Here is a 72,089-nt window from a genome sequence, read left to right on the forward strand (position 1 = left end):
TGGCTATGTTCCCAATTTCGTTGTATACCTGCAGTGCAATGACACCTAAGGCATTCTATTCTATTCTATTTCACAAGAAGAAAATGTCCGGTTGCTCGCTTCGCTTTTGTCACAGCAAAGGTGTTCTAGTCGATTCCAGAAAAAAATTGGCCGGTTGCTCTCTTTGTTTTTGTCACAATTCTGGCAAATGAGTTTGCCCGCCTGCCTGAGCGCTCCCCGTTTGTACATCCAGACGGATGAGATCAAGCTGAAAGACAGAGCGGTTAGTGTTTTGGATGAAGCCCTGGGGCCGGCCACGTCCACCGCCTTCAGCTGCAGACTCAGGCTGCCGAGCAGCAGATCGCTGCCCTGAGGGATTCCCAAAGGGCGGGCCTAAACTACCCTGGAAGTGGGGTCAACGCCGCTACTAGCAATCCTCTTCATTGCGTAAGCCACCTCATCACACACTTGCAGTACGCATGACTTAGTTCGTTGCTGGAGGAAGGTAGCACAAAAACAGTTTTGAACTTTGAACGAGTGCTTGTGTGTGTGTGTTGCGGGGCGTTTTCAGTCTCAGGAGGATCGGGACACGCGACGGTTTCATCTGAAAATCGCTGAGCTCAGCGCAGCCATCAGGAAACTGGAGGATCGAAACGCCCTGCTTTCTGAAGAGCGCAATGAACTGGTAATTTATTGACGGCACGCTTGAAGGTTTGCGCTACGTTTGATGCGCGCCATCCAGCGAGGCACCCATTGCGCTTGCTTATTAGTTGAGCGGCGCGGCGAGTCGGTTGCCTGGTAGATGTCTTTTATTGGGAGCCAAAGCCACGATTCCGTTCAAACCGATGCAAAAGGAATGGATACGTTCTGGCCCGCGTGTTGTGCGTCTTTCACATCCCGCACTTCATGCTTGCAGCTAAAGCGACTGAGAGAAACAGAAAGCCAGTTTCTGCCACTCCTGTACAAAAACAAACGCCTGAGCAGGAAGAATGAAGAACTCTCGCTGGTGCTGTGTCGCCTTGAAAACAAAGTGCGCTTTGTCACCCAGGAGAACGAGGAGATGGCAAGCTTGGTAAGTCGACGCGGACAACGGCGGCGTGCCAACAGAGTCCACTGCATTTGTGTTCCACAGAGAAGGCCTAGTTCGCTCAATGACCTGGACCGCGGTTGCGGCCAGCAGGACGGTGAAATGGAGTTCCTTCAAGTTGTGGAGCAGCGGCACATCATCGACGACTTGTCCAAGGTCTTCAGGCAGGCGACTCGGTGCACGTACGGCAGCGCCGCGCTCGCTCGCTGTCGCCAGGAAACCTTTTCCGTCCAAAGCTTGGCCGGCGGCCGCCATCCAAAAAATTGGCCCCTTAAATTCCGACCTTTCAAGCAGGAGCATTGTGCGCACGCGTTTGAACACGCTTTAGACTTGTTTTGCCGTTTTCAGCAGCTCAAAGCTCCCGTTTTGTCAGCGCCTTTGCCACTCGCTGTGCGCTGAAAACGACGGACTTGCCCGGCTGCTCAGCCCGTCAACCATGAGCCGCGAGCGCGACGTCATTGTCCGTAGGCAGCTAGTGGCAAAATGCACCCTGTTAGAGTTGCGCTCGCTCCAACTTATTTTGCAAGAACCACACGGGAGACAAGTAAGTTCTTTTGGACACCTGCAGGTGGAGAGTCCATCCGTTGTACGAATGAAGTCTGACTCTCGGCTCCTGCACGAGCATTTTAATTAAGAGAAACAGGGTGGGTGTAAGAGTGGATTGAATAGAGGAAGCCCTTGACCTCTAGTCAAAACATAGCAAGGGGTGTTTTACGACTTTGTGTAGGAAGGGATAAGCGATAGGGATAAATAAGGGATAAATAATATTATTTATTACAGGTCGCAGTCAAAGTCAAAGCAACACAATGATACGATAAAGATAATCTGGAAAACCCTGACACACCCTGTAGTTGTCACTTTTGGAAAAGACGAGCGTCCCTCCAATCATCGCCGGTGACGTGTTTTTCAGGCTCTGGAGACAGGAGCTCATGTCAGAAATGTCATTGTGAGTCGCGTTTGTTTCTGCGCCGGAGCCGTTCGTTCCCTTTGCATCCAAAGAATCTCAAAGGCGGATTATTTGTGTCGACAGGAGAGAGATTTGCTGCTACGATACCGACGTCGAGAATCTCTGAGGAGGAACAAAGCGTGAGGTCCTGCAAGGTGAGTCTGTTTGTTTGCGGCTGCTTGGTGTTGCGCAAGATGAAATGGCCTTTTTCTCGCTATCGTTCCTCTCGTCGATTCATCGTGAGGTGTCGCTTCAGTTTGTTCAGAGAGATGTTTGCTTCCGCGCCCGCAGGTCATCGAAACATTTTACGGCTACGACGAAGACGTGTTGGTGGACTCGGACGGATCGTCCTTGTCTTTTCACACCGACAGAACCCCCGACACGGAACCCGAAGAGGTAGCCCGCCATTTCTGCCAGCGTATTGGCACCAAACATTCCTCTTCAGCCTGGAATCGGACTCGTCTTTGCGTCGCGGGTGCTTTGTCGCCGGTCTGACTGATTCTGGTACTAGTGCTGTGTTGCATTGGTGTGTGCATGAAGAGGCGGAGCTTCGCTACCGCCAGCTGACGCAAGAATATCAAGCGCTGCAACGAGCCTACGCTCTGCTAGCCCAGACCAGCGAAAGGGGACTACGACGCCGAGAAGGAGATCAAGGTGGCGCCCCTTCCCGCAACCCCCGGCCGGGTCGCAGCCTCCCCGTTCTCACCCAGCCTCGGGTGTTCTCTGGTCTGAAAGGAGGAGGAGGAGCCTCCCTCCTCCTCCTTTCAGACCAGAGAAAAGCTGATGGTAGAAATGGGTCACTATCAAAGCAGAGTAGCAGATCTGGAGTCAGCGCTGAAGCAACAAGGACAGGTAAGCTCATCAATGAGCACACCTTTTTCTCAGACAAAATAGCTACATTCTTCAGTCACTCATCCGTCTGGCATTACTGGACCAACCCCCCCCCCCCCCCCCCCCCCGAACGTGGCTGGGAAAATGCGGAGAAAAGCAAATGTCATTTTCCAGTCAACCAAAGAATTTGTGGATGAAAATGACACAACATTCCAAAGCTGTCCACGCGTTTGTCTCTTCTAGAATGTCAAGTGGGTGGAGGAGAAGCAGCTGCTGCGTCAGAGCAATCAGCAGTTGGCCGAAAAGGTGACGGAAAGAAAGGCGCTGGGCGGAGTCGCTTGGCGTCACACCTGTCGGGAAGCCCCGCAGATGAGGTCTGACTGTCTTTTCAGGTCAGGCGGATGGAGGCGGAAGAAGCGCGTCTGAAAGAGCACATCCAGGATATCCGAGACCAAAACGAACTGCTTGAGTTCCGCATCCTGGAGCTGGAGGTGGGAAGACTCGCACAAGCGTGTTGAGGCCAGAGATGTGACGGACGGACGGACGGACGGACGGACGGATGCATGCCTCTGCCTTTCAGGAGAGGGAGTGGCGCTCCCCCGTCTTGAAGTTTCTGCAAGTCCGTTTCCCAGACGGCCTCAGCCCTTTGCAGATCTACTGCGAGGCCGAGGGCGTGAGCGTACGTAAGGCGTCCCTCGCAACCCTAACCTTAACCCGAGGTCCCAGAACACCTTACATTGCTCCTTGCGCCTTTCCCCCGGACATCGTCATCAGTGATCTGATGAAGAAGCTGGACATCCTGGGCTATAACGCCGTAAGTGTATGTCGAACTCCTTATGTTCGCACTCCACGAGACTCGGCGGCTCAAATGTGACTTTTGGAAGGCTTTGCGCTGAAAGAAGCTTGTTGACGCTGTGCCTTTGGGCTCTTGCAGAATCTCACCAGCGAGGAGCAGGTGGTCGTGATTCACGCCAGGACCCTTCTCACCCTAGCCGAGAAGGTAACGCGCACGTCCACGCACGCTCTCGCATTCTGCTTATGTGACAGCAGCCTTTCCTCAGTGGTTAGAATACATCAAAGTGACCAAGTCAACACTTCAACAGAAGATGTTGGACATTGAAAGTGAGAAGGTAGACAGACACGCGACATCAGCCAAGGGGAACTCCGGCAATGTGCCCCAACAATTCTGACCTTGAGCTGTGCTAGGATATGTTCTGCAAGCAGAAGGGCTACCTGGATGAAGAGTTGGACTTCAGGAAGTGTTCCATGGACCAGGCTCATAAGGTAAGCCGCCCTCAAATCTCCCGCCGGACCACTGATGGACGAGGATTGCGGCCCAGAGGATCCTGGAGCTGGAGGCCATGTTGTACGAGGCGCTACCGCAGCGGGACTGCCCCGCCACGGACGGCGAAAAAGCCAGCCACGCTGGCGTGAATGACGTGCTGACGGCGGATCAGAGAGAAGAGCTTAGGAGCGCCGTGGACCAATGGAAGCGAGCCCTGATGTGCGAGTTGAGGGAGCGCGACGCTTGCATCCTCCAAGAGAGAATGGATCTGCTGCACAGCGCGCAACAGGTAAGGGCCCAAAGCCAGCCCGGCACTTACTTGCACGCTTACTGGCTTTTGAATGCCACTTTCCATTTGTCCGTCCTAGAGGAACAAAGAGCTGAAAGAATTCATCGAAGCTCAGAAGAGACAAATCAAACAATTGGAGGAGAAGTTTCTGTTTCTCTTTCTATTCTTCTCCTTGGCCTTCATTCTGTGGCCCTAACACCAGCTGGTGAGTGAGCTCCAGCGGCACCGCACTCGACACCTCCGATACACTGCCAGCCGGTCTCAGACGTTGGCAGACGCTCCGATGCCAACGTATACCCCCCGCCACGGTGACAGAGGCACCGCGTCACACCGGCGCTCATCCAATCAGAAGGCAGGAAAAGCAAATTCACATGCAGGGCACTTTTGAACCAGAAGAGAGCGCCACAAAAAACGGTTGTTGCCCCAAACGCGCACTAAAAAGGGTCAGAATAACAAGAGTCCCACTGGCCAGCCGGGGCCACCCGTCCAGCTGTTTCTTCAGGGGGGAAAAAAATTGGAGTCACCGGTGAGTACATTTTGCATTTAGCTCTGCTTTTCTGCTTCTGTCTTCAAGTGTGTGGCATCCTGCGATCAAAGAGTCAGCCAACCCCAAAGCGGTTGACCTCAACGTCCCACCACCATGCCTACCAGAGCAGGTGACGTGATGCTTTGGACATCCTTCCGTCTCAGATGCCCAAAAGTACTCTTTGCCACATCTGCGGCAATACGGTGTCTTTTCAAAGGTGCAAATAAATCCAGCGTGGGCGGAACACGCACGTCTTCGGTTTTTCCCGCTTTGTTTGTGTGACAGCTGTTGTGAAAATTTTATACAAATAAAGTTGTATAGTACAGGTTTGGCCAAGCCGCAACTCCCGAACCGCATGCGGCTCTTTTATGTTCATATCAACATTTGTGTGTGTGTGTGTGGGGGGGGGGGTTGTGCGTGTTGGCTTCACTTGAGTTCAATTTGGTATTTTGGTCAAAAGCGCATGTGGTGAAATTCCACAAAGTAGGATGGGCAAACACATTTCTTTAAACTATGAGTGTCAATTGGGCTCTCGAAATGGCAGGGAAAAGATGCACAGCAAAACGAAAATACGTAGATGAACACAGGACGTTTTAATCAGAGTGGGAAAGTTTCTATTTTTTGTTGAACGTGATGGCAAACCATTCTGCCTGATATGTCAGACCTCAGCGCATTTCAAAGATTCAAATCTTCAGCGCCATGCACTTCAGCTCACTCCATGCTAACATTGATCAGGCGTCGAACCCGCATCATCATGCTTAAGAGGTGGCCATGCTAACCAGTGCGCCATTATGTCAACGCATAATAACTAAGTCTACTGGTCAAAACAGCGGTTACTATATGACGTCGCTACGTCGTGGTCACGTGACGCAGACAAGACGTCAATGGACGTGGGCAGAGTTAACTTGTTTAAAAGGGAGTAGGCAGAAGAAATATTTAATTTATTTAAATCTATTTTGAGTGCACACCATTATGCCAATGCATAACAACTGTAAATCTACTAAACAAAACAGCGGTCGCTATATGACATCTGCCACGTCGTGGTCACGTGACATACGTGACGTCGATGGGCGTAACTTTCGCCGGAATTCAAATCCGCGGGGAGAGTTAACTTGTTTAAAAGAGAGTGGGCAGAAGAATTATTTAATTTATTTAAATCTATTTGGTGTGTGCGCCATTATGTCAATGCATAACAACTATAAGTCTACTAAACAAAACAGCGGTTGCTATTTGACGTCTGCCACGTCGTGGTCACGTGACGCGGACGTGACGTCGACGCCTACTTTACATCCCACCGATCACAGGACTCCTCGGCTGCATAACCGTGCCCCCTTCCCAACCAATCGGATTTGCTATACGCGAAAACGACGCCAATGGAAAGAGCTTCCGCCCAAATTTAAATCCGTGGGCGTGGCTCGCAGCAGGAAGTAGGAAAATGGCGGCGATGTTGACAAAGACACAGCGGATGGTAACATACGACTAACAAGAGAAATATTTTTATTTTCTGCTTGCAACTGGACCGTCCAGAGCGTACACGGTAAGTACAACTCATCGTTTTTAAAAAGAAGTACTTTTGTTGCCCTGAAAAGCGAGTGAGCGTGGCGTTTGTGGGGGACGTCGAATTTCGACGATTCTTTCTGGTCAACGGTTGTAAATGATTGTGTTGATTAAAAAAGAAAACTTGATGTAACTCTACTTTTAACTGCCGTTTCAGATAGATTTGGAATTGCATCACATCCAATTTTGCCTAGAGCGTACACGGTAAGTAACACTCGTTGTGTTTAAGGAGATTTACGTTTGTAATAGCAGAAGTGTAGCCGCGTTGCGTTGTACGTGTGAATGTTGGTCCGGGCGAAATGTTAATGTTTAATTTCATTCCTTTAGGTTCCACGGTGTTTGTTGGCTGCAAGTTTTCCACTGCAAGAAGAGGCTCATATCATTGACCAGGAGCGAGCTACAATGGTGAGTAGCCATAACATTTATGTTAAACACTTCCTATTTCATGTCTAACAGTACTTGATTTAACAAATAACCATAAATAAATACAGTGTGGGCACTGAAGTTAACATATGTGATTATACTGCCTAATCTGTCACCGAGTAGATTGTTGCAAAGTAATATAAGATCCAAAGTTGTAATTCAGAATAGTTTTCAAAAGAAGGCCATTAGAATTATATACAAGTCTGATTATCCTGAACAAGCTATTAATTAAATCACAAATTCTTCAATTCAAAGATTTGGTAGATTATCAGACAAATAATGTCTAACAGTAATTGATTTAACACATCACGATAAGTAGATTGAGTGTGGGCACTCTCAAGTTAACATATGTGATTATACTGCCTAATCTGTTACAGAGTATGTTGTTGCCAAGTAATGTAGAATAGATCCAAAGTAGTAATCCAGAATAGTTTTGAAGAGGCCATTAGAATGATAAACAAATCTGATTACCTTGAACATAATAACAAGCTAAGTGTTTAATATGTCCTATGAAGTCAAAATTGGGCACCATCATGTGGTGAAATTTGGAATTGCATCACATCCAATTTTGCCTGGGAACAAACAGATTACATAAATCTTAGTTTTGAATAAGCCACTCCTTCTCAAACAAGTAAACTCTGCCCATTTTGCGCAGTAGATGTTCTGTTAATATCTAGTATTTATACAAAGTCATAATTTAAATTGCTTTCAACCTTCATTCATCGGTTCAACCAACATTACTCGCTCTTATTACCAACTTGTATTGATTTAACTAAGCGTTTAATACTTCCTATCAGGTCTCAAATCGAGATTTGGCAAAATACAATTTCAGCAAATCCAATTTTGCCAGGGAACAAAAATAGATTAAATAAACTAAATAAGTCCTCTTCCCATTAAAAAAATCAGAAAAGTCTGTCTTGTAACCAGTCCTCTTCAAACAAGTAAAGTCTGCCCATTTTGTGCCGTAGATTTTGTGTCTATGCCTAGTATTTAAACAAAATCATAATTTAAACGACTTCTTTCCTTCATTCACTTTGGAAATTTGGAATTGCAGCAAATCGAATTTTGGCAGGGAACAAAAATAGATCAATTAAACTAAATAAGTCTTCTTCCCATTAAATAAATTAAAAAAGTCTGTCTTGTAACCAGTCCTTTTCAAACAAGTAAAGTCTGCCCATTTTGTGCCGTCGATTTTGTGTTAATGCCTAGTATTTATACAAAATCATAATTTAAAGGACTTCATTCCTTCATTCACTTTGGAAATTTGGAATTGCAGCACATCAAATTTTGCCTGGGAAGAAAAGTAGATTAAATAAATTTAATAAGTCTTACTACTTCCCATTAAATAAATTAAATACGTCTTACTTGTTCCCACTCCTTTTCAAAACAGTAGTTTAAAACGAGGGCCCTTCACTCAATCTTTAACCTCAACCCCGCACGTTGTGTTGCATCTGTGAATGTTGGTTGTGGCCAAATGATAGTTTTCTTTCATTCGTTTAGGTTCCAAGAAAACTTGATGTAACTCTACTTTTAACTGCCGTTTCAGATAAGCGGGTATTACGTCGCAGTCAAATGCCGCGGATATGACGTAATTGCCCGAACCTCCGCCAAAATTCAAATCTGTTGGCGCGATGGCCGTGAGCCACTGAGCAGCGACGATTATCAACAGAAATATCTTTATTTTCTGCTTGCAACTGGACCGTCTAGAGCGTACACGGTAAGTAACACTCATTGTGTTTAAGGAGATTTACGTTTGTAATAGCAGAAGTGTAGCCGCGTTGCGTTGTACGTGTGAAAATTGGTCGAGGCGAAATGTTAATGTTTAATTTCATTCCTTTAGGTTCCACGGTGTTTGTTGGCTGCAAGTTTTCCACTGCAAGAAGAGGCTCGTATCATTGACCAGGAGCGAGCTACAATGGTGAGTAGCCATAACATTTATGTTAAACACTTCCTATTTCATGTCTAACAGTACTTGATTTAACAAATAACCATAAATAAATACAGTGTGGGCACTGAAGTTAACATATGTGATTATACTGCCTAATCTGTCACGGAGTAGATTGTTGCAAAGTAATATAAGATCCAAAGTTGTAATTCAGAATAGTTTTCAAAAGAAGGCCATTAGAATTATATACAAGTCTGATTACCCTGAACAAGCTATTAATTAAATCACAAATTCTTCAATTCAAAGATTTGGTAGATTATCAGACAAATAATGTCTAACAGTAATTGATTTAACACATCACGATAAGTAGATTGAGTGTGGGCACTCTCAAGTTAACATATGTGATTATACTGCCTAATCTGTTACAGAGTATGTTGTTGCCAAGTAATGTAGAATAGATCCAAAGTAGTAATCCAGAATAGTTTTGAAGAGGCCATTAGAATGATAAACAAATCTGATTACCTTGAACATAATAACAAGCTAAGTGTTTAATATGTCCTATGAAGTCAAAATTGGGCACCATCATGTGGTGAAATTTGGAATTGCATCACATCCAATTTTGCCTGGGAACAAACAGATTACATAAATCTTAGTTTTGAATAAGCCACTCCTTCTCAAACAAGTAAACTCTGCCCATTTTGCGCAGTAGATGTTCTGTTAATATCTAGTATTTATACAAAGTCATAATTTAAATTGCTTTCAACCTTCATTCATCGGTTCAACCAACATTACTCGCTCTTATTACCAACTTGTATTGATTTAACTAAGCGTTTAATACTTCCTATCAGGTCTCAAATCGAGATTTGGCAAAATACAATTTCAGCAAATCCAATTTTGCCAGGGAACAAAAATAGATTAAATAAACTAAATAAGTCCTCTTCCCATTAAATAAATCAGAAAAGTCTGTCTTGTAACCAGTCCTCTTCAAACAAGTAAAGTCTGCCCATTTTGTGCCGTAGATTTTGTGTCTATGCCTAGTATTTAAACAAAATCATAATTTAAACGACTTCTTTCCTTCATTCACTTTGGAAATTTGGAATTGCAGCAAATCGAATTTTGGCAGGGAACAAAAATAGATCAATTAAACTAAATAAGTCTTCTTCCCATTAAATAAATTAAAAAAGTCTGTCTTGTAACCAGTCCTTTTCAAACAAGTAAAGTCTGCCCATTTTGTGCCGTCGATTTCGTGTTAATGCCTAGTATTTATACAAAATCATAATTTAAAGGACTTCATTCCTTCATTCACTTTGGAAATTTGGAATTGCAGCACATCAAATTTTGCCTGGGAAGAAAAGTAGATTAAATAAATTTAATAAGTCTTACTACTTCCCATTAAATAAATTAAATACGTCTTACTTGTTCCCACTCCTTTTCAAAACAGTAGTTTAAAACGAGGGCCCTTCACTCAATCTTTAACCCCAACCCCGCACGTTGTGTTGTATCTGTGAATGTTGGTTGTGGCCAAATGATAGTTTTCTTTCATTCGTTTAGGTTCCAAGAAAACTTGATGTAACTCTACTTTTAACTGCCGTTTCAGATAAGCGGGTATTACGTCGCAGTCATGTGCCGTGGATATGACGTAATTGCCCGAACCTCCGCCAAAATTCAAATCTGTTGGCGCGATGGCCGTGAGCCACTGAGCAGCGACGATTATCAACAGAAATATCTTTATTTTCTGCTTGCAACTGGACCGTCTAGAGCGTACACGGTAAGTAACACTCATTGTGTTTAAGGAGATTTACGTTTGTAATAGCAGAAGTGTAGCCGCGTTGCGTTGTACGTGTGAAAATTGGTCGAGGCGAAATGTTACTGTTTAATTTCATTCCTTTAGGTTCCACGGTGTTTGTTGGCTGCAAGTTTTCCACTGCAAGAAGAGGCTCGTATCATTGACCAGGAGCGAGCTACAATGGTGAGTAGCCATAACATTTATGTTAAACACTTCCTATTTCATGTCTAACAGTACTTGATTTAACAAATAACCATAAATAAATACAGTGTGGGCACTGAAGTTAACATATGTGATTATACTGCCTAATCTGTCACGGAGTAGATTGTTGCAAAGTAATATAAGATCCAAAGTTGTAATTCAGAATAGTTTTCAAAAGAAGGCCATTAGAATTATATACAAGTCTGATTACCCTGAACAAGCTATTAATTAAATCACAAATTCTTCAATTCAAAGATTTGGTAGATTATCAGACAAATAATGTCTAACAGTAATTGATTTAACACATCACGATAAGTAGATTGAGTGTGGGCACTCTCAAGTTAACATATGTGATTATACTGCCTAATCTGTTACAGAGTATGTTGTTGCCAAGTAATGTAGAATAGATCCAAAGTAGTAATCCAGAATAGTTTTGAAGAGGCCATTAGAATGATAAACAAATCTGATTACCTTGAACATAATAACAAGCTAAGTGTTTAATATGTCCTATGAAGTCAAAATTGGGCACCATCATGTGGTGAAATTTGGAATTGCATCACATCCAATTTTGCCTGGGAACAAACAGATTACATAAATCTTAGTTTTGAATAAGCCACTCCTTCTCAAACAAGTAAACTCTGCCCATTTTGCGCAGTAGATGTTCTGTTAATATCTAGTATTTATACAAAGTCATAATTTAAATTGCTTTCAACCTTCATTCATCGGTTCAACCAACATTACTCGCTCTTATTACCAACTTGTATTGATTTAACTAAGCGTTTAATACTTCCTATCAGGTCTCAAATCGAGATTTGGCAAAATACAATTTCAGCAAATCCAATTTTGCCAGGGAACAAAAATAGATTAAATAAACTAAATAAGTCCTCTTCCCATTAAATAAATCAGAAAAGTCTGTCTTGTAACCAGTCCTCTTCAAACAAGTAAAGTCTGCCCATTTTGTGCCGTAGATTTTGTGTCTATGCCTAGTATTTAAACAAAATCATAATTTAAACGACTTCTTTCCTTCATTCACTTTGGAAATTTGGAATTGCAGCAAATCGAATTTTGGCAGGGAACAAAAATAGATCAATTAAACTAAATAAGTCTTCTTCCCATTAAATAAATTAAAAAAGTCTGTCTTGTAACCAGTCCTTTTCAAACAAGTAAAGTCTGCCCATTTTGTGCCGTCGATTTTGTGTTAATGCCTAGTATTTATACAAAATCATAATTTAAAGGACTTCATTCCTTCATTCACTTTGGAAATTTGGAATTGCAGCACATCAAATTTTGCCTGGGAAGAAAAGTAGATTAAATAAATTTAATAAGTCTTACTACTTCCCATTAAATAAATTAAATACGTCTTACTTGTTCCCACTCCTTTACAAAAAAGTAGTTTAAAACGAGGTCCCTTCACTCAACCTTTAACCCTATTTATTCACCTTCTAGGCTAAGTGTTAAAGGCTAAGTGTTAAAGGCTAAGTGTTAAAGGCTAAGTGTTAGAGGCTAAGTGCCAGAGGCTAGGCGCCAGAGGCGAGTTTTTGTGGGCTGAAGTTTTAGTGGGGTTAGTGTGAATACAATCCAAAAGAATACAACAGAATACAATACAATAGAATATAATACATAGATTAAATTCAATAGCTCTTACTACTTCCCATTAAATAAATTAAATACGTCTTACTTGTTCCCAATCCTTTTCAAAACAATCCTTTTCAAAAAAGTAGTTTAAAACGAGGGCCCTTCACTCAACCTTTAACCTCAACCCCGCACGTCACATTGTGTTGTATCTGTGAATGTTGGTTGTGGCCAAATGATAGTTTTCTTTCATTCGTTTAGGTTCCACGGTGTTTGTTGGCTATGTTTTCCACTGTCAGAAGGATGAAAATACAAAGTACAACGCTTGGACGTGGGCGAAGACGTCACCGGTGAGTCCTTCCTTCCTATTTATTTACCTTCTAGATGCTAGAGGCTAAGTGTTAGAGGCTAAGTGTTAGAGGCTAAGTGTTAAACACAATACGAACAACACAACGATACTGCACTGAACAACACGATACCGCACTGAGAAACACGATACCGCACTGAACAACACGATACCGCACTGAACAACACCATGCCGCACTGAACACCATGCCACACTGAACAACACCATCCCGCACTGAACAACACCATGCCGCACTAAACAACACCATGCCGCACTGAACAACACCATGCCTCACTGAACGACACCATGCCGCACTGAAAGACACCATGCCGCACTGAACGACACCATGCCGCACTGAAAGACACCATCCCGCACTGAACACCATGCCGCACTGAACAACACCATCCTGCACTGAACAACACCATCCCGCACTGAACAACACCATGCCGCACTGAACAACATTATGCCGCACTGAACATTATGCCGCACTGAACAACACCATGCCGCACTGAACAACACCATGCCGCACTGAACAACATTATGCCGCACTGAACAACACCATGCCGCACTGAACAACACCATGCCGCACTGAACAACACCATGCCGCACTGAACAACATTATGCCGCACTGAACAACACCATGCCGCACTGAACAACACCATCCTGCACTGAACAACACCATTCCGCATTGAACACCATGCCGCACTGAACAACACCATCCCGCACTGAACAACACCATCCCGCACTGAACAACACCATGCCGCACTGAACAACATTATGCCGCACTGAACAACATTATGCCGCACTGAACAACACCATGCCGCACTGAACAACACCATGCCGCACTGAACAACACCATGCCGCACTGAACAACATTATAACGCACTGAACAACACCATCCCGCACTGAACAACACCATGCCGCACTAAACAACATTATGCCGCACTGAACAACATTATGCCGAAATGAACAACACCATGCCGCACTGAACAACACCATGCCGCACTGAACAACACCATCCTGCACTGAACAACACCATCCCGCACTGAACAACACCATGCCGCACTGAACAACACCATGCCGCACTGAACAACACCATGCCGCAATGAACAACACCATCCCGCACTGAACAACATTATGCCGCACTGAACAACATTATGCCGCACTGAACAACACCATGCCGCACTGAACAACACCATGCCGCACTGAACAACACCATCCTGCACTGAACAACACCATCCCGCACTGAACAACACCATGCCGCACTGAACAACATTATGGCGCACTGAACAACATTATGCCGCACTGAACAACACCATGCCGCACTGAACAACACCATGCCGCACTGAACAACACCATGCCGCAATGAACAACACCATCCCGCACTGAACAACACCATGCCGCACTGAGCAACACCATGCCGCACTGAACAACACCATCCTGCACTGAACAACACCATGCCGCACTGAACAACACCATGCCGCACTGAACAACACCATGCCGCACTGAACAACATTACGCTGCACTGAACAACACCATGCCGCACTGAACAACACCATGCCGCACTGAACAACACCATGCCGCATTGAACAACACCATGCCGCATTGAACAACACCATGCCGCACTGAACAACACCATCCTGCACTGAACAACACCATGCCGCATTGAACAACACCATGCCGCACTGAACAACACCATCCTGCACTGAACAACACCATCCCGCACTGAACAACACCATCCCGCATTGAACAACACCATCCTGCACTGAACAACACCATGCCGCACTGAACAACACCATGCCGCACTGAACAACACCATTCCGCACTGAACAACACCATGCCGCACTGAACAACACCATCCCGCACTGAACAACACCATCCCGCACTGAACAACACCATGCCGCATTGAACAACACCATCCTGCACTGAACAACACCATCCTGCACTGAACAACACCATGCCGCACTGAACAACACCATGCCGCACTGAACAACACCATGCCGCACTGAACAACACCATGCCGCACTGAACAACATTATGCCGCACTGAACAACATTATGTCGCACTGAACAACACCATGCCGCACTGAACAACACCATGCCGCACTGAACAACATTATGCCGCACTGAAAAACACCATGCCGCACTGAACAACACCATCCCGCACTGAACAACACCATGCCGCATTGAACAACACCATGCCGCACTGAACAACACCATGCTGCACTGAACAACATTATGCTGCACTGAACAACACGATCCTGCATTGAACAACACCATGCCGCACTGAACAACACCATCCTGCACTGAACAACACCATCCTGCACTGAACAACACCACCCCGCACTGAACAACACGATCCCGCATTGAACACCATCCCGCACTGAACAACACCATGCCGCACTGAACAACACCATTCCGCACTGAACAACACCATGCCGCACTGAACAACACCATGCCGCACTGAACAACACCATGCCGCACTGAACAACACCATGCCGCACTGAACAACATTATGCCGCACTGAACAACACCATGCCGCACTGAACAACACCATCCCGCACTGAACAACACCATGCCGCACTGAACAACACCATGCCGCACTGAACAACACCATCCTGCACTGAACAACACCATCCCGCACTAAACAACACCATGCCGCACTGAACAACATTATGGCGCACTGGACAACATTATGCCGCACTGAACAACACCATGCCGCACTGAACAACACCATGCCGCACTGAACAACACCATGCCGCACTGAACAACACCATGCCGCACTGAACAACATTATGCCGCACTGAACAACACCATGCCGCACTGAACAACACCATGCCGCACTGAACAACACGATCCCGCATTGAACAACACCATCCTGCACTGAACAACACCATGCCGCACTGAACAACACCATGCCGCACTGAACAACACCATTCCGCACTGAAAAACACCATGCCGCACTGAACGACACCATCCTGCACTGAACAACACCATCCCGCACTGAACAACACCATGCCGCATTAAACAACACCATGCCGCACTGAACAACACCATCCTGCACTGAACAACACCATGCCGCACTGAACAACACCATGCCGCACTGAACAACACCATGCCGCACTGAACAACATTATGCCGCACTGAACAACATTATGCCGCATTGAACAACATTATGTCGCACTGAACAACACCATGCCGCACTGAACAACACCATGCTGCACTGAACAACATTATGCCGCACTGAACAACACGATCCCGCATTGAACAACACCATCCCGCAGTGAACAACACCATGCCGCATTGAACAACACCATGCCGCACTGAACAACACCATGCTGCACTGAACAACATTATGTTGCACTGAACAACACGATCCTGCATTGAACAACACCATGCCGCACTGAACAACACCATCCTGCACTGAACAACACCATGCCGCACTGAACAACACCATGCCGCACTGAACAACATTATGCCGCACTGAAAAACACCATGCCGCACTGAACAACACCATCCCGCACTGAACAACACCATGCCGCATTGAACAACACCATGCCGCACTGAACAACACCATGCTGCACTGAACAACATTATGCTGCACTGAACAACACGATCCTGCATTGAACAACACCATGCCGCACTGAACAACACCATCCTGCACTGAACAACACCATCCTGCACTGAACAACACCACCCCGCACTGAACAACACGATCCCGCATTGAACAACACCATCCCGCACTGAACAACACCATGCCGCACTGAACAACACCATTCCGCACTGAACAACACCATGCCGCACTGAACAACACCATGCCGCACTGAACAACACCATGCCGCACTGAACAACACCATGCCGCACTGAACAACATTATGCCGCACTGAACAACACCATGCCGCACTGAACAACACCATCCCGCACTGAACAACACCATGCCGCATTGAACAACACCGTGCCGCACTGAACAACACCATCCTGCACTGAACAACACCATCCCGCACTAAACAACACCATGCCGCACTGAACAACATTATGGCGCACTGGACAACATTATGCCGCACTGAACAACACCATGCCGCACTGAACAACACCATGCCGCACTGAACAACACCATGCCGCACTGAACAACACCATGCCGCACTGAACAACATTATGCCGCACTGAACAACACCATGCCGCACTGAACAACACCATGCCGCACTGAACAACACCATGCCGCACTGAACAACACCATTCCGCACTGAACAACACCATGCCGCACTGAACAACACCATCCTGCACTGAACAACACCATCCCGCACTGAACAACACCATGCCGCATTGAACAACACCATGCCGCACTGAACAACACCATCCTGCACTGAACAACACCATGCCGCACTGAACAACACCATGCCGCACTGAACAACACCATGCCGCACTGAACAACATTATGCCGCACTGAACAACATTATGCCGCACTAAACAACATTATGTCGCACTGAACAACACCATGCCGCACTGAACAACACCATGCCGCACTGAACAACATTATGCCGCACTGAACAACACGATCCCGCATTGAACAACACCATCCCGCAGTGAACAACACCATGCCGCATTGAACAACACCATGCCGCACTGAACAACACCATGCTGCACTGAACAACATTATGCTGCACTGAACAACACGATCCTGCATTGAACAACACCATGCCGCACTGAACAACACCATGCTGCACTGAACAACATTATGCCGCACTGAACAACACGATCCCGCATTGAACAACACCATCCCGCAGTGAACAACACCATGCCGCATTGAACAACACCATGCCGCACTGAACAACACCATGCTGCACTGAACAACATTATGCTGCACTGAACAACACGATCCTGCATTGAACAACACCATGCCGCACTGAACAACACCATCCTGCACTGAACAACACCTTTCCACACTGAACAACACCATGCCGCACTGAACAACATTATGCCGCACTGAACAACACCATGCCGCACTGAACAACACCATGCCGCACTGAACAACACCATGCCGCACTGAACAACACCATGCCGCAATGAACAACACCATCCCGCACTGAACAACACCATGCCGCATTGAACAACACCATGCCGCACTGAACAACACCATCCCGCACTGAACAACACCACCCCGCACTGAACAACACGATCCCGCATTGAACAACACCATCCCGGACTGAACAACACCATGCCGCACTGAACAACACCATTCCGCACTGAACAACACCATGCCGCACTGAACAACACCATGCCGCACTGAACAACACCATGCCGCACTGAACAACACCATGCCGCACTGAACAACATTATGCCGCACTGAACAACACCATGCCGCACTGAACAACACCATCCCGCACTGAACAACACCATGCCGCATTGAACAACACCATGCCGCACTGAACAACACCATCCTGCACTGAACAACACCATCCCGCACTGAACAACACCATGCCGCACTGAACAACATTATGGCGCACTGAACAACATTATGCCGCACTGAACAACACCATGCCGCACTGAACAACACCATGCCGCACTGAACAACACCATGCCGCACTGAACAACATTATGCCGCACTGAACAACATTATGCCGCACTGAACAACACCATGCCGCACTGAACAACACCATGCCGCACTGAACAACACCATGCCGCACTGAACAACACGACGTCGCACTGAACAACACGACGCCGCACAGAACAACACGACGCCGCACAGAATAACACAATACCGCACAGAACAACACAATACCGCACAAACAGTTTTAGATAATATTACGTCGCAGTCATGTGACGCGGACATGACGTCAATAGGCGGAACTCACGGCAAAATTATAATCCGTGGGCGTGGCTTGCAACAGGAAGTAGGAAAGCGGCAGTTCTGGCAAACAAGACACAGCTGTTAGTAACACGATGACTAACAAGGCAAATATTTTTGTTTTCAGCTTGCAACTTGACCGTCTAGAGCGTACAAGGTAATTACAACTGTTTTTTTTTAGCCCTGAAAAGCAAGGGAGTGTGGCGTTTGGGAGGAATGTCGAACTCGGCGTCTGCTTCCAGCCACAGACGCCAAATTTCGACGATTATTTCGACTGGTCAACGGTTGTAAATTATTGCGTTGACTAAAAACTTTATTTAACTCTACTCTTAACTTTGCCGTTTCAGATATGCGGGTATTACACCGCGGAAATGACGTCAATAGGCTGAACTCTCGCCAAAATTCAAATCTGTGGGCGCAATGGCCTTGAGCGAGACACCGGATACAAACACGACGATTATCAACAGAAATATCTTTATTTTCCGCTTGCAAGTGGACCGTCTAGAGCGTACACGGTAAGTACAACTCATTGTGTTTAAAAAGATTTACGTTTGTGTAGTTTGCGTTGCGTTGTATCTGTGAATGTTGGTTGAGGCTAAATGTTAATGTTTAATTTCATTCCTTTAGGTTCCACGGTGTTTGTTGGCTGTATGTTTTCCACTGCAAGAAGAGGCTCGTATCATTGACCAGCAGGAGCTACAATGGTGAGTACCCCTTTCGTCTTCCATTTATGTTAAACACTTCCTATTTCATGTCTAACAGTACTCGATTTAACAAATAACCATAAATAAATACAGTGTGGGCAGTCACGTTAACATATGTGATTATCCTGCCTAATATGTTTATCACAAATATGTCACTAATCACTAATATGTTTATTTGTTTATCACAACACCTTTGGACCTTCAGCAATCGATTATTTACCTTCATCTACATAGAGACAGAACGATGGTGTCTTAAACATCTCATTCATTTCACCAAATAACTTCACGCAGGTGGATAACGGCCGTCTCGGTCACGCTATGTTGCGTGATGCAGTTTTGAAGAACCAAATGCATTTATTCAATGAATAAGTCAAGCTAGTTCTATGTTTATGATGTTGTAAGTTACGGTACCGATTGAAGTTGAGTTCGAAGCCAGTGGAAAACAGCGCTGCGTTTGTGCTCTCCAGGTACAAATGTTGTGATCTCTGACTGACGACCGGGCGAGACTCGAGTAAGAGATGTCCAAACGAGCTCCGGCAGGGCGGGCCAAGGCGGAGCGAACGGACGCCCTTCAGGCCGCCAATGACGAGCTGAGAACCAAACTGATGGACGTCCAGTTAGAACTTCAGCAGGAGAAGAACAAGGTGAAAACCTCAACAGACAGACACTGCCTGCCTCCCTGCCTGCCTCCCTGCCTGCCTCCCTGCCTGCCTCCCTCCCTCCCAGTTTTCCCTATGTAGATTAGACATGCGTGTGCCATGACTGTGTCAGCCTACATCAACAAATGCACCGAGGACGTCAGCACCACTAAGAATATCATCACCCGGGGCAACCAACGACCCTGGATGACTGAGGAGGTACGTCAAACGCTACGAGCGCGGAACTCTGCCTTCAAGTCTGGCGACAAGGAGACACTGAGGACAGCGAGAGCCAACTTGAACCGTGCCATCAGGATAGCGAAGCGAGACCGCAGTCGAAAATTTCAGGATCGTTTCCACGACGTCAAAAACATCAGGAGTATGTGGCAAGGCATACGGGCGATTACAGACTACAACTCACCCTCCCCCCCCCCGGTGGGTGTAGTTGATGCTGACTTTCTAAATGGTCTAAATAACTTCTTTGGGAGGTTCGAGGCACTAAACGGCACTCCAGCAGTTAAAACTGTCCCCCATCAGGAAGAGGAGGTACTCTGCCTTGACTCCGCCGATGTGTTGAAGACCCTGAGGAGAGTCAACCCCTGTAAGGCCCCTGGCCCCGACAACATTCCTGGGCGTGTGTTCAGGGAATGTGCAAGTCATCTGGCTGGGGTCATCACAGACATTTTTAACACCTCGCTGGGCCAAGCCACAGTGCTTTAAGACTGCCTCCATCATTCCGGTGCCGAAGAAACCTCAAATCACCTCATTTAATGATTACCGGCCTGTTGCACTGACTCCGGTTATGATGAAGTGCTTCGAAAGGCTGCTTAAAGGTCACATCGTTTCCAGACTCCCCCTATTATTTGACCCGTTCCAGTTTGCCGACCGGCAAAACCGCTCCACTCAGGACGCCATCTCCTCCGTTCTTCACCTGAGCCTGGCTCACCTGGAGGAGAAGAACACCCATGTGCGGAGGCTGTTCCTGGACTTCAGCTCAGCGTTTAACACCATCATCCCACAGCATCTGGTAGGAAAATTGGAACACCTGGGCTTCAACACCCCCCTTCGCAACTGGCTGCTAGACTTCCTCACCAACAGACCTCAGTCAGTCCGGGTCGGACAGAACACCTCTGATGTCATCACCCTCAGCACAGGCTCCCTTCAGGGCTGCGTCCTGAGCCCCCTGCTGTGCACCCTGATGACACACGACTGCGTCCTCAGGTTCACCACCAATCACATCGTGAAGTCAGCAGACGACACAACGGTGGTGGGGCTCATCAGAGACAACAACGACCTGGACTACAGAGAGGAGGTGGAGCAGCTGGTGGGCTGGTGCAGAGAAAACAGCCTGATCCTGAATGAGGAGAAGATGAAGGAGATCATCGTCGACTTCAGGAAAAAACAGCCTCACCACGCTCCACTGATCATCAACAGCTCAGCTGTGGAGGTGGTCAGCACCACCAAATTCCTGGGGGTCCACATCACAGAAGACCTCACCTGGACTATGAACACTACGGCACTGGTCAAGAGGGCACAGAAGCGCTTGTACTTCCTGCGGAGGATGAGGAGAGCCCACCTGCCCCCACCCATCATGAGGACGTTCTACAGGAGCACCATAGAGAGCATTCTGACAAGCTGTCTCTCTGTGTGGTGTGGAGGCTGCACCGCCTCCGATTGGAAGAACGTGAGGAGAGTGGTGAGGACAGCAGAGAGGATCATAGGGGCTCCTCTTCCCTCCATTCAGGACATTTCATCTCAGCGCTGCATGTCCCGTGCCCGTAACATCATCAATGACCCATCACACCCCCACCATGGACTGTTCTCCCTGCTGCCCTCTGGGAAGAGGTTTGCAGCATCCGCTGCAGGTCCACCAGGTTCTGCAACAGCTTTTTCCCTGCTGTCATCAGACTGTTGAACACTAGAACTGTTGAGCTCTAAACTGAACTCTGCATCACACATTCACAGAACTGTACTTTATGACACTACGGACCTCTATCTTGCACTATCTCGCACTACCAACTTTACTGAACTTGTATAAACCCTTTAAATAGAAGTTTAATACATGGTTTAGCATTCCTCTGCACACTCTTGAATACTGTTTTGCCTACTTGCACTATTGCATAATTATCACTGCTGCACTTTATACTTATTTTTAATATATATATATATGTATATATATATATTTTCATAGGATATGTTACTTCTATTCAACTGCAATATCACTACTTTGTTGTAAGACGTATGCAACGGAATTTCGTTTTGTATGCACCATGTGCAGACAAGATGACAATAAAGTTTGTCTAAGTCTAAGTCATGTCAGGTCAGCTGTCTGGAGAGAGAGAGAAGTCAGGACCTGCGGGCGGAGCACCACCGTGCCACCGCCGCCATGACGGAACTCAAAAGCAAACTCCATGAGGAGAAGCAGAAAGAGTTAGCCATTACCAGGGAGACATTACTGCGGCAGCATGAAATGGAGCTGATGAGAGTGATCAAAATCAAAGATGGAGAGATCCAGCGACTGAATGCCTTGGTCCTCAGCCTGAGGGACGGCTCCATGGACAAGGTGATCCGCTCTATCCGTGTCTGACTATCCGCACGCCACGTCGGGCTTCGATGCGGCCGCTACCGTATTGTGTAGCTTGTCCCCAGTAAGCGTCGCGGCGCTCCGTTGCGGTCTCAACGGCCCGGTGTGGCGCAATGTCTGCTCAGGTGAGGAGGGGGGGCGCTTTGCTGGCGGAGGTGGAGGAGACGCGGCGGTGTCGGGAGACCGAGCGGTGTCGCCTCCACCAGGAGCGCGGAAGAAGCCCTGGCAGCGGCCCAGCAGGCCTGGCAGTCCCGAGCGGCCGAGCTCCGATCGGCTCATCACCAGCATCGGGAGGAGCTGAGCCGAACCAAGAGAGACTGCGAGAGGGAGATCCGCCGACTGGTAGGACTGATCAGATGCGCGGTGCGTGGCTATGTTCCCAATTTCGTTGTATACCTGCAGTGCAATGACACCTAAGGCATTCTATTCTATTCTATTTCACAAGAAGAAAATGTCCGGTTGCTCGCTTCGCTTTTGTCACAGCAAAGGTGTTCTAGTCGATTCCAGAAAAAAATTGGCCGGTTGCTCTCTTTGTTTTTGTCACAATTCTGGCAAATGAGTTTGCCCGCCTGCCTGAGCGCTCCCCGTTTGTACATCCAGACGGATGAGATCAAGCTGAAAGACAGAGCGGTTAGTGTTTTGGATGAAGCCCTGGGGCCGGCCACGTCCACCGCCTTCAGCTGCAGACTCAGGCTGCCGAGCAGCAGATCGCTGCCCTGAGGGATTCCCAAAGGGCGGGCCTAAACTACCCTGGAAGTGGGGTCAACGCCGCTACTAGCAATCCTCTTCATTGCGTAAGCCACCTCATCACACACTTGCAGTACGCATGACTTAGTTCGTTGCTGGAGGAAGGTAGCACAAAAACAGTTTTGAACTTTGAACGAGTGCTTGTGTGTGTGTGTTGCGGGGCGTTTTCAGTCTCAGGAGGATCGGGACACGCGACGGTTTCATCTGAAAATCGCTGAGCTCAGCGCAGTCATCAGGAAACTGGAGGATCGAAACGCCCTGCTTTCTGAAGAGCGCAATGAACTGGTAATTTATTGACGGCACGCTTGAAGGTTTGCGCTACGTTTGATGCGCGCCATCCAGCGAGGCACCCATTGCGCTTGCTTATTAGTTGAGCGGCGCGGCGAGTCGGTTGCCTGGTAGATGTCTTTTATTGGGAGCCAAAGCCACGATTCCGTTCAAACCGATGCAAAAGGAATGGATACGTTCTGGCCCGCGTGTTGTGCGTCTTTCACATCCCGCACTTCATGCTTGCAGCTAAAGCGACTGAGAGAAACAGAAAGCCAGTTTCTGCCACTCCTGTACAAAAACAAACGCCTGAGCAGGAAGAATGAAGAACTCTCGCTGGTGCTGTGTCGCCTTGAAAACAAAGTGCGCTTTGTCACCCAGGAGAACGAGGAGATGGCAAGCTTGGTAAGTCGACGCGGACAACGGCGGCGTGCCAACAGAGTCCACTGCATTTGTGTTCCACAGAGAAGGCCTAGTTCGCTCAATGACCTGGACCGCGGTTGCGGCCAGCAGGACGGTGAAATGGAGTTCCTTCAAGTTGTGGAGCAGCGGCACATCATCGACGACTTGTCCAAGGTCTTCAGGCAGGCGACTCGGTGCACGTACGGCAGCGCCGCGCTCGCTCGCTGTCGCCAGGAAACCTTTTCCGTCCAAAGCTTGGCCGGCGGCCGCCATCCAAAAAATTGGCCCCTTAAATTCCGACCTTTCAAGCAGGAGCATTGTGCGTACGCGTTTGAACACGCTTTAGACTTGTTTTGCCGTTTTCAGCAGCTCAAAGCTCCCGTTTTGTCAGCGCCTTTGCCACTCGCTGTGCGCTGAAAACGACGGACTTGCCCGGCTGCTCAGCCCGTCAACCATGAGCCGCGAGCGCGACGTCATTGTCCGTAGGCAGCTAGTGGCAAAATGCACCCTGTTAGAGTTGCGCTCGCTCCAACTTATTTTGCAAGAACCACACGGGAGACAAGTAAGTTCTTTTGGACACCTGCAGGTGGAGAGTCCATCCGTTGTACGAATGAAGTCTGACTCTCGGCTCCTGCACGAGCATTTTAATTAAGAGAAACAGGGTGGGTGTAAGAGTGGATTGAATAGAGGAAGCCCTTGACCTCTAGTCAAAACATAGCAAGGGGTGTTTTACGACTTTGTGTAGGAAGGGATAAGCGATAGGGATAAATAAGGGATAAATAATATTATTTATTACAGGTCGCAGTCAAAGTCAAAGCAACACAATGATACGATAAAGATAATCTGGAAAACCCTGACACACCCTGTAGTTGTCACTTTTGGAAAAGACGAGCGTCCCTCCAATCATCGCCGGTGACGTGTTTTTCAGGCTCTGGAGACAGGAGCTCATGTCAGAAATGTCATTGTGAGTCGCGTTTGTTTCTGCGCCGGAGCCGTTCGTTCCCTTTGCATCCAAAGAATCTCAAAGGCGGATTATTTGTGTCGACAGGAGAGAGATTTGCTGCTACGATACCGACGTCGAGAATCTCTGAGGAGGAACAAAGCGTGAGGTCCTGTAAGGTGAGTCTGTTTTTTTGCGGCTGCTTGGTGTTGCGCAAGATGAAATGGCCTTTTTCTCGCTATCGTTCCTCTCGTCGATTCATCGTGAGGTGTCGCTTCAGTTTGTTCAGAGAGATGTTTGCTTCCGCGCCCGCAGGTCATCGAAACATTTTACGGCTACGACGAAGACGTGTTGGTGGACTCGGACGGATCGTCCTTGTCTTTTCACACCGACAGAACCCCCGACACGGAACCCGAAGAGGTAGCCCGCCATTTCTGCCAGCGTATTGGCACCAAACATTCCTCTTCAGCCTGGAATCGGACTCGTCTTTGCGTCGCGGGTGCTTTGTCGCCGGTCTGACTGATTCTGGTACTATTGGTGTGTGCATGAAGAGGCGGAGCTTCGCTACCGCCAGCTGACGCAAGAATATCAAGCGCTGCAACGAGCCTACGCTCTGCTAGCCCAGACCAGCGAAAGGGGACTACGACGCCGAGAAGGAGATCAAGGTGGCGCCCCTTCCCGCAACCCCCGGCCGGGTCGCAGCCTCCCCGTTCTCACCCAGCCTCGGGTGTTCTCTGGTCTGAAAGGAGGAGGAGGAGCCTCCCTCCTCCTCCTTTCAGACCAGAGAAAAGCTGATGGTAGAAATGGGTCACTATCAAAGCAGAGTAGCAGATCTGGAGTCAGCGCTGAAGCAACAAGGACAGGTAAGCTCATCAATGAGCACACCTTTTTCTCAGACAAAATAGCTACATTCTTCAGTCACTCATCCGTCTGGCATTACTGGACCAACCCCCCCCCCCCCCCCCCCCGAACGTGGCTGGGAAAATGCGGAGAAAAGCAAATGTCATTTTCCAGTCAACCAAAGAATTTGTGGATGAAAATGACACAACATTCCAAAGCTGTCCACGCGTTTGTCTCTTCTAGAATGTCAAGTGGGTGGAGGAGAAGCAGCTGCTGCGTCAGAGCAATCAGCAGTTGGCCGAAAAGGTGACGGAAAGAAAGGCGCTGGGCGGAGTCGCTTGGCGTCACACCTGTCGGGAAGCCCCGCAGATGAGGTCTGACTGTCTTTTCAGGTCAGGCGGATGGAGGCGGAAGAAGCGCGTCTGAAAGAGCACATCCAGGATATCCGAGACCAAAACGAACTGCTTGAGTTCCGCATCCTGGAGCTGGAGGTGGGAAGACTCGCACAAGCGTGTTGAGGCCAGAGATGTGACGGACGGACGGACGGACGGACGGACGGACGGATGCATGCCTCTGCCTTTCAGGAGAGGGAGTGGCGCTCCCCCGTCTTGAAGTTTCTGCAAGTCCGTTTCCCAGACGGCCTCAGCCCTTTGCAGATCTACTGCGAGGCCGAGGGCGTGAGCGTACGTAAGGCGTCCCTCGCAACCCTAACCTTAACCCGAGGTCCCAGAACACCTTACATTGCTCCTTGCGCCTTTCCCCCGGACATCGTCATCAGTGATCTGATGAAGAAGCTGGACATCCTGGGCTATAACGCCGTAAGTGTATGTCGAACTCCTTATGTTCGCACTCCACGAGACTCGGCGGCTCAAATGTGACTTTTGGAAGGCTTTGCGCTGAAAGAAGCTTGTTGACGCTGTGCCTTTGGGCTCTTGCAGAATCTCACCAGCGAGGAGCAGGTGGTCGTGATTCACGCCAGGACCCTTCTCACCCTAGCCGAGAAGGTAACGCGCACGTCCACGCACGCTCTCGCATTCTGCTTATGTGACAGCAGCCTTTCCTCAGTGGTTAGAATACATCAAAGTGACCAAGTCAACACTTCAACAGAAGATGTTGGACATTGAAAGTGAGAAGGTAGACAGACACGCGACATCAGCCAAGGGGAACTCCGGCAATGTGCCCCAACAATTCTGACCTTGAGCTGTGCTAGGATATGTTCTGCAAGCAGAAGGGCTACCTGGATGAAGAGTTGGACTTCAGGAAGTGTTCCATGGACCAGGCTCATAAGGTAAGCCGCCCTCAAATCTCCCGCCGGACCACTGATGGACGAGGATTGCGGCCCAGAGGATCCTGGAGCTGGAGGCCATGTTGTACGAGGCGCTACCGCAGCGGGACTGCCCCGCCACGGACGGCGAAAAAGCCAGCCACGCTGGCGTGAATGACGTGCTGACGGCGGATCAGAGAGAAGAGCTTAGGAGCGCCGTGGACCAATGGAAGCGAGCCCTGATGTGCGAGTTGAGGGAGCGCGACGCTTGCATCCTCCAAGAGAGAATGGATCTGCTGCACAGCGCGCAACAGGTAAGGGCCCAAAGCCAGCCCGGCACTTACTTGCACGCTTACTGGCTTTTGAATGCCACTTTCCATTTGTCCGTCCTAGAGGAACAAAGAGCTGAAAGAATTCATCGAAGCTCAGAAGAGACAAATCAAACAATTGGAGGAGAAGTTTCTGTTTCTCTTTCTATTCTTCTCCTTGGCCTTCATTCTGTGGCCCTAACACCAGCTGGTGAGTGAGCTCCAGCGGCACCGCACTCGACACCTCCGATACACTGCCAGCCGGTCTCAGACGTTGGCAGACGCTCCGATGCCAACGTATACCCCCCGCCACGGTGACAGAGGCACCGCGTCACACCGGCGCTCATCCAATCAGAAGGCAGGAAAAGCAAATTCACATGCAGGGCACTTTTGAACCAGAAGAGAGCGCCACAAAAAACGGTTGTTGCCCCAAACGCGCACTAAAAAGGGTCAGAATAACAAGAGTCCCACTGGCCAGCCGGGGCCACCCGTCCAGCTGTTTCTTCAGGGGGGAAAAAAATTGGAGTCACCGGTGAGTACATTTTGCATTTAGCTCTGCTTTTCTGCTTCTGTCTTCAAGTGTGTGGCATCCTGCGATCAAAGAGTCAGCCAACCCCAAAGCGGTTGACCTCAACGTCCCACCACCATGCCTACCAGAGCAGGTGACGTGATGCTTTGGACATCCTTCCGTCTCAGATGCCCAAAAGTACTCTTTGCCACATCTGCGGCAATACGGTGTCTTTTCAAAGGTGCAAATAAATCCAGCGTGGGCGGAACACGCACGTCTTCGGTTTTTCCCGCTTTGTTTGTGTGACAGCTGTTGTGAAAATTTTATACAAATAAAGTTGTATAGTACAGGTTTGGCCAAGCCGCAACTCCCGAACCGCATGCGGCTCTTTTATGTTCATATCAACATTTGTGTGTGTGTGTGTGGGGGGGGGGGTTGTGCGTGTTGGCTTCACTTGAGTTCAATTTGGTATTTTGGTCAAAAGCGCATGTGGTGAAATTCCACAAAGTAGGATGGGCAAACACATTTCTTTAAACTATGAGTGTCAATTGGGCTCTCGAAATGGCAGGGAAAAGATGCACAGCAAAACGAAAATACGTAGATGAACACAGGACGTTTTAATCAGAGTGGGAAAGTTTCTATTTTTTGTTGAACGTGATGGCAAACCATTCTGCCTGATATGTCAGACCTCAGCGCATTTCAAAGATTCAAATCTTCAGCGCCATGCACTTCAGCTCACTCCATGCTAACATTGATCAGGCGTCGAACCCGCATCATCATGCTTAAGAGGTGGCCATGCTAACCAGTGCGCCATTATGTCAACGCATAATAACTAAGTCTACTGGTCAAAACAGCGGTTACTATATGACGTCGCTACGTCGTGGTCACGTGACGCAGACAAGACGTCAATGGACGTGGGCAGAGTTAACTTGTTTAAAAGGGAGTAGGCAGAAGAAATATTTAATTTATTTAAATCTATTTTGAGTGCACACCATTATGCCAATGCATAACAACTGTAAATCTACTAAACAAAACAGCGGTTGCTATATGACATCTGCCACGTCGTGGTCACGTGACATACGTGACGTCGATGGGCGTAACTTTCGCCGGAATTCAAATCCGCGGGGAGAGTTAACTTGTTTAAAAGAGAGTGGGCAGAAGAATTATTTAATTTATTTAAATCTATTTGGTGTGTGCGCCATTATGTCAATGCATAACAACTGTAAGTCTACTAAACAAAACAGCGGTTGCTATTTGACGTCTGCCACGTCGTGGTCACGTGACGCGGACGTGACGTCGACGCCTACTTTACATCCCACCGATCACAGGACTCCTCGGCTGCATAACCGTGCCCCCTTCCCAACCAATCGGATTTGCTATACGCGAAAACGACGCCAATGGAAAGAGCTTCCGCCCAAATTTAAATCCGTGGGCGTGGCTCGCAGCAGGAAGTAGGAAAATGGCGGCGATGTTGACAAAGACACAGCGGATGGTAACATACGACTAACAAGAGAAATATTTTTATTTTCTGCTTGCAACTGGACCGTCCAGAGCGTACACGGTAAGTACAACTCATCGTTTTTAAAAAGAAGTACTTTTGTTGCCCTGAAAAGCGAGTGAGCGTGGCGTTTGTGGGGGACGTCGAATTTCGACGATTCTTTCTGGTCAACGGTTGTAAATGATTGTGTTGATTAAAAAAGAAAACTTGATGTAACTCTACTTTTAACTGCCGTTTCAGATAGATTTGGAATTGCATCACATCCAATTTTGCCTAGAGCGTACACGGTAAGTAACACTCGTTGTGTTTAAGGAGATTTACGTTTGTAATAGCAGAAGTGTAGCCGCGTTGCGTTGTACGTGTGAATGTTGGTCCGGGCGAAATGTTAATGTTTAATTTCATTCCTTTAGGTTCCACGGTGTTTGTTGGCTGCAAGTTTTCCACTGCAAGAAGAGGCTCATATCATTGACCAGGAGCGAGCTACAATGGTGAGTAGCCATAACATTTATGTTAAACACTTCCTATTTCATGTCTAACAGTACTTGATTTAACAAATAACCATAAATAAATACAGTGTGGGCACTGAAGTTAACATATGTGATTATACTGCCTAATCTGTCACCGAGTAGATTGTTGCAAAGTAATATAAGATCCAAAGTTGTAATTCAGAATAGTTTTCAAAAGAAGGCCATTAGAATTATATACAAGTCTGATTACCCTGAACAAGCTATTAATTAAATCACAAATTCTTCAATTCAAAGATTTGGTAGATTATCAGACAAATAATGTCTAACAGTAATTGATTTAACACATCACGATAAGTAGATTGAGTGTGGGCACTCTCAAGTTAACATATGTGATTATACGCCTAATCTGTTACAGAGTATGTTGTTGCCAAGTAATGTAGAATAGATCCAAAGTAGTAATCCAGAATAGTTTTGAAGAGGCCATTAGAATGATAAACAAATCTGATTACCTTGAACATAATAACAAGCTAAGTGTTTAATATGTCCTATGAAGTCAAAATTGGGCACCATCATGTGGTGAAATTTGGAATTGCATCACATCCAATTTTGCCTGGGAACAAACAGATTACATAAATCTTAGTTTTGAATAAGCCACTCCTTCTCAAACAAGTAAACTCTGCCCATTTTGCGCAGTAGATGTTCTGTTAATATCTAGTATTTATACAAAGTCATAATTTAAATTGCTTTCAACCTTCATTCATCGGTTCAACCAACATTACTCGCTCTTATTACCAACTTGTATTGATTTAACTAAGCGTTTAATACTTCCTATCAGGTCTCAAATCGAGATTTGGCAAAATACAATTTCAGCAAATCCAATTTTGCCAGGGAACAAAAATAGATTAAATAAACTAAATAAGTCCTCTTCCCATTAAATAAATCAGAAAAGTCTGTCTTGTAACCAGTCCTCTTCAAACAAGTAAAGTCTGCCCATTTTGTGCCGTAGATTTTGTGTCTATGCCTAGTATTTAAACAAAATCATAATTTAAACGACTTCTTTCCTTCATTCACTTTGGAAATTTGGAATTGCAGCAAATCGAATTTTGGCAGGGAACAAAAATAGATCAATTAAACTAAATAAGTCTTCTTCCCATTAAATAAATTAAAAAAGTCTGTCTTGTAACCAGTCCTTTTCAAACAAGTAAAGTCTGCCCATTTTGTGCCGTCGATTTTGTGTTAATGCCTAGTATTTATACAAAATCATAATTTAAAGGACTTCATTCCTTCATTCACTTTGGAAATTTGGAATTGCAGCACATCAAATTTTGCCTGGGAAGAAAAGTAGATTAAATAAATTTAATAAGTCTTACTACTTCCCATTAAATAAATTAAATACGTCTTACTTGTTCCCACTCCTTTTCAAAACAGTAGTTTAAAACGAGGGCCCTTCACTCAATCTTTAACCTCAACCCCGCACGTTGTGTTGTATCTGTGAATGTTGGTTGTGGCCAAATGATAGTTTTCTTTCATTCGTTTAGGTTCCAAGAAAACTTGATGTAACTCTACTTTTAACTGCCGTTTCAGATAAGCGGGTATTACGTCGCAGTCAAATGCCGCGGATATGACGTAATTGCCCGAACCTCCGCCAAAATTCAAATCTGTTGGCGCGATGGCCGTGAGCCACTGAGCAGCGACGATTATCAACAGAAATATCTTTATTTTCTGCTTGCAACTGGACCGTCTAGAGCGTACACGGTAAGTAACACTCATTGTGTTTAAGGAGATTTACGTTTGTAATAGCAGAAGTGTAGCCGCGTTGCGTTGTACGTGTGAAAATTGGTCGAGGCGAAATGTTAATGTTTAATTTCATTCCTTTAGGTTCCACGGTGTTTGTTGGCTGCAAGTTTTCCACTGCAAGAAGAGGCTCGTATCATTGACCAGGAGCGAGCTACAATGGTGAGTAGCCATAACATTTATGTTAAACACTTCCTATTTCATGTCTAACAGTACTTGATTTAACAAATAACCATAAATAAATACAGTGTGGGCACTGAAGTTAACATATGTGATTATACTGCCTAATCTGTCACGGAGTAGATTGTTGCAAAGTAATATAAGATCCAAAGTTGTAATTCAGAATAGTTTTCAAAAGAAGGCCATTAGAATTATATACAAGTCTGATTACCCTGAACAAGCTATTAATTAAATCACAAATTCTTCAATTCAAAGATTTGGTAGATTATCAGACAAATAATGTCTAACAGTAATTGATTTAACACATCACGATAAGTAGATTGAGTGTGGGCACTCTCAAGTTAACATATGTGATTATACTGCCTAATCTGTTACAGAGTATGTTGTTGCCAAGTAATGTAGAATAGATCCAAAGTAGTAATCCAGAATAGTTTTGAAGAGGCCATTAGAATGATAAACAAATCTGATTACCTTGAACATAATAACAAGCTAAGTGTTTAATATGTCCTATGAAGTCAAAATTGGGCACCATCATGTGGTGAAATTTGGAATTGCATCACATCCAATTTTGCCTGGGAACAAACAGATTACATAAATCTTAGTTTTGAATAAGCCACTCCTTCTCAAACAAGTAAACTCTGCCCATTTTGCGCAGTAGATGTTCTGTTAATATCTAGTATTTATACAAAGTCATAATTTAAATTGCTTTCAACCTTCATTCATCGGTTCAACCAACATTACTCGCTCTTATTACCAACTTGTATTGATTTAACTAAGCGTTTAATACTTCCTATCAGGTCTCAAATCGAGATTTGGCAAAATACAATTTCAGCAAATCCAATTTTGCCAGGGAACAAAAATAGATTAAATAAACTAAATAAGTCCTCTTCCCATTAAATAAATCAGAAAAGTCTGTCTTGTAACCAGTCCTCTTCAAACAAGTAAAGTCTGCCCATTTTGTGCCGTAGATTTTGTGTCTATGCCTAGTATTTAAACAAAATCATAATTTAAACGACTTCTTTCCTTCATTCACTTTGGAAATTTGGAATTGCAGCAAATCGAATTTTGGCAGGGAACAAAAATAGATCAATTAAACTAAATAAGTCTTCTTCCCATTAAATAAATTAAAAAAGTCTGTCTTGTAACCAGTCCTTTTCAAACAAGTAAAGTCTGCCCATTTTGTGCCGTCGATTTTGTGTTAATGCCTAGTATTTATACAAAATCATAATTTAAAGGACTTCATTCCTTCATTCACTTTGGAAATTTGGAATTGCAGCACATCAAATTTTGCCTGGGAAGAAAAGTAGATTAAATAAATTTAATAAGTCTTACTACTTCCCATTAAATAAATTAAATACGTCTTACTTGTTCCCACTCCTTTTCAAAACAGTAGTTTAAAACGAGGGCCCTTCACTCAATCTTTAACCCCAACCCCGCACGTTGTGTTGTATCTGTGAATGTTGGTTGTGGCCAAATGATAGTTTTCTTTCATTCGTTTAGGTTCCAAGAAAACTTGATGTAACTCTACTTTTAACTGCCGTTTCAGATAAGCGGGTATTACGTCGCAGTCATGTGCCGTGGATATGACGTAATTGCCCGAACCTCCGCCAAAATTCAAATCTGTTGGCGCGATGGCCGTGAGCCACTGAGCAGCGACGATTATCAACAGAAATATCTTTATTTTCTGCTTGCAACTGGACCGTCTAGAGCGTACACGGTAAGTAACACTCATTGTGTTTAAGGAGATTTACGTTTGTAATAGCAGAAGTGTAGCCGCGTTGCGTTGTACGTGTGAAAATTGGTCGAGGCGAAATGTTACTGTTTAATTTCATTCCTTTAGGTTCCACGGTGTTTGTTGGCTGCAAGTTTTCCACTGCAAGAAGAGGCTCGTATCATTGACCAGGAGCGAGCTACAATGGTGAGTAGCCATAACATTTATGTTAAACACTTCCTATTTCATGTCTAACAGTACTTGATTTAACAAATAACCATAAATAAATACAGTGTGGGCACTGAAGTTAACATATGTGATTATACTGCCTAATCTGTCACGGAGTAGATTGTTGCAAAGTAATATAAGATCCAAAGTTGTAATTCAGAATAGTTTTCAAAAGAAGGCCATTAGAATTATATACAAGTCTGATTACCCTGAACAAGCTATTAATTAAATCACAAATTCTTCAATTCAAAGATTTGGTAGATTATCAGACAAATAATGTCTAACAGTAATTGATTTAACACATCACGATAAGTAGATTGAGTGTGGGCACTCTCAAGTTAACATATGTGATTATACTGCCTAATCTGTTACAGAGTATGTTGTTGCCAAGTAATGTAGAATAGATCCAAAGTAGTAATCCAGAATAGTTTTGAAGAGGCCATTAGAATGATAAACAAATCTGATTACCTTGAACATAATAACAAGCTAAGTGTTTAATATGTCCTATGAAGTCAAAATTGGGCACCATCATGTGGTGAAATTTGGAATTGCATCACATCCAATTTTGCCTGGGAACAAACAGATTACATAAATCTTAGTTTTGAATAAGCCACTCCTTCTCAAACAAGTAAACTCTGCCCATTTTGCGCAGTAGATGTTCTGTTAATATCTAGTATTTATACAAAGTCATAATTTAAATTGCTTTCAACCTTCATTCATCGGTTCAACCAACATTACTCGCTCTTATTACCAACTTGTATTGATTTAACTAAGCGTTTAATACTTCCTATCAGGTCTCAAATCGAGATTTGGCAAAATACAATTTCAGCAAATCCAATTTTGCCAGGGAACAAAAATAGATTAAATAAACTAAATAAGTCCTCTTCCCATTAAATAAATCAGAAAAGTCTGTCTTGTAACCAGTCCTCTTCAAACAAGTAAAGTCTGCCCATTTTGTGCCGTAGATTTTGTGTCTATGCCTAGTATTTAAACAAAATCATAATTTAAACGACTTCTTTCCTTCATTCACTTTGGAAATTTGGAATTGCAGCAAATCGAATTTTGGCAGGGAACAAAAATAGATCAATTAAACTAAATAAGTCTTCTTCCCATTAAATAAATTAAAAAAGTCTGTCTTGTAACCAGTCCTTTTCAAACAAGTAAAGTCTGCCCATTTTGTGCCGTCGATTTTGTGTTAATGCCTAGTATTTATACAAAATCATAATTTAAAGGACTTCATTCCTTCATTCACTTTGGAAATTTGGAATTGCAGCACATCAAATTTTGCCTGGGAAGAAAAGTAGATTAAATAAATTTAATAAGTCTTACTACTTCCCATTAAATAAATTAAATACGTCTTACTTGTTCCCACTCCTTTACAAAAAAGTAGTTTAAAACGAGGTCCCTTCACTCAACCTTTAACCCTATTTATTCACCTTCTAGGCTAAGTGTTAAAGGCTAAGTGTTAAAGGCTAAGTGTTAAAGGCTAAGTGTTAGAGGCTAAGTGCCAGAGGCTAGGCGCCAGAGGCGAGTTTTTGTGGGCTGAAGTTTTAGTGGGGTTAGTGTGAATACAATCCAAAAGAATACAACAGAATACAATACAATAGAATATAATACATAGATTAAATTCAATAGCTCTTACTACTTCCCATTAAATAAATTAAATACGTCTTACTTGTTCCCAATCCTTTTCAAAACAATCCTTTTCAAAAAAGTAGTTTAAAACGAGGGCCCTTCACTCAACCTTTAACCTCAACCCCGCACGTCACATTGTGTTGTATCTGTGAATGTTGGTTGTGGCCAAATGATAGTTTTCTTTCATTCGTTTAGGTTCCACGGTGTTTGTTGGCTATGTTTTCCACTGTCAGAAGGATGAAAATACAAAGTACAACGCTTGGACGTGGGCGAAGACGTCACCGGTGAGTCCTTCCTTCCTATTTATTTACCTTCTAGATGCTAGAGGCTAAGTGTTAGAGGCTAAGTGTTAGAGGCTAAGTGTTAAACACAATACGAACAACACAACGATACTGCACTGAACAACACGATACCGCACTGAGAAACACGATACCGCACTGAACAACACGATACCGCACTGAACAACACCATGCCGCACTGAACACCATGCCACACTGAACAACACCATCCCGCACTGAACAACACCATGCCGCACTAAACAACACCATGCCGCACTGAACAACACCATGCCTCACTGAACGACACCATGCCGCACTGAAAGACACCATGCCGCACTGAACGACACCATGCCGCACTGAAAGACACCATCCCGCACTGAACACCATGCCGCACTGAACAACACCATCCTGCACTGAACAACACCATCCCGCACTGAACAACACCATGCCGCACTGAACAACATTATGCCGCACTGAACATTATGCCGCACTGAACAACACCATGCCGCACTGAACAACACCATGCCGCACTGAACAACATTATGCCGCACTGAACAACACCATGCCGCACTGAACAACACCATGCCGCACTGAACAACACCATGCCGCACTGAACAACATTATGCCGCACTGAACAACACCATGCCGCACTGAACAACACCATCCTGCACTGAACAACACCATTCCGCATTGAACACCATGCCGCACTGAACAACACCATCCCGCACTGAACAACACCATCCCGCACTGAACAACACCATGCCGCACTGAACAACATTATGCCGCACTGAACAACATTATGCCGCACTGAACAACACCATGCCGCACTGAACAACACCATGCCGCACTGAACAACACCATGCCGCACTGAACAACATTATAACGCACTGAACAACACCATCCCGCACTGAACAACACCATGCCGCACTAAACAACATTATGCCGCACTGAACAACATTATGCCGAAATGAACAACACCATGCCGCACTGAACAACACCATGCCGCACTGAACAACACCATCCTGCACTGAACAACACCATCCCGCACTGAACAACACCATGCCGCACTGAACAACACCATGCCGCACTGAACAACACCATGCCGCAATGAACAACACCATCCCGCACTGAACAACATTATGCCGCACTGAACAACATTATGCCGCACTGAACAACACCATGCCGCACTGAACAACACCATGCCGCACTGAACAACACCATCCTGCACTGAACAACACCATCCCGCACTGAACAACACCATGCCGCACTGAACAACATTATGGCGCACTGAACAACATTATGCCGCACTGAACAACACCATGCCGCACTGAACAACACCATGCCGCACTGAACAACACCATGCCGCAATGAACAACACCATCCCGCACTGAACAACACCATGCCGCACTGAGCAACACCATGCCGCACTGAACAACACCATCCTGCACTGAACAACACCATGCCGCACTGAACAACACCATGCCGCACTGAACAACACCATGCCGCACTGAACAACATTACGCTGCACTGAACAACACCATGCCGCACTGAACAACACCATGCCGCACTGAACAACACCATGCCGCATTGAACAACACCATGCCGCACTGAACAACACCATGCCGCACTGAACAACACCATCCTGCACTGAACAACACCATGCCGCATTGAACAACACCATGCCGCACTGAACAACACCATCCTGCACTGAACAACACCATCCCGCACTGAACAACACCATCCCGCATTGAACAACACCATCCTGCACTGAACAACACCATGCCGCACTGAACAACACCATGCCGCACTGAACAACACCATTCCGCACTGAACAACACCATGCCGCACTGAACAACACCATCCTGCACTGAACAACACCATCCCGCACTGAACAACACCATGCCGCATTGAACAACACCATCCTGCACTGAACAACACCATCCTGCACTGAACAACACCATGCCGCACTGAACAACACCATGCCGCACTGAACAACACCATGCCGCACTGAACAACACCATGCCGCACTGAACAACATTATGCCGCACTGAACAACATTATGTCGCACTGAACAACACCATGCCGCACTGAACAACACCATGCCGCACTGAACAACATTATGCCGCACTGAAAAACACCATGCCGCACTGAACAACACCATCCCGCACTGAACAACACCATGCCGCATTGAACAACACCATGCCGCACTGAACAACACCATGCTGCACTGAACAACATTATGCTGCACTGAACAACACGATCCTGCATTGAACAACACCATGCCGCACTGAACAACACCATCCTGCACTGAACAACACCATCCTGCACTGAACAACACCACCCCGCACTGAACAACACGATCCCGCATTGAACACCATCCCGCACTGAACAACACCATGCCGCACTGAACAACACCATTCCGCACTGAACAACACCATGCCGCACTGAACAACACCATGCCGCACTGAACAACACCATGCCGCACTGAACAACACCATGCCGCACTGAACAACATTATGCCGCACTGAACAACACCATGCCGCACTGAACAACACCATCCCGCACTGAACAACACCATGCCGCACTGAACAACACCATGCCGCACTGAACAACACCATCCTGCACTGAACAACACCATCCCGCACTAAACAACACCATGCCGCACTGAACAACATTATGGCGCACTGGACAACATTATGCCGCACTGAACAACACCATGCCGCACTGAACAACACCATGCCGCACTGAACAACACCATGCCGCACTGAACAACACCATGCCGCACTGAACAACATTATGCCGCACTGAACAACACCATGCCGCACTGAACAACACCATGCCGCACTGAACAACACGATCCCGCATTGAACAACACCATCCTGCACTGAACAACACCATGCCGCACTGAACAACACCATGCCGCACTGAACAACACCATTCCGCACTGAACAACACCATGCCGCACTGAACGACACCATCCTGCACTGAACAACACCATCCCGCACTGAACAACACCATGCCGCATTAAACAACACCATGCCGCACTGAACAACACCATCCTGCACTGAACAACACCATGCCGCACTGAACAACACCATGCCGCACTGAACAACACCATGCCGCACTGAACAACATTATGCCGCACTGAACAACATTATGCCGCACTAAACAACATTATGTCGCACTGAACAACACCATGCCGCACTGAACAACACCATGCTGCACTGAACAACATTATGCCGCACTGAACAACACGATCCCGCATTGAACAACACCATCCCGCAGTGAACAACACCATGCCGCATTGAACAACACCATGCCGCACTGAACAACACCATGCTGCACTGAACAACATTATGCTGCACTGAACAACACGATCCTGCATTGAACAACACCATGCCGCACTGAACAACACCATCCTGCACTGAACAACACCATGCCGCACTGAACAACACCATGCCGCACTGAACAACATTATGCCGCACTGAAAAACACCATGCCGCACTGAAAAACACCATCCCGCACTGAACAACACCATGCCGCATTGAACAACACCATGCCGCACTGAACAACACCATGCTGCACTGAACAACATTATGCTGCACTGAACAACACGATCCTGCATTGAACAACACCATGCCGCACTGAACAACACCATCCTGCACTGAACAACACCATCCTGCACTGAACAACACCACCCCGCACTGAACAACACGATCCCGCATTGAACAACACCATCCCGCACTGAACAACACCATGCCGCACTGAACAACACCATTCCGCACTGAACAACACCATGCCGCACTGAACAACACCATGCCGCACTGAACAACACCATGCCGCACTGAACAACACCATGCCGCACTGAACAACATTATGCCGCACTGAACAACACCATGCCGCACTGAACAACACCATCCCGCACTGAACAACACCATGCCGCATTGAACAACACCGTGCCGCACTGAACAACACCATCCTGCACTGAACAACACCATCCCGCACTAAACAACACCATGCCGCACTGAACAACATTATGGCGCACTGGACAACATTATGCCGCACTGAACAACACCATGCCGCACTGAACAACACCATGCCGCACTGAACAACACCATGCCGCACTGAACAACACCATGCCGCACTGAACAACATTATGCCGCACTGAACAACACCATGCCGCACTGAACAACACCATGCCGCACTGAACAACACGATCCCGCATTGAACAACACCATCCTGCACTGAACAACACCATGCCGCACTGAACAACACCATGCCGCACTGAACAACACCATTCCGCACTGAACAACACCATGCCGCACTGAACAACACCATCCTGCACTGAACAACACCATCCCGCACTGAACAACACCATGCCGCATTGAACAACACCATGCCGCACTGAACAACACCATCCTGCACTGAACAACACCATGCCGCACTGAACAACACCATGCCGCACTGAACAACACCATGCCGCACTGAACAACATTATGCCGCACTGAACAACATTATGCCGCACTAAACAACATTATGTCGCACTGAACAACACCATGCCGCACTGAACAACACCATGCTGCACTGAACAACATTATGCCGCACTGAACAACACGATCCCGCATTGAACAACACCATCCCGCAGTGAACAACACCATGCCGCATTGAACAACACCATGCCGCACTGAACAACACCATGCTGCACTGAACAACATTATGCTGCACTGAACAACACGATCCTGCATTGAACAACACCATGCCGCACTGAACAACACCATCCTGCACTGAACAACACCTTTCCACACTGAACAACACCATGCCGCACTGAACAACATTATGCCGCACTGAACAACACCATGCCGCACTGAACAACACCATGCCGCACTGAACAACACCATGCCGCACTGAACAACACCATGCCGCAATGAACAACACCATCCCGCACTGAACAACACCATGCCGCATTGAACAACACCATGCCGCACTGAACAACACCATCCCGCACTGAACAACACCACCCCGCACTGAACAACACGATCCCGCATTGAACAACACCATCCCGGACTGAACAACACCATGCCGCACTGAACAACACCATGCCGCACTGAACAACACCATGCCGCACTGAACAACACCATGCCGCACTGAACAACACCATGCCGCACTGAACAACATTATGCCGCACTGAACAACACCATGCCGCACTGAACAACACCATCCCGCACTGAACAACACCATGCCGCATTGAACAACACCATGCCGCACTGAACAACACCATCCTGCACTGAACAACACCATCCCGCACTGAACAACACCATGCCGCACTGAACAACATTATGGCGCACTGAACAACATTATGCCGCACTGAACAACACCATGCCGCACTGAACAACACCATGCCGCACTGAACAACACCATGCCGCACTGAACAACATTATGCCGCACTGAACAACATTATGCCGCACTGAACAACACCATGCCGCACTGAACAACACCATGCCGCACTGAACAACACCATGCCGCACTGAACAACACGACGTCGCACTGAACAACACGACGCCGCACAGAACAACACGACGCCGCACAGAATAACACAATACCGCACAGAACAACACAATACCGCACAAACAGTTTTAGATAATATTACGTCGCAGTCATGTGACGCGGACATGACGTCAATAGGCGGAACTCACGGCAAAATTATAATCCGTGGGCGTGGCTTGCAACAGGAAGTAGGAAAGCGGCAGTTCTGGCAAACAAGACACAGCTGTTAGTAACACGATGACTAACAAGGCAAATATTTTTGTTTTCAGCTTGCAACTTGACCGTCTAGAGCGTACAAGGTAATTACAACTGTTTTTTTTTAGCCCTGAAAAGCAAGGGAGTGTGGCGTTTGGGAGGAATGTCGAACTCGGCGTCTGCTTCCAGCCACAGACGCCAAATTTCGACGATTATTTCGACTGGTCAACGGTTGTAAATTATTGCGTTGACTAAAAACTTTATTTAACTCTACTCTTAACTTTGCCGTTTCAGATATGCGGGTATTACACCGCGGAAATGACGTCAATAGGCTGAACTCTCGCCAAAATTCAAATCTGTGGGCGCAATGGCCTTGAGCGAGACACCGGATACAAACACGACGATTATCAACAGAAATATCTTTATTTTCCGCTTGCAAGTGGACCGTCTAGAGCGTACACGGTAAGTACAACTCATTGTGTTTAAAAAGATTTACGTTTGTGTAGTTTGCGTTGCGTTGTATCTGTGAATGTTGGTTGAGGCTAAATGTTAATGTTTAATTTCATTCCTTTAGGTTCCACGGTGTTTGTTGGCTGTATGTTTTCCACTGCAAGAAGAGGCTCGTATCATTGACCAGCAGGAGCTACAATGGTGAGTACCCCTTTCGTCTTCCATTTATGTTAAACACTTCCTATTTCATGTCTAACAGTACTCGATTTAACAAATAACCATAAATAAATACAGTGTGGGCAGTCACGTTAACATATGTGATTATCCTGCCTAATATGTTTATCACAAATATGTCACTAATCACTAATATGTTTATTTGTTTATCACAACACCTTTGGACCTTCAGCAATCGATTATTTACCTTCATCTACATAGAGACAGAACGATGGTGTCTTAAACATCTCATTCATTTCACCAAATAACTTCACGCAGGTGGATAACGGCCGTCTCGGTCACGCTATGTTGCGTGATGCAGTTTTGAAGAACCAAATGCATTTATTCAATGAATAAGTCAAGCTAGTTCTATGTTTATGATGTTGTAAGTTACGGTACCGATTGAAGTTGAGTTCGAAGCCAGTGGAAAACAGCGCTGCGTTTGTGCTCTCCAGGTACAAATGTTGTGATCTCTGACTGACGACCGGGCGAGACTCGAGTAAGAGATGTCCAAACGAGCTCCGGCAGGGCGGGCCAAGGCGGAGCGAACGGACGCCCTTCAGGCCGCCAATGACGAGCTGAGAACCAAACTGATGGACGTCCAGTTAGAACTTCAGCAGGAGAAGAACAAGGTGAAAACCTCAACAGACAGACACTGCCTGCCTCCCTGCCTGCCTCCCTGCCTGCCTCCCTGCCTGCCTCCCTCCCTCCCAGTTTTCCCGATGTAGATTAGACATGCGTGTGCCATGACTGTGTCAGCCTACATCAACAAATGCACCGAGGACGTCAGCACCACTAAGAATATCATCACCCGGGGCAACCAACGACCCTGGATGACTGAGGAGGTACGTCAAACGCTACGAGCGCGGAACTCTGCCTTCAAGTCTGGCGACAAGGAGACACTGAGGACAGCGAGAGCCAACTTGAACCGTGCCATCAGGATAGCGAAGCGAGACCGCAGTCGAAAATTTCAGGATCGTTTCCACGACGTCAAAAACATCAGGAGTATGTGGCAAGGCATACGGGCGATTACAGACTACACCTCACCCTCCCCCCCCCCGGTGGGTGTAGTTGATGCTGACTTTCTAAATGGTCTAAATAACTTCTTTGGGAGGTTCGAGGCACTAAACGGCACTCCAGCAGTTAAAACTGTCCCCCATCAGGAAGAGGAGGTACTCTGCCTTGACTCCGCCGATGTGTTGAAGACCCTGAGGAGAGTCAACCCCTGTAAGGCCCCTGGCCCCGACAACATTCCTGGGCGTGTGTTCAGGGAATGTGCAAGTCATCTGGCTGGGGTCATCACAGACATTTTTAACACCTCGCTGGGCCAAGCCACAGTGCCGGCGTGCTTTAAGACTGCCTCCATCATTCCGGTGCCGAAGAAACCTCAAATCACCTCATTTAATGATTACCGGCCTGTTGCACTGACTCCGGTTATGATGAAGTGCTTCGAAAGGCTGCTTAAAGGTCACATCGTTTCCAGACTCCCCCTATTATTTGACCCGTTCCAGTTTGCCGACCGGCAAAACCGCTCCACTCAGGACGCCATCTCCTCCGTTCTTCACCTGAGCCTGGCTCACCTGGAGGAGAAGAACACCCATGTGCGGAGGCTGTTCCTGGACTTCAGCTCAGCGTTTAACACCATCATCCCACAGCATCTGGTAGGAAAATTGGAACACCTGGGCTTCAACACCCCCCTTCGCAACTGGCTGCTAGACTTCCTCACCAACAGACCTCAGTCAGTCCGGGTCGGACAGAACACCTCTGATGTCATCACCCTCAGCACAGGCTCCCTTCAGGGCTGCGTCCTGAGCCCCCTGCTGTGCACCCTGATGACACACGACTGCGTCCTCAGGTTCACCACCAATCACATCGTGAAGTCAGCAGACGACACAACGGTGGTGGGGCTCATCAGAGACAACAACGACCTGGACTACAGAGAGGAGGTGGAGCAGCTGGTGGGCTGGTGCAGAGAAAACAGCCTGATCCTGAATGAGGAGAAGATGAAGGAGATCATCGTCGACTTCAGGAAAAAACAGCCTCACCACGCTCCACTGATCATCAACAGCTCAGCTGTGGAGGTGGTCAGCACCACCAAATTCCTGGGGGTCCACATCACAGAAGACCTCACCTGGACTATGAACACTACGGCACTGGTCAAGAGGGCACAGAAGCGCTTGTACTTCCTGCGGAGGATGAGGAGAGCCCACCTGCCCCCACCCATCATGAGGACGTTCTACAGGAGCACCATAGAGAGCATTCTGACAAGCTGTCTCTCTGTGTGGTGTGGAGGCTGCACCGCCTCCGATTGGAAGAACGTGAGGAGAGTGGTGAGGACAGCAGAGAGGATCATAGGGGCTCCTCTTCCCTCCATTCAGGACATTTCATCTCAGCGCTGCATGTCCCGTGCCCGTAACATCATCAATGACCCATCACACCCCCACCATGGACTGTTCTCCCTGCTGCCCTCTGGGAAGAGGTTTGCAGCATCCGCTGCAGGTCCACCAGGTTCTGCAACAGCTTTTTCCCTGCTGTCATCAGACTGTTGAACACTAGAACTGTTGAGCTCTAAACTGAACTCTGCATCACACATTCACAGAACTGTACTTTATGACACTACGGACCTCTATCTTGCACTATCTCGCACTACCAACTTTACTGAACTTGTATAAACCCTTTAAATAGAAGTTTAATACATGGTTTAGCATTCCTCTGCACACTCTTGAATACTGTTTTGCCTACTTGCACTATTGCATAATTATCACTGCTGCACTTTATACTTATTTTTAATATATATATATATGTATATATATATATTTTCATAGGATATGTTACTTCTATTCAACTGCAATATCACTACTTTGTTGTAAGACGTATGCAACGGAATTTCGTTTTGTATGCACCATGTGCAGACAAGATGACAATAAAGTTTGTCTAAGTCTAAGTCATGTCAGGTCAGCTGTCTGGAGAGAGAGAGAAGTCAGGACCTGCGGGCGGAGCACCACCGTGCCACCGCCGCCATGACGGAACTCAAAAGCAAACTCCATGAGGAGAAGCAGAAAGAGTTAGCCATTACCAGGGAGACATTACTGCGGCAGCATGAAATGGAGCTGATGAGAGTGATCAAAATCAAAGATGGAGAGATCCAGCGACTGAATGCCTTGGTCCTCAGCCTGAGGGACGGCTCCATGGACAAGGTGATCCGCTCTATCCGTGTCTGACTATCCGCACGCCACGTCGGGCTTCGATGCGGCCGCTACCGTATTGTGTAGCTTGTCCCCAGTAAGCGTCGCGGCGCTCCGTTGCGGTCTCAACGGCCCGGTGTGGCGCAATGTCTGCTCAGGTGAGGAGGGGGGGCGCTTTGCTGGCGGAGGTGGAGGAGACGCGGCGGTGTCGGGAGACCGAGCGGTGTCGCCTCCACCAGGAGCGCGGAAGAAGCCCTGGCAGCGGCCCAGCAGGCCTGGCAGTCCCGAGCGGCCGAGCTCCGATCGGCTCATCACCAGCATCGGGAGGAGCTGAGCCGAACCAAGAGAGACTGCGAGAGGGAGATCCGCCGACTGGTAGGACTGATCAGATGCGCGGTGCGTGGCTATGTTCCCAATTTCGTTGTATACCTGCAGTGCAATGACACCTAAGGCATTCTATTCTATTCTATTTCACAAGAAGAAAATGTCCGGTTGCTCGCTTCGCTTTTGTCACAGCAAAGGTGTTCTAGTCGATTCCAGAAAAAAATTGGCCGGTTGCTCTCTTTGTTTTTGTCACAATTCTGGCAAATGAGTTTGCCCGCCTGCCTGAGCGCTCCCCGTTTGTACATCCAGACGGATGAGATCAAGCTGAAAGACAGAGCGGTTAGTGTTTTGGATGAAGCCCTGGGGCCGGCCACGTCCACCGCCTTCAGCTGCAGACTCAGGCTGCCGAGCAGCAGATCGCTGCCCTGAGGGATTCCCAAAGGGCGGGCCTAAACTACCCTGGAAGTGGGGTCAACGCCGCTACTAGCAATCCTCTTCATTGCGTAAGCCACCTCATCACACACTTGCAGTACGCATGACTTAGTTCGTTGCTGGAGGAAGGTAGCACAAAAACAGTTTTGAACTTTGAACGAGTGCTTGTGTGTGTGTGTTGCGGGGCGTTTTCAGTCTCAGGAGGATCGGGACACGCGACGGTTTCATCTGAAAATCGCTGAGCTCAGCGCAGCCATCAGGAAACTGGAGGATCGAAACGCCCTGCTTTCTGAAGAGCGCAATGAACTGGTAATTTATTGACGGCACGCTTGAAGGTTTGCGCTACGTTTGATGCGCGCCATCCAGCGAGGCACCCATTGCGCTTGCTTATTAGTTGAGCGGCGCGGCGAGTCGGTTGCCTGGTAGATGTCTTTTATTGGGAGCCAAAGCCACGATTCCGTTCAAACCGATGCAAAAGGAATGGATACGTTCTGGCCCGCGTGTTGTGCGTCTTTCACATCCCGCACTTCATGCTTGCAGCTAAAGCGACTGAGAGAAACAGAAAGCCAGTTTCTGCCACTCCTGTACAAAAACAAACGCCTGAGCAGGAAGAATGAAGAACTCTCGCTGGTGCTGTGTCGCCTTGAAAACAAAGTGCGCTTTGTCACCCAGGAGAACGAGGAGATGGCAAGCTTGGTAAGTCGACGCGGACAACGGCGGCGTGCCAACAGAGTCCACTGCATTTGTGTTCCACAGAGAAGGCCTAGTTCGCTCAATGACCTGGACCGCGGTTGCGGCCAGCAGGACGGTGAAATGGAGTTCCTTCAAGTTGTGGAGCAGCGGCACATCATCGACGACTTGTCCAAGGTCTTCAGGCAGGCGACTCGGTGCACGTACGGCAGCGCCGCGCTCGCTCGCTGTCGCCAGGAAACCTTTTCCGTCCAAAGCTTGGCCGGCGGCCGCCATCCAAAAAATTGGCCCCTTAAATTCCGACCTTTCAAGCAGGAGCATTGTGCGCACGCGTTTGAACACGCTTTAGACTTGTTTTGCCGTTTTCAGCAGCTCAAAGCTCCCGTTTTGTCAGCGCCTTTGCCACTCGCTGTGCGCTGAAAACGACGGACTTGCCCGGCTGCTCAGCCCGTCAACCATGAGCCGCGAGCGCGACGTCATTGTCCGTAGGCAGCTAGTGGCAAAATGCACCCTGTTAGAGTTGCGCTCGCTCCAACTTATTTTGCAAGAACCACACGGGAGACAAGTAAGTTCTTTTGGACACCTGCAGGTGGAGAGTCCATCCGTTGTACGAATGAAGTCTGACTCTCGGCTCCTGCACGAGCATTTTAATTAAGAGAAACAGGGTGGGTGTAAGAGTGGATTGAATAGAGGAAGCCCTTGACCTCTAGTCAAAACATAGCAAGGGGTGTTTTACGACTTTGTGTAGGAAGGGATAAGCGATAGGGATAAATAAGGGATAAATAATATTATTTATTACAGGTCGCAGTCAAAGTCAAAGCAACACAATGATACGATAAAGATAATCTGGAAAACCCTGACACACCCTGTAGTTGTCACTTTTGGAAAAGACGAGCGTCCCTCCAATCATCGCCGGTGACGTGTTTTTCAGGCTCTGGAGACAGGAGCTCATGTCAGAAATGTCATTGTGAGTCGCGTTTGTTTCTGCGCCGGAGCCGTTCGTTCCCTTTGCATCCAAAGAATCTCAAAGGCGGATTATTTGTGTCGACAGGAGAGAGATTTGCTGCTACGATACCGACGTCGAGAATCTCTGAGGAGGAACAAAGCGTGAGGTCCTGTAAGGTGAGTCTGTTTGTTTGCGGCTGCTTGGTGTTGCGCAAGATGAAATGGCCTTTTTCTCGCTATCGTTCCTCTCGTCGATTCATCGTGAGGTGTCGCTTCAGTTTGTTCAGAGAGATGTTTGCTTCCGCGCCCGCAGGTCATCGAAACATTTTACGGCTACGACGAAGACGTGTTGGTGGACTCGGACGGATCGTCCTTGTCTTTTCACACCGACAGAACCCCCGACACGGAACCCGAAGAGGTAGCCCGCCATTTCTGCCAGCGTATTGGCACCAAACATTCCTCTTCAGCCTGGAATCGGACTCGTCTTTGCGTCGCGGGTGCTTTGTCGCCGGTCTGACTGATTCTGGTACTATTGGTGTGTGCATGAAGAGGCGGAGCTTCGCTACCGCCAGCTGACGCAAGAATATCAAGCGCTGCAACGAGCCTACGCTCTGCTAGCCCAGACCAGCGAAAGGGGACTACGACGCCGAGAAGGAGATCAAGGTGGCGCCCCTTCCCGCAACCCCCGGCCGGGTCGCAGCCTCCCCGTTCTCACCCAGCCTCGGGTGTTCTCTGGTCTGAAAGGAGGAGGAGGAGCCTCCCTCCTCCTCCTTTCAGACCAGAGAAAAGCTGATGGTAGAAATGGGTCACTATCAAAGCAGAGTAGCAGATCTGGAGTCAGCGCTGAAGCAACAAGGACAGGTAAGCTCATCAATGAGCACACCTTTTTCTCAGACAAAATAGCTACATTCTTCAGTCACTCATCCGTCTGGCATTACTGGACCAACCCCCCCCCCCCCCCCCCCCCGAACGTGGCTGGGAAAATGCGGAGAAAAGCAAATGTCATTTTCCAGTCAACCAAAGAATTTGTGGATGAAAATGACACAACATTCCAAAGCTGTCCACGCGTTTGTCTCTTCTAGAATGTCAAGTGGGTGGAGGAGAAGCAGCTGCTGCGTCAGAGCAATCAGCAGTTGGCCGAAAAGGTGACGGAAAGAAAGGCGCTGGGCGGAGTCGCTTGGCGTCACACCTGTCGGGAAGCCCCGCAGATGAGGTCTGACTGTCTTTTCAGGTCAGGCGGATGGAGGCGGAAGAAGCGCGTCTGAAAGAGCACATCCAGGATATCCGAGACCAAAACGAACTGCTTGAGTTCCGCATCCTGGAGCTGGAGGTGGGAAGACTCGCACAAGCGTGTTGAGGCCAGAGATGTGACGGACGGACGGACGGACGGACGGACGGATGCATGCCTCTGCCTTTCAGGAGAGGGAGTGGCGCTCCCCCGTCTTGAAGTTTCTGCAAGTCCGTTTCCCAGACGGCCTCAGCCCTTTGCAGATCTACTGCGAGGCCGAGGGCGTGAGCGTACGTAAGGCGTCCCTCGCAACCCTAACCTTAACCCGAGGTCCCAGAACACCTTACATTGCTCCTTGCGCCTTTCCCCCGGACATCGTCATCAGTGATCTGATGAAGAAGCTGGACATCCTGGGCTATAACGCCGTAAGTGTATGTCGAACTCCTTATGTTCGCACTCCACGAGACTCGGCGGCTCAAATGTGACTTTTGGAAGGCTTTGCGCTGAAAGAAGCTTGTTGACGCTGTGCCTTTGGGCTCTTGCAGAATCTCACCAGCGAGGAGCAGGTGGTCGTGATTCACGCCAGGACCCTTCTCACCCTAGCCGAGAAGGTAACGCGCACGTCCACGCACGCTCTCGCATTCTGCTTATGTGACAGCAGCCTTTCCTCAGTGGTTAGAATACATCAAAGTGACCAAGTCAACACTTCAACAGAAGATGTTGGACATTGAAAGTGAGAAGGTAGACAGACACGCGACATCAGCCAAGGGGAACTCCGGCAATGTGCCCCAACAATTCTGACCTTGAGCTGTGCTAGGATATGTTCTGCAAGCAGAAGGGCTACCTGGATGAAGAGTTGGACTTCAGGAAGTGTTCCATGGACCAGGCTCATAAGGTAAGCCGCCCTCAAATCTCCCGCCGGACCACTGATGGACGAGGATTGCGGCCCAGAGGATCCTGGAGCTGGAGGCCATGTTGTACGAGGCGCTACCGCAGCGGGACTGCCCCGCCACGGACGGCGAAAAAGCCAGCCACGCTGGCGTGAATGACGTGCTGACGGCGGATCAGAGAGAAGAGCTTAGGAGCGCCGTGGACCAATGGAAGCGAGCCCTGATGTGCGAGTTGAGGGAGCGCGACGCTTGCATCCTCCAAGAGAGAATGGATCTGCTGCACAGCGCGCAACAGGTAAGGGCCCAAAGCCAGCCCGGCACTTACTTGCACGCTTACTGGCTTTTGAATGCCACTTTCCATTTGTCCGTCCTAGAGGAACAAAGAGCTGAAAGAATTCATCGAAGCTCAGAAGAGACAAATCAAACAATTGGAGGAGAAGTTTCTGTTTCTCTTTCTATTCTTCTCCTTGGCCTTCATTCTGTGGCCCTAACACCAGCTGGTGAGTGAGCTCCAGCGGCACCGCACTCGACACCTCCGATACACTGCCAGCCGGTCTCAGACGTTGGCAGACGCTCCGATGCCAACGTATACCCCCCGCCACGGTGACAGAGGCACCGCGTCACACCGGCGCTCATCCAATCAGAAGGCAGGAAAAGCAAATTCACATGCAGGGCACTTTTGAACCAGAAGAGAGCGCCACAAAAAACGGTTGTTGCCCCAAACGCGCACTAAAAAGGGTCAGAATAACAAGAGTCCCACTGGCCAGCCGGGGCCACCCGTCCAGCTGTTTCTTCAGGGGGGAAAAAAATTGGAGTCACCGGTGAGTACATTTTGCATTTAGCTCTGCTTTTCTGCTTCTGTCTTCAAGTGTGTGGCATCCTGCGATCAAAGAGTCAGCCAACCCCAAAGCGGTTGACCTCAACGTCCCACCACCATGCCTACCAGAGCAGGTGACGTGATGCTTTGGACATCCTTCCGTCTCAGATGCCCAAAAGTACTCTTTGCCACATCTGCGGCAATACGGTGTCTTTTCAAAGGTGCAAATAAATCCAGCGTGGGCGGAACACGCACGTCTTCGGTTTTTCCCGCTTTGTTTGTGTGACAGCTGTTGTGAAAATTTTATACAAATAAAGTTGTATAGTACAGGTTTGGCCAAGCCGCAACTCCCGAACCGCATGCGGCTCTTTTATGTTCATATCAACATTTGTGTGTGTGTGTGTGGGGGGGGGGGTTGTGCGTGTTGGCTTCACTTGAGTTCAATTTGGTATTTTGGTCAAAAGCGCATGTGGTGAAATTCCACAAAGTAGGATGGGCAAACACATTTCTTTAAACTATGAGTGTCAATTGGGCTCTCGAAATGGCAGGGAAAAGATGCACAGCAAAACGAAAATACGTAGATGAACACAGGACGTTTTAATCAGAGTGGGAAAGTTTCTATTTTTTGTTGAACGTGATGGCAAACCATTCTGCCTGATATGTCAGACCTCAGCGCATTTCAAAGATTCAAATCTTCAGCGCCATGCACTTCAGCTCACTCCATGCTAACATTGATCAGGCGTCGAACCCGCATCATCATGCTTAAGAGGTGGCCATGCTAACCAGTGCGCCATTATGTCAACGCATAATAACTAAGTCTACTGGTCAAAACAGCGGTTACTATATGACGTCGCTACGTCGTGGTCACGTGACGCAGACAAGACGTCAATGGACGTGGGCAGAGTTAACTTGTTTAAAAGGGAGTAGGCAGAAGAAATATTTAATTTATTTAAATCTATTTTGAGTGCACACCATTATGCCAATGCATAACAACTGTAAATCTACTAAACAAAACAGCGGTCGCTATATGACATCTGCCACGTCGTGGTCACGTGACATACGTGACGTCGATGGGCGTAACTTTCGCCGGAATTCAAATCCGCGGGGAGAGTTAACTTGTTTAAAAGAGAGTGGGCAGAAGAATTATTTAATTTATTTAAATCTATTTGGTGTGTGCGCCATTATGTCAATGCATAACAACTATAAGTCTACTAAACAAAACAGCGGTTGCTATTTGACGTCTGCCACGTCGTGGTCACGTGACGCGGACGTGACGTCGACGCCTACTTTACATCCCACCGATCACAGGACTCCTCGGCTGCATAACCGTGCCCCCTTCCCAACCAATCGGATTTGCTATACGCGAAAACGACGCCAATGGAAAGAGCTTCCGCCCAAATTTAAATCCGTGGGCGTGGCTCGCAGCAGGAAGTAGGAAAATGGCGGCGATGTTGACAAAGACACAGCGGATGGTAACATACGACTAACAAGAGAAATATTTTTATTTTCTGCTTGCAACTGGACCGTCCAGAGCGTACACGGTAAGTACAACTCATCGTTTTTAAAAAGAAGTACTTTTGTTGCCCTGAAAAGCGAGTGAGCGTGGCGTTTGTGGGGGACGTCGAATTTCGACGATTCTTTCTGGTCAACGGTTGTAAATGATTGTGTTGATTAAAAAAGAAAACTTGATGTAACTCTACTTTTAACTGCCGTTTCAGATAGATTTGGAATTGCATCACATCCAATTTTGCCTAGAGCGTACACGGTAAGTAACACTCGTTGTGTTTAAGGAGATTTACGTTTGTAATAGCAGAAGTGTAGCCGCGTTGCGTTGTACGTGTGAATGTTGGTCCGGGCGAAATGTTAATGTTTAATTTCATTCCTTTAGGTTCCACGGTGTTTGTTGGCTGCAAGTTTTCCACTGCAAGAAGAGGCTCATATCATTGACCAGGAGCGAGCTACAATGGTGAGTAGCCATAACATTTATGTTAAACACTTCCTATTTCATGTCTAACAGTACTTGATTTAACAAATAACCATAAATAAATACAGTGTGGGCACTGAAGTTAACATATGTGATTATACTGCCTAATCTGTCACCGAGTAGATTGTTGCAAAGTAATATAAGATCCAAAGTTGTAATTCAGAATAGTTTTCAAAAGAAGGCCATTAGAATTATATACAAGTCTGATTATCCTGAACAAGCTATTAATTAAATCACAAATTCTTCAATTCAAAGATTTGGTAGATTATCAGACAAATAATGTCTAACAGTAATTGATTTAACACATCACGATAAGTAGATTGAGTGTGGGCACTCTCAAGTTAACATATGTGATTATACTGCCTAATCTGTTACAGAGTATGTTGTTGCCAAGTAATGTAGAATAGATCCAAAGTAGTAATCCAGAATAGTTTTGAAGAGGCCATTAGAATGATAAACAAATCTGATTACCTTGAACATAATAACAAGCTAAGTGTTTAATATGTCCTATGAAGTCAAAATTGGGCACCATCATGTGGTGAAATTTGGAATTGCATCACATCCAATTTTGCCTGGGAACAAACAGATTACATAAATCTTAGTTTTGAATAAGCCACTCCTTCTCAAACAAGTAAACTCTGCCCATTTTGCGCAGTAGATGTTCTGTTAATATCTAGTATTTATACAAAGTCATAATTTAAATTGCTTTCAACCTTCATTCATCGGTTCAACCAACATTACTCGCTCTTATTACCAACTTGTATTGATTTAACTAAGCGTTTAATACTTCCTATCAGGTCTCAAATCGAGATTTGGCAAAATACAATTTCAGCAAATCCAATTTTGCCAGGGAACAAAAATAGATTAAATAAACTAAATAAGTCCTCTTCCCATTAAAAAAATCAGAAAAGTCTGTCTTGTAACCAGTCCTCTTCAAACAAGTAAAGTCTGCCCATTTTGTGCCGTAGATTTTGTGTCTATGCCTAGTATTTAAACAAAATCATAATTTAAACGACTTCTTTCCTTCATTCACTTTGGAAATTTGGAATTGCAGCAAATCGAATTTTGGCAGGGAACAAAAATAGATCAATTAAACTAAATAAGTCTTCTTCCCATTAAATAAATTAAAAAAGTCTGTCTTGTAACCAGTCCTTTTCAAACAAGTAAAGTCTGCCCATTTTGTGCCGTCGATTTTGTGTTAATGCCTAGTATTTATACAAAATCATAATTTAAAGGACTTCATTCCTTCATTCACTTTGGAAATTTGGAATTGCAGCACATCAAATTTTGCCTGGGAAGAAAAGTAGATTAAATAAATTTAATAAGTCTTACTACTTCCCATTAAATAAATTAAATACGTCTTACTTGTTCCCACTCCTTTTCAAAACAGTAGTTTAAAACGAGGGCCCTTCACTCAATCTTTAACCTCAACCCCGCACGTTGTGTTGCATCTGTGAATGTTGGTTGTGGCCAAATGATAGTTTTCTTTCATTCGTTTAGGTTCCAAGAAAACTTGATGTAACTCTACTTTTAACTGCCGTTTCAGATAAGCGGGTATTACGTCGCAGTCAAATGCCGCGGATATGACGTAATTGCCCGAACCTCCGCCAAAATTCAAATCTGTTGGCGCGATGGCCGTGAGCCACTGAGCAGCGACGATTATCAACAGAAATATCTTTATTTTCTGCTTGCAACTGGACCGTCTAGAGCGTACACGGTAAGTAACACTCATTGTGTTTAAGGAGATTTACGTTTGTAATAGCAGAAGTGTAGCCGCGTTGCGTTGTACGTGTGAAAATTGGTCGAGGCGAAATGTTAATGTTTAATTTCATTCCTTTAGGTTCCACGGTGTTTGTTGGCTGCAAGTTTTCCACTGCAAGAAGAGGCTCGTATCATTGACCAGGAGCGAGCTACAATGGTGAGTAGCCATAACATTTATGTTAAACACTTCCTATTTCATGTCTAACAGTACTTGATTTAACAAATAACCATAAATAAATACAGTGTGGGCACTGAAGTTAACATATGTGATTATACTGCCTAATCTGTCACGGAGTAGATTGTTGCAAAGTAATATAAGATCCAAAGTTGTAATTCAGAATAGTTTTCAAAAGAAGGCCATTAGAATTATATACAAGTCTGATTACCCTGAACAAGCTATTAATTAAATCACAAATTCTTCAATTCAAAGATTTGGTAGATTATCAGACAAATAATGTCTAACAGTAATTGATTTAACACATCACGATAAGTAGATTGAGTGTGGGCACTCTCAAGTTAACATATGTGATTATACTGCCTAATCTGTTACAGAGTATGTTGTTGCCAAGTAATGTAGAATAGATCCAAAGTAGTAATCCAGAATAGTTTTGAAGAGGCCATTAGAATGATAAACAAATCTGATTACCTTGAACATAATAACAAGCTAAGTGTTTAATATGTCCTATGAAGTCAAAATTGGGCACCATCATGTGGTGAAATTTGGAATTGCATCACATCCAATTTTGCCTGGGAACAAACAGATTACATAAATCTTAGTTTTGAATAAGCCACTCCTTCTCAAACAAGTAAACTCTGCCCATTTTGCGCAGTAGATGTTCTGTTAATATCTAGTATTTATACAAAGTCATAATTTAAATTGCTTTCAACCTTCATTCATCGGTTCAACCAACATTACTCGCTCTTATTACCAACTTGTATTGATTTAACTAAGCGTTTAATACTTCCTATCAGGTCTCAAATCGAGATTTGGCAAAATACAATTTCAGCAAATCCAATTTTGCCAGGGAACAAAAATAGATTAAATAAACTAAATAAGTCCTCTTCCCATTAAATAAATCAGAAAAGTCTGTCTTGTAACCAGTCCTCTTCAAACAAGTAAAGTCTGCCCATTTTGTGCCGTAGATTTTGTGTCTATGCCTAGTATTTAAACAAAATCATAATTTAAACGACTTCTTTCCTTCATTCACTTTGGAAATTTGGAATTGCAGCAAATCGAATTTTGGCAGGGAACAAAAATAGATCAATTAAACTAAATAAGTCTTCTTCCCATTAAATAAATTAAAAAAGTCTGTCTTGTAACCAGTCCTTTTCAAACAAGTAAAGTCTGCCCATTTTGTGCCGTCGATTTCGTGTTAATGCCTAGTATTTATACAAAATCATAATTTAAAGGACTTCATTCCTTCATTCACTTTGGAAATTTGGAATTGCAGCACATCAAATTTTGCCTGGGAAGAAAAGTAGATTAAATAAATTTAATAAGTCTTACTACTTCCCATTAAATAAATTAAATACGTCTTACTTGTTCCCACTCCTTTTCAAAACAGTAGTTTAAAACGAGGGCCCTTCACTCAATCTTTAACCCCAACCCCGCACGTTGTGTTGTATCTGTGAATGTTGGTTGTGGCCAAATGATAGTTTTCTTTCATTCGTTTAGGTTCCAAGAAAACTTGATGTAACTCTACTTTTAACTGCCGTTTCAGATAAGCGGGTATTACGTCGCAGTCATGTGCCGTGGATATGACGTAATTGCCCGAACCTCCGCCAAAATTCAAATCTGTTGGCGCGATGGCCGTGAGCCACTGAGCAGCGACGATTATCAACAGAAATATCTTTATTTTCTGCTTGCAACTGGACCGTCTAGAGCGTACACGGTAAGTAACACTCATTGTGTTTAAGGAGATTTACGTTTGTAATAGCAGAAGTGTAGCCGCGTTGCGTTGTACGTGTGAAAATTGGTCGAGGCGAAATGTTACTGTTTAATTTCATTCCTTTAGGTTCCACGGTGTTTGTTGGCTGCAAGTTTTCCACTGCAAGAAGAGGCTCGTATCATTGACCAGGAGCGAGCTACAATGGTGAGTAGCCATAACATTTATGTTAAACACTTCCTATTTCATGTCTAACAGTACTTGATTTAACAAATAACCATAAATAAATACAGTGTGGGCACTGAAGTTAACATATGTGATTATACTGCCTAATCTGTCACGGAGTAGATTGTTGCAAAGTAATATAAGATCCAAAGTTGTAATTCAGAATAGTTTTCAAAAGAAGGCCATTAGAATTATATACAAGTCTGATTACCCTGAACAAGCTATTAATTAAATCACAAATTCTTCAATTCAAAGATTTGGTAGATTATCAGACAAATAATGTCTAACAGTAATTGATTTAACACATCACGATAAGTAGATTGAGTGTGGGCACTCTCAAGTTAACATATGTGATTATACTGCCTAATCTGTTACAGAGTATGTTGTTGCCAAGTAATGTAGAATAGATCCAAAGTAGTAATCCAGAATAGTTTTGAAGAGGCCATTAGAATGATAAACAAATCTGATTACCTTGAACATAATAACAAGCTAAGTGTTTAATATGTCCTATGAAGTCAAAATTGGGCACCATCATGTGGTGAAATTTGGAATTGCATCACATCCAATTTTGCCTGGGAACAAACAGATTACATAAATCTTAGTTTTGAATAAGCCACTCCTTCTCAAACAAGTAAACTCTGCCCATTTTGCGCAGTAGATGTTCTGTTAATATCTAGTATTTATACAAAGTCATAATTTAAATTGCTTTCAACCTTCATTCATCGGTTCAACCAACATTACTCGCTCTTATTACCAACTTGTATTGATTTAACTAAGCGTTTAATACTTCCTATCAGGTCTCAAATCGAGATTTGGCAAAATACAATTTCAGCAAATCCAATTTTGCCAGGGAACAAAAATAGATTAAATAAACTAAATAAGTCCTCTTCCCATTAAATAAATCAGAAAAGTCTGTCTTGTAACCAGTCCTCTTCAAACAAGTAAAGTCTGCCCATTTTGTGCCGTAGATTTTGTGTCTATGCCTAGTATTTAAACAAAATCATAATTTAAACGACTTCTTTCCTTCATTCACTTTGGAAATTTGGAATTGCAGCAAATCGAATTTTGGCAGGGAACAAAAATAGATCAATTAAACTAAATAAGTCTTCTTCCCATTAAATAAATTAAAAAAGTCTGTCTTGTAACCAGTCCTTTTCAAACAAGTAAAGTCTGCCCATTTTGTGCCGTCGATTTTGTGTTAATGCCTAGTATTTATACAAAATCATAATTTAAAGGACTTCATTCCTTCATTCACTTTGGAAATTTGGAATTGCAGCACATCAAATTTTGCCTGGGAAGAAAAGTAGATTAAATAAATTTAATAAGTCTTACTACTTCCCATTAAATAAATTAAATACGTCTTACTTGTTCCCACTCCTTTACAAAAAAGTAGTTTAAAACGAGGTCCCTTCACTCAACCTTTAACCCTATTTATTCACCTTCTAGGCTAAGTGTTAAAGGCTAAGTGTTAAAGGCTAAGTGTTAAAGGCTAAGTGTTAGAGGCTAAGTGCCAGAGGCTAGGCGCCAGAGGCGAGTTTTTGTGGGCTGAAGTTTTAGTGGGGTTAGTGTGAATACAATCCAAAAGAATACAACAGAATACAATACAATAGAATATAATACATAGATTAAATTCAATAGCTCTTACTACTTCCCATTAAATAAATTAAATACGTCTTACTTGTTCCCAATCCTTTTCAAAACAATCCTTTTCAAAAAAGTAGTTTAAAACGAGGGCCCTTCACTCAACCTTTAACCTCAACCCCGCACGTCACATTGTGTTGTATCTGTGAATGTTGGTTGTGGCCAAATGATAGTTTTCTTTCATTCGTTTAGGTTCCACGGTGTTTGTTGGCTATGTTTTCCACTGTCAGAAGGATGAAAATACAAAGTACAACGCTTGGACGTGGGCGAAGACGTCACCGGTGAGTCCTTCCTTCCTATTTATTTACCTTCTAGATGCTAGAGGCTAAGTGTTAGAGGCTAAGTGTTAGAGGCTAAGTGTTAAACACAATACGAACAACACAACGATACTGCACTGAACAACACGATACCGCACTGAGAAACACGATACCGCACTGAACAACACGATACCGCACTGAACAACACCATGCCGCACTGAACACCATGCCACACTGAACAACACCATCCCGCACTGAACAACACCATGCCGCACTAAACAACACCATGCCGCACTGAACAACACCATGCCTCACTGAACGACACCATGCCGCACTGAAAGACACCATGCCGCACTGAACGACACCATGCCGCACTGAAAGACACCATCCCGCACTGAACACCATGCCGCACTGAACAACACCATCCTGCACTGAACAACACCATCCCGCACTGAACAACACCATGCCGCACTGAACAACATTATGCCGCACTGAACATTATGCCGCACTGAACAACACCATGCCGCACTGAACAACACCATGCCGCACTGAACAACATTATGCCGCACTGAACAACACCATGCCGCACTGAACAACACCATGCCGCACTGAACAACACCATGCCGCACTGAACAACATTATGCCGCACTGAACAACACCATGCCGCACTGAACAACACCATCCTGCACTGAACAACACCATTCCGCATTGAACACCATGCCGCACTGAACAACACCATCCCGCACTGAACAACACCATCCCGCACTGAACAACACCATGCCGCACTGAACAACATTATGCCGCACTGAACAACATTATGCCGCACTGAACAACACCATGCCGCACTGAACAACACCATGCCGCACTGAACAACACCATGCCGCACTGAACAACATTATAACGCACTGAACAACACCATCCCGCACTGAACAACACCATGCCGCACTAAACAACATTATGCCGCACTGAACAACATTATGCCGAAATGAACAACACCATGCCGCACTGAACAACACCATGCCGCACTGAACAACACCATCCTGCACTGAACAACACCATCCCGCACTGAACAACACCATGCCGCACTGAACAACACCATGCCGCACTGAACAACACCATGCCGCAATGAACAACACCATCCCGCACTGAACAACATTATGCCGCACTGAACAACATTATGCCGCACTGAACAACACCATGCCGCACTGAACAACACCATGCCGCACTGAACAACACCATCCTGCACTGAACAACACCATCCCGCACTGAACAACACCATGCCGCACTGAACAACATTATGGCGCACTGAACAACATTATGCCGCACTGAACAACACCATGCCGCACTGAACAACACCATGCCGCACTGAACAACACCATGCCGCAATGAACAACACCATCCCGCACTGAACAACACCATGCCGCACTGAGCAACACCATGCCGCACTGAACAACACCATCCTGCACTGAACAACACCATGCCGCACTGAACAACACCATGCCGCACTGAACAACACCATGCCGCACTGAACAACATTACGCTGCACTGAACAACACCATGCCGCACTGAACAACACCATGCCGCACTGAACAACACCATGCCGCATTGAACAACACCATGCCGCATTGAACAACACCATGCCGCACTGAACAACACCATCCTGCACTGAACAACACCATGCCGCATTGAACAACACCATGCCGCACTGAACAACACCATCCTGCACTGAACAACACCATCCCGCACTGAACAACACCATCCCGCATTGAACAACACCATCCTGCACTGAACAACACCATGCCGCACTGAACAACACCATGCCGCACTGAACAACACCATTCCGCACTGAACAACACCATGCCGCACTGAACAACACCATCCCGCACTGAACAACACCATCCCGCACTGAACAACACCATGCCGCATTGAACAACACCATCCTGCACTGAACAACACCATCCTGCACTGAACAACACCATGCCGCACTGAACAACACCATGCCGCACTGAACAACACCATGCCGCACTGAACAACACCATGCCGCACTGAACAACATTATGCCGCACTGAACAACATTATGTCGCACTGAACAACACCATGCCGCACTGAACAACACCATGCCGCACTGAACAACATTATGCCGCACTGAAAAACACCATGCCGCACTGAACAACACCATCCCGCACTGAACAACACCATGCCGCATTGAACAACACCATGCCGCACTGAACAACACCATGCTGCACTGAACAACATTATGCTGCACTGAACAACACGATCCTGCATTGAACAACACCATGCCGCACTGAACAACACCATCCTGCACTGAACAACACCATCCTGCACTGAACAACACCACCCCGCACTGAACAACACGATCCCGCATTGAACACCATCCCGCACTGAACAACACCATGCCGCACTGAACAACACCATTCCGCACTGAACAACACCATGCCGCACTGAACAACACCATGCCGCACTGAACAACACCATGCCGCACTGAACAACACCATGCCGCACTGAACAACATTATGCCGCACTGAACAACACCATGCCGCACTGAACAACACCATCCCGCACTGAACAACACCATGCCGCACTGAACAACACCATGCCGCACTGAACAACACCATCCTGCACTGAACAACACCATCCCGCACTAAACAACACCATGCCGCACTGAACAACATTATGGCGCACTGGACAACATTATGCCGCACTGAACAACACCATGCCGCACTGAACAACACCATGCCGCACTGAACAACACCATGCCGCACTGAACAACACCATGCCGCACTGAACAACATTATGCCGCACTGAACAACACCATGCCGCACTGAACAACACCATGCCGCACTGAACAACACGATCCCGCATTGAACAACACCATCCTGCACTGAACAACACCATGCCGCACTGAACAACACCATGCCGCACTGAACAACACCATTCCGCACTGAAAAACACCATGCCGCACTGAACGACACCATCCTGCACTGAACAACACCATCCCGCACTGAACAACACCATGCCGCATTAAACAACACCATGCCGCACTGAACAACACCATCCTGCACTGAACAACACCATGCCGCACTGAACAACACCATGCCGCACTGAACAACACCATGCCGCACTGAACAACATTATGCCGCACTGAACAACATTATGCCGCACTGAACAACATTATGTCGCACTGAACAACACCATGCCGCACTGAACAACACCATGCTGCACTGAACAACATTATGCCGCACTGAACAACACGATCCCGCATTGAACAACACCATCCCGCAGTGAACAACACCATGCCGCATTGAACAACACCATGCCGCACTGAACAACACCATGCTGCACTGAACAACATTATGTTGCACTGAACAACACGATCCTGCATTGAACAACACCATGCCGCACTGAACAACACCATCCTGCACTGAACAACACCATGCCGCACTGAACAACACCATGCCGCACTGAACAACATTATGCCGCACTGAAAAACACCATGCCGCACTGAACAACACCATCCCGCACTGAACAACACCATGCCGCATTGAACAACACCATGCCGCACTGAACAACACCATGCTGCACTGAACAACATTATGCTGCACTGAACAACACGATCCTGCATTGAACAACACCATGCCGCACTGAACAACACCATCCTGCACTGAACAACACCATCCTGCACTGAACAACACCACCCCGCACTGAACAACACGATCCCGCATTGAACAACACCATCCCGCACTGAACAACACCATGCCGCACTGAACAACACCATTCCGCACTGAACAACACCATGCCGCACTGAACAACACCATGCCGCACTGAACAACACCATGCCGCACTGAACAACACCATGCCGCACTGAACAACATTATGCCGCACTGAACAACACCATGCCGCACTGAACAACACCATCCCGCACTGAACAACACCATGCCGCATTGAACAACACCGTGCCGCACTGAACAACACCATCCTGCACTGAACAACACCATCCCGCACTAAACAACACCATGCCGCACTGAACAACATTATGGCGCACTGGACAACATTATGCCGCACTGAACAACACCATGCCGCACTGAACAACACCATGCCGCACTGAACAACACCATGCCGCACTGAACAACACCATGCCGCACTGAACAACATTATGCCGCACTGAACAACACCATGCCGCACTGAACAACACCATGCCGCACTGAACAACACCATGCCGCACTGAACAACACCATTCCGCACTGAACAACACCATGCCGCACTGAACAACACCATCCTGCACTGAACAACACCATCCCGCACTGAACAACACCATGCCGCATTGAACAACACCATGCCGCACTGAACAACACCATCCTGCACTGAACAACACCATGCCGCACTGAACAACACCATGCCGCACTGAACAACACCATGCCGCACTGAACAACATTATGCCGCACTGAACAACATTATGCCGCACTAAACAACATTATGTCGCACTGAACAACACCATGCCGCACTGAACAACACCATGCCGCACTGAACAACATTATGCCGCACTGAACAACACGATCCCGCATTGAACAACACCATCCCGCAGTGAACAACACCATGCCGCATTGAACAACACCATGCCGCACTGAACAACACCATGCTGCACTGAACAACATTATGCTGCACTGAACAACACGATCCTGCATTGAACAACACCATGCCGCACTGAACAACACCATGCTGCACTGAACAACATTATGCCGCACTGAACAACACGATCCCGCATTGAACAACACCATCCCGCAGTGAACAACACCATGCCGCATTGAACAACACCATGCCGCACTGAACAACACCATGCTGCACTGAACAACATTATGCTGCACTGAACAACACGATCCTGCATTGAACAACACCATGCCGCACTGAACAACACCATCCTGCACTGAACAACACCTTTCCACACTGAACAACACCATGCCGCACTGAACAACATTATGCCGCACTGAACAACACCATGCCGCACTGAACAACACCATGCCGCACTGAACAACACCATGCCGCACTGAACAACACCATGCCGCAATGAACAACACCATCCCGCACTGAACAACACCATGCCGCATTGAACAACACCATGCCGCACTGAACAACACCATCCCGCACTGAACAACACCACCCCGCACTGAACAACACGATCCCGCATTGAACAACACCATCCCGGACTGAACAACACCATGCCGCACTGAACAACACCATTCCGCACTGAACAACACCATGCCGCACTGAACAACACCATGCCGCACTGAACAACACCATGCCGCACTGAACAACACCATGCCGCACTGAACAACATTATGCCGCACTGAACAACACCATGCCGCACTGAACAACACCATCCCGCACTGAACAACACCATGCCGCATTGAACAACACCATGCCGCACTGAACAACACCATCCTGCACTGAACAACACCATCCCGCACTGAACAACACCATGCCGCACTGAACAACATTATGGCGCACTGAACAACATTATGCCGCACTGAACAACACCATGCCGCACTGAACAACACCATGCCGCACTGAACAACACCATGCCGCACTGAACAACATTATGCCGCACTGAACAACATTATGCCGCACTGAACAACACCATGCCGCACTGAACAACACCATGCCGCACTGAACAACACCATGCCGCACTGAACAACACGACGTCGCACTGAACAACACGACGCCGCACAGAACAACACGACGCCGCACAGAATAACACAATACCGCACAGAACAACACAATACCGCACAAACAGTTTTAGATAATATTACGTCGCAGTCATGTGACGCGGACATGACGTCAATAGGCGGAACTCACGGCAAAATTATAATCCGTGGGCGTGGCTTGCAACAGGAAGTAGGAAAGCGGCAGTTCTGGCAAACAAGACACAGCTGTTAGTAACACGATGACTAACAAGGCAAATATTTTTGTTTTCAGCTTGCAACTTGACCGTCTAGAGCGTACAAGGTAATTACAACTGTTTTTTTTTAGCCCTGAAAAGCAAGGGAGTGTGGCGTTTGGGAGGAATGTCGAACTCGGCGTCTGCTTCCAGCCACAGACGCCAAATTTCGACGATTATTTCGACTGGTCAACGGTTGTAAATTATTGCGTTGACTAAAAACTTTATTTAACTCTACTCTTAACTTTGCCGTTTCAGATATGCGGGTATTACACCGCGGAAATGACGTCAATAGGCTGAACTCTCGCCAAAATTCAAATCTGTGGGCGCAATGGCCTTGAGCGAGACACCGGATACAAACACGACGATTATCAACAGAAATATCTTTATTTTCCGCTTGCAAGTGGACCGTCTAGAGCGTACACGGTAAGTACAACTCATTGTGTTTAAAAAGATTTACGTTTGTGTAGTTTGCGTTGCGTTGTATCTGTGAATGTTGGTTGAGGCTAAATGTTAATGTTTAATTTCATTCCTTTAGGTTCCACGGTGTTTGTTGGCTGTATGTTTTCCACTGCAAGAAGAGGCTCGTATCATTGACCAGCAGGAGCTACAATGGTGAGTACCCCTTTCGTCTTCCATTTATGTTAAACACTTCCTATTTCATGTCTAACAGTACTCGATTTAACAAATAACCATAAATAAATACAGTGTGGGCAGTCACGTTAACATATGTGATTATCCTGCCTAATATGTTTATCACAAATATGTCACTAATCACTAATATGTTTATTTGTTTATCACAACACCTTTGGACCTTCAGCAATCGATTATTTACCTTCATCTACATAGAGACAGAACGATGGTGTCTTAAACATCTCATTCATTTCACCAAATAACTTCACGCAGGTGGATAACGGCCGTCTCGGTCACGCTATGTTGCGTGATGCAGTTTTGAAGAACCAAATGCATTTATTCAATGAATAAGTCAAGCTAGTTCTATGTTTATGATGTTGTAAGTTACGGTACCGATTGAAGTTGAGTTCGAAGCCAGTGGAAAACAGCGCTGCGTTTGTGCTCTCCAGGTACAAATGTTGTGATCTCTGACTGACGACCGGGCGAGACTCGAGTAAGAGATGTCCAAACGAGCTCCGGCAGGGCGGGCCAAGGCGGAGCGAACGGACGCCCTTCAGGCCGCCAATGACGAGCTGAGAACCAAACTGATGGACGTCCAGTTAGAACTTCAGCAGGAGAAGAACAAGGTGAAAACCTCAACAGACAGACACTGCCTGCCTCCCTGCCTGCCTCCCTGCCTGCCTCCCTGCCTGCCTCCCTCCCTCCCAGTTTTCCCGATGTAGATTAGACATGCGTGTGCCATGACTGTGTCAGCCTACATCAACAAATGCACCGAGGACGTCAGCACCACTAAGAATATCATCACCCGGGGCAACCAACGACCCTGGATGACTGAGGAGGTACGTCAAACGCTACGAGCGCGGAACTCTGCCTTCAAGTCTGGCGACAAGGAGACACTGAGGACAGCGAGAGCCAACTTGAACCGTGCCATCAGGATAGCGAAGCGAGACCGCAGTCGAAAATTTCAGGATCGTTTCCACGACGTCAAAAACATCAGGAGTATGTGGCAAGGCATACGGGCGATTACAGACTACAACTCACCCTCCCCCCCCCCGGTGGGTGTAGTTGATGCTGACTTTCTAAATGGTCTAAATAACTTCTTTGGGAGGTTCGAGGCACTAAACGGCACTCCAGCAGTTAAAACTGTCCCCCATCAGGAAGAGGAGGTACTCTGCCTTGACTCCGCCGATGTGTTGAAGACCCTGAGGAGAGTCAACCCCTGTAAGGCCCCTGGCCCCGACAACATTCCTGGGCGTGTGTTCAGGGAATGTGCAAGTCATCTGGCTGGGGTCATCACAGACATTTTTAACACCTCGCTGGGCCAAGCCACAGTGCTTTAAGACTGCCTCCATCATTCCGGTGCCGAAGAAACCTCAAATCACCTCATTTAATGATTACCGGCCTGTTGCACTGACTCCGGTTATGATGAAGTGCTTCGAAAGGCTGCTTAAAGGTCACATCGTTTCCAGACTCCCCCTATTATTTGACCCGTTCCAGTTTGCCGACCGGCAAAACCGCTCCACTCAGGACGCCATCTCCTCCGTTCTTCACCTGAGCCTGGCTCACCTGGAGGAGAAGAACACCCATGTGCGGAGGCTGTTCCTGGACTTCAGCTCAGCGTTTAACACCATCATCCCACAGCATCTGGTAGGAAAATTGGAACACCTGGGCTTCAACACCCCCCTTCGCAACTGGCTGCTAGACTTCCTCACCAACAGACCTCAGTCAGTCCGGGTCGGACAGAACACCTCTGATGTCATCACCCTCAGCACAGGCTCCCTTCAGGGCTGCGTCCTGAGCCCCCTGCTGTGCACCCTGATGACACACGACTGCGTCCTCAGGTTCACCACCAATCACATCGTGAAGTCAGCAGACGACACAACGGTGGTGGGGCTCATCAGAGACAACAACGACCTGGACTACAGAGAGGAGGTGGAGCAGCTGGTGGGCTGGTGCAGAGAAAACAGCCTGATCCTGAATGAGGAGAAGATGAAGGAGATCATCGTCGACTTCAGGAAAAAACAGCCTCACCACGCTCCACTGATCATCAACAGCTCAGCTGTGGAGGTGGTCAGCACCACCAAATTCCTGGGGGTCCACATCACAGAAGACCTCACCTGGACTATGAACACTACGGCACTGGTCAAGAGGGCACAGAAGCGCTTGTACTTCCTGCGGAGGATGAGGAGAGCCCACCTGCCCCCACCCATCATGAGGACGTTCTACAGGAGCACCATAGAGAGCATTCTGACAAGCTGTCTCTCTGTGTGGTGTGGAGGCTGCACCGCCTCCGATTGGAAGAACGTGAGGAGAGTGGTGAGGACAGCAGAGAGGATCATAGGGGCTCCTCTTCCCTCCATTCAGGACATTTCATCTCAGCGCTGCATGTCCCGTGCCCGTAACATCATCAATGACCCATCACACCCCCACCATGGACTGTTCTCCCTGCTGCCCTCTGGGAAGAGGTTTGCAGCATCCGCTGCAGGTCCACCAGGTTCTGCAACAGCTTTTTCCCTGCTGTCATCAGACTGTTGAACACTAGAACTGTTGAGCTCTAAACTGAACTCTGCATCACACATTCACAGAACTGTACTTTATGACACTACGGACCTCTATCTTGCACTATCTCGCACTACCAACTTTACTGAACTTGTATAAACCCTTTAAATAGAAGTTTAATACATGGTTTAGCATTCCTCTGCACACTCTTGAATACTGTTTTGCCTACTTGCACTATTGCATAATTATCACTGCTGCACTTTATACTTATTTTTAATATATATATATATGTATATATATATATTTTCATAGGATATGTTACTTCTATTCAACTGCAATATCACTACTTTGTTGTAAGACGTATGCAACGGAATTTCGTTTTGTATGCACCATGTGCAGACAAGATGACAATAAAGTTTGTCTAAGTCTAAGTCATGTCAGGTCAGCTGTCTGGAGAGAGAGAGAAGTCAGGACCTGCGGGCGGAGCACCACCGTGCCACCGCCGCCATGACGGAACTCAAAAGCAAACTCCATGAGGAGAAGCAGAAAGAGTTAGCCATTACCAGGGAGACATTACTGCGGCAGCATGAAATGGAGCTGATGAGAGTGATCAAAATCAAAGATGGAGAGATCCAGCGACTGAATGCCTTGGTCCTCAGCCTGAGGGACGGCTCCATGGACAAGGTGATCCGCTCTATCCGTGTCTGACTATCCGCACGCCACGTCGGGCTTCGATGCGGCCGCTACCGTATTGTGTAGCTTGTCCCCAGTAAGCGTCGCGGCGCTCCGTTGCGGTCTCAACGGCCCGGTGTGGCGCAATGTCTGCTCAGGTGAGGAGGGGGGGCGCTTTGCTGGCGGAGGTGGAGGAGACGCGGCGGTGTCGGGAGACCGAGCGGTGTCGCCTCCACCAGGAGCGCGGAAGAAGCCCTGGCAGCGGCCCAGCAGGCCTGGCAGTCCCGAGCGGCCGAGCTCCGATCGGCTCATCACCAGCATCGGGAGGAGCTGAGCCGAACCAAGAGAGACTGCGAGAGGGAGATCCGCCGACTGGTAGGACTGATCAGATGCGCGGTGCGTGGCTATGTTCCCAATTTCGTTGTATACCTGCAGTGCAATGACACCTAAGGCATTCTATTCTATTCTATTTCACAAGAAGAAAATGTCCGGTTGCTCGCTTCGCTTTTGTCACAGCAAAGGTGTTCTAGTCGATTCCAGAAAAAAATTGGCCGGTTGCTCTCTTTGTTTTTGTCACAATTCTGGCAAATGAGTTTGCCCGCCTGCCTGAGCGCTCCCCGTTTGTACATCCAGACGGATGAGATCAAGCTGAAAGACAGAGCGGTTAGTGTTTTGGATGAAGCCCTGGGGCCGGCCACGTCCACCGCCTTCAGCTGCAGACTCAGGCTGCCGAGCAGCAGATCGCTGCCCTGAGGGATTCCCAAAGGGCGGGCCTAAACTACCCTGGAAGTGGGGTCAACGCCGCTACTAGCAATCCTCTTCATTGCGTAAGCCACCTCATCACACACTTGCAGTACGCATGACTTAGTTCGTTGCTGGAGGAAGGTAGCACAAAAACAGTTTTGAACTTTGAACGAGTGCTTGTGTGTGTGTGTTGCGGGGCGTTTTCAGTCTCAGGAGGATCGGGACACGCGACGGTTTCATCTGAAAATCGCTGAGCTCAGCGCAGTCATCAGGAAACTGGAGGATCGAAACGCCCTGCTTTCTGAAGAGCGCAATGAACTGGTAATTTATTGACGGCACGCTTGAAGGTTTGCGCTACGTTTGATGCGCGCCATCCAGCGAGGCACCCATTGCGCTTGCTTATTAGTTGAGCGGCGCGGCGAGTCGGTTGCCTGGTAGATGTCTTTTATTGGGAGCCAAAGCCACGATTCCGTTCAAACCGATGCAAAAGGAATGGATACGTTCTGGCCCGCGTGTTGTGCGTCTTTCACATCCCGCACTTCATGCTTGCAGCTAAAGCGACTGAGAGAAACAGAAAGCCAGTTTCTGCCACTCCTGTACAAAAACAAACGCCTGAGCAGGAAGAATGAAGAACTCTCGCTGGTGCTGTGTCGCCTTGAAAACAAAGTGCGCTTTGTCACCCAGGAGAACGAGGAGATGGCAAGCTTGGTAAGTCGACGCGGACAACGGCGGCGTGCCAACAGAGTCCACTGCATTTGTGTTCCACAGAGAAGGCCTAGTTCGCTCAATGACCTGGACCGCGGTTGCGGCCAGCAGGACGGTGAAATGGAGTTCCTTCAAGTTGTGGAGCAGCGGCACATCATCGACGACTTGTCCAAGGTCTTCAGGCAGGCGACTCGGTGCACGTACGGCAGCGCCGCGCTCGCTCGCTGTCGCCAGGAAACCTTTTCCGTCCAAAGCTTGGCCGGCGGCCGCCATCCAAAAAATTGGCCCCTTAAATTCCGACCTTTCAAGCAGGAGCATTGTGCGTACGCGTTTGAACACGCTTTAGACTTGTTTTGCCGTTTTCAGCAGCTCAAAGCTCCCGTTTTGTCAGCGCCTTTGCCACTCGCTGTGCGCTGAAAACGACGGACTTGCCCGGCTGCTCAGCCCGTCAACCATGAGCCGCGAGCGCGACGTCATTGTCCGTAGGCAGCTAGTGGCAAAATGCACCCTGTTAGAGTTGCGCTCGCTCCAACTTATTTTGCAAGAACCACACGGGAGACAAGTAAGTTCTTTTGGACACCTGCAGGTGGAGAGTCCATCCGTTGTACGAATGAAGTCTGACTCTCGGCTCCTGCACGAGCATTTTAATTAAGAGAAACAGGGTGGGTGTAAGAGTGGATTGAATAGAGGAAGCCCTTGACCTCTAGTCAAAACATAGCAAGGGGTGTTTTACGACTTTGTGTAGGAAGGGATAAGCGATAGGGATAAATAAGGGATAAATAATATTATTTATTACAGGTCGCAGTCAAAGTCAAAGCAACACAATGATACGATAAAGATAATCTGGAAAACCCTGACACACCCTGTAGTTGTCACTTTTGGAAAAGACGAGCGTCCCTCCAATCATCGCCGGTGACGTGTTTTTCAGGCTCTGGAGACAGGAGCTCATGTCAGAAATGTCATTGTGAGTCGCGTTTGTTTCTGCGCCGGAGCCGTTCGTTCCCTTTGCATCCAAAGAATCTCAAAGGCGGATTATTTGTGTCGACAGGAGAGAGATTTGCTGCTACGATACCGACGTCGAGAATCTCTGAGGAGGAACAAAGCGTGAGGTCCTGTAAGGTGAGTCTGTTTGTTTGCGGCTGCTTGGTGTTGCGCAAGATGAAATGGCCTTTTTCTCGCTATCGTTCCTCTCGTCGATTCATCGTGAGGTGTCGCTTCAGTTTGTTCAGAGAGATGTTTGCTTCCGCGCCCGCAGGTCATCGAAACATTTTACGGCTACGACGAAGACGTGTTGGTGGACTCGGACGGATCGTCCTTGTCTTTTCACACCGACAGAACCCCCGACACGGAACCCGAAGAGGTAGCCCGCCATTTCTGCCAGCGTATTGGCACCAAACATTCCTCTTCAGCCTGGAATCGGACTCGTCTTTGCGTCGCGGGTGCTTTGTCGCCGGTCTGACTGATTCTGGTACTATTGGTGTGTGCATGAAGAGGCGGAGCTTCGCTACCGCCAGCTGACGCAAGAATATCAAGCGCTGCAACGAGCCTACGCTCTGCTAGCCCAGACCAGCGAAAGGGGACTACGACGCCGAGAAGGAGATCAAGGTGGCGCCCCTTCCCGCAACCCCCGGCCGGGTCGCAGCCTCCCCGTTCTCACCCAGCCTCGGGTGTTCTCTGGTCTGAAAGGAGGAGGAGGAGCCTCCCTCCTCCTCCTTTCAGACCAGAGAAAAGCTGATGGTAGAAATGGGTCACTATCAAAGCAGAGTAGCAGATCTGGAGTCAGCGCTGAAGCAACAAGGACAGGTAAGCTCATCAATGAGCACACCTTTTTCTCAGACAAAATAGCTACATTCTTCAGTCACTCATCCGTCTGGCATTACTGGACCAACCCCCCCCCCCCCCCCCCCGAACGTGGCTGGGAAAATGCGGAGAAAAGCAAATGTCATTTTCCAGTCAACCAAAGAATTTGTGGATGAAAATGACACAACATTCCAAAGCTGTCCACGCGTTTGTCTCTTCTAGAATGTCAAGTGGGTGGAGGAGAAGCAGCTGCTGCGTCAGAGCAATCAGCAGTTGGCCGAAAAGGTGACGGAAAGAAAGGCGCTGGGCGGAGTCGCTTGGCGTCACACCTGTCGGGAAGCCCCGCAGATGAGGTCTGACTGTCTTTTCAGGTCAGGCGGATGGAGGCGGAAGAAGCGCGTCTGAAAGAGCACATCCAGGATATCCGAGACCAAAACGAACTGCTTGAGTTCCGCATCCTGGAGCTGGAGGTGGGAAGACTCGCACAAGCGTGTTGAGGCCAGAGATGTGACGGACGGACGGACGGACGGACGGACGGATGCATGCCTCTGCCTTTCAGGAGAGGGAGTGGCGCTCCCCCGTCTTGAAGTTTCTGCAAGTCCGTTTCCCAGACGGCCTCAGCCCTTTGCAGATCTACTGCGAGGCCGAGGGCGTGAGCGTACGTAAGGCGTCCCTCGCAACCCTAACCTTAACCCGAGGTCCCAGAACACCTTACATTGCTCCTTGCGCCTTTCCCCCGGACATCGTCATCAGTGATCTGATGAAGAAGCTGGACATCCTGGGCTATAACGCCGTAAGTGTATGTCGAACTCCTTATGTTCGCACTCCACGAGACTCGGCGGCTCAAATGTGACTTTTGGAAGGCT

At 47.1% G+C, this 72,089-nt stretch overlaps 5 protein-coding genes and 2 long non-coding RNA genes across 10 annotated transcripts; all 7 read left to right on the forward strand.

The window, feature by feature from the left end:
- Positions 1-4,053: 4,053 nt before the first annotated feature.
- On the forward strand, positions 4,054-5,288 carry LOC148383097 (janus kinase and microtubule-interacting protein 3-like). Of its 2 annotated transcripts, XM_088358413.1 has the most exons (3): positions 4,054-4,417; positions 4,497-4,622; positions 4,992-5,288. In XM_088358413.1, the coding sequence occupies exons 1-2, from the start codon at positions 4,205-4,207 to the stop codon at positions 4,611-4,613; spliced, it is 330 nt and encodes a 109-aa protein (XP_088214539.1). In that variant the 5' UTR covers positions 4,054-4,204; the 3' UTR covers positions 4,614-4,622; positions 4,992-5,288. The 2 variants fall into 2 exon arrangements, with proteins under 2 accessions (XP_088214539.1, XP_088214538.1); XM_088358412.1 differs by lacking the exon at positions 4,992-5,288 and having other exon boundaries at positions 4,497-4,983.
- A 7,233-nt stretch (positions 5,289-12,521) lies between these two features.
- LOC148383098 (uncharacterized) lies at positions 12,522-19,066 on the forward strand. The gene is made up of 3 exons (XR_015853555.1): positions 12,522-12,717; positions 18,685-18,714; positions 18,905-19,066. It is a non-coding gene; the product is annotated as an uncharacterized LOC148383098 (long non-coding RNA).
- Positions 19,067-25,088: 6,022 nt separating this feature from the next.
- LOC148383099 (uncharacterized) lies at positions 25,089-26,171 on the forward strand. The gene is made up of 5 exons (XR_015853522.1): positions 25,089-25,259; positions 25,391-25,504; positions 25,660-25,702; positions 25,923-25,985; positions 26,072-26,171. It is a non-coding gene; the product is annotated as an uncharacterized LOC148383099 (long non-coding RNA).
- Positions 26,172-26,868: 697 nt separating this feature from the next.
- LOC148383100 (janus kinase and microtubule-interacting protein 3-like) lies at positions 26,869-28,129 on the forward strand. Of its 2 annotated transcripts, XM_088358369.1 has the most exons (3): positions 26,869-27,257; positions 27,337-27,462; positions 27,832-28,129. In XM_088358369.1, the coding sequence occupies exons 1-2, from the start codon at positions 27,045-27,047 to the stop codon at positions 27,451-27,453; spliced, it is 330 nt and encodes a 109-aa protein (XP_088214495.1). In that variant the 5' UTR covers positions 26,869-27,044; the 3' UTR covers positions 27,454-27,462; positions 27,832-28,129. The 2 variants fall into 2 exon arrangements, with proteins under 2 accessions (XP_088214495.1, XP_088214493.1); XM_088358367.1 differs by lacking the exon at positions 27,832-28,129 and having other exon boundaries at positions 27,337-27,823.
- Positions 28,130-48,275: 20,146 nt separating this feature from the next.
- On the forward strand, positions 48,276-49,175 carry LOC148383101 (janus kinase and microtubule-interacting protein 3-like). The gene is made up of 3 exons (XM_088358504.1): positions 48,276-48,389; positions 48,611-48,673; positions 48,760-49,175. The coding sequence occupies exons 1-3, from the start codon at positions 48,321-48,323 to the stop codon at positions 48,883-48,885; spliced, it is 258 nt and encodes an 85-aa protein (XP_088214630.1). The 5' UTR covers positions 48,276-48,320; the 3' UTR covers positions 48,886-49,175.
- A 377-nt stretch (positions 49,176-49,552) lies between these two features.
- On the forward strand, positions 49,553-50,813 carry LOC148383102 (janus kinase and microtubule-interacting protein 3-like). 2 transcript variants are annotated; one of them, XM_088358365.1, is made up of 3 exons: positions 49,553-49,941; positions 50,021-50,146; positions 50,516-50,813. In XM_088358365.1, the coding sequence occupies exons 1-2, from the start codon at positions 49,729-49,731 to the stop codon at positions 50,135-50,137; spliced, it is 330 nt and encodes a 109-aa protein (XP_088214491.1). In that variant the 5' UTR covers positions 49,553-49,728; the 3' UTR covers positions 50,138-50,146; positions 50,516-50,813. The 2 variants fall into 2 exon arrangements, with proteins under 2 accessions (XP_088214491.1, XP_088214490.1); XM_088358364.1 differs by lacking the exon at positions 50,516-50,813 and having other exon boundaries at positions 50,021-50,507.
- Positions 50,814-71,112: 20,299 nt separating this feature from the next.
- Positions 71,113-72,010, forward strand: LOC148383103 (janus kinase and microtubule-interacting protein 3-like). Its single transcript, XM_088358507.1, has 3 exons — positions 71,113-71,226; positions 71,446-71,508; positions 71,595-72,010. The coding sequence occupies exons 1-3, from the start codon at positions 71,158-71,160 to the stop codon at positions 71,718-71,720; spliced, it is 258 nt and encodes an 85-aa protein (XP_088214633.1). The 5' UTR covers positions 71,113-71,157; the 3' UTR covers positions 71,721-72,010.
- Positions 72,011-72,089: the final 79 nt, after the last annotated feature.

The sequence above is a fragment of the Syngnathus floridae genome, chromosome 17 (assembly GCF_059516105.1).
Source record: "Syngnathus floridae isolate MCC-2025c chromosome 17, RoL_Sflo_1.0, whole genome shotgun sequence".
Classification (NCBI taxonomy): Eukaryota; Metazoa; Chordata; class Actinopteri; order Syngnathiformes; family Syngnathidae; genus Syngnathus; species Syngnathus floridae.

What these genes read in the sequence shown, in the direction of transcription:
- LOC148383101 (XM_088358504.1), top strand. Translation starts at nt 48,321, where the DNA reads ATGGTAGAAATGGGTCACTATCAAAGCAGAGTAGCAGATCTGGAGTCA. An exon ending in CGCTGAAGCAACAAGGACAG is followed by an intron (nt 48,390 to 48,610) that starts GTAAGCTCATCA and finishes TGTCTCTTCTAG; the next exon opens with AATGTCAAGTGGGTGGAGGA. An exon ending in ATCAGCAGTTGGCCGAAAAG is followed by an intron (nt 48,674 to 48,759) that starts GTGACGGAAAGA and finishes CTGTCTTTTCAG; the next exon opens with GTCAGGCGGATGGAGGCGGA.
- LOC148383100 (XM_088358369.1), top strand. Translation starts at nt 27,045, where the DNA reads ATGTTGTACGAGGCGCTACCGCAGCGGGACTGCCCCGCCACGGACGGC. An exon ending in TGCTGCACAGCGCGCAACAG is followed by an intron (nt 27,258 to 27,336) that starts GTAAGGGCCCAA and finishes TGTCCGTCCTAG; the next exon opens with AGGAACAAAGAGCTGAAAGA.
- LOC148383097 (XM_088358413.1), top strand. Translation starts at nt 4,205, where the DNA reads ATGTTGTACGAGGCGCTACCGCAGCGGGACTGCCCCGCCACGGACGGC. An exon ending in TGCTGCACAGCGCGCAACAG is followed by an intron (nt 4,418 to 4,496) that starts GTAAGGGCCCAA and finishes TGTCCGTCCTAG; the next exon opens with AGGAACAAAGAGCTGAAAGA.
- LOC148383103 (XM_088358507.1), top strand. Translation starts at nt 71,158, where the DNA reads ATGGTAGAAATGGGTCACTATCAAAGCAGAGTAGCAGATCTGGAGTCA. An exon ending in CGCTGAAGCAACAAGGACAG is followed by an intron (nt 71,227 to 71,445) that starts GTAAGCTCATCA and finishes TGTCTCTTCTAG; the next exon opens with AATGTCAAGTGGGTGGAGGA. An exon ending in ATCAGCAGTTGGCCGAAAAG is followed by an intron (nt 71,509 to 71,594) that starts GTGACGGAAAGA and finishes CTGTCTTTTCAG; the next exon opens with GTCAGGCGGATGGAGGCGGA.
- LOC148383102 (XM_088358365.1), top strand. Translation starts at nt 49,729, where the DNA reads ATGTTGTACGAGGCGCTACCGCAGCGGGACTGCCCCGCCACGGACGGC. An exon ending in TGCTGCACAGCGCGCAACAG is followed by an intron (nt 49,942 to 50,020) that starts GTAAGGGCCCAA and finishes TGTCCGTCCTAG; the next exon opens with AGGAACAAAGAGCTGAAAGA.